The 72,089-nt window shown below is 46.4% G+C and overlaps 1 protein-coding gene across 2 annotated transcripts; it reads right to left on the bottom strand.

Annotated features, from left to right (window-relative positions):
* Positions 1-16,195: 16,195 nt before the first annotated feature.
* On the bottom strand, positions 16,196-42,997 carry LOC129383111 (monocarboxylate transporter 7-like). 2 transcript variants are annotated; one of them, XM_055067413.1, is made up of 5 exons: positions 42,843-42,997; positions 38,707-38,917; positions 30,347-30,490; positions 25,047-25,919; positions 16,196-17,669 (listed from the first exon to the last, which is right to left on the bottom strand). In XM_055067413.1, the coding sequence occupies exons 2-5, from the start codon at positions 38,915-38,917 to the stop codon at positions 17,476-17,478; spliced, it is 1,422 nt and encodes a 473-aa protein (XP_054923388.1). In that variant the 5' UTR covers positions 42,843-42,997; the 3' UTR covers positions 16,196-17,475. The 2 variants fall into 2 exon arrangements, with proteins under 2 accessions (XP_054923388.1, XP_054923389.1); XM_055067414.2 differs by lacking the exon at positions 42,843-42,997 and adding an exon at positions 41,148-41,251.
* Positions 42,998-72,089: the final 29,092 nt, after the last annotated feature.

The following is a 72,089-nucleotide window of genomic DNA, read 5'->3' as shown; positions in this document are numbered from 1 at the left end:
CTCTGGATTACCAATATTACCTTGGCACAGAAATTTTTGCCGACCACGAAAAATTGAACTGTCCATCACGAAGCTGCGCTGCCGTATACCCACGTTGATTTTCTTTCTACACAGGTCTGGTCTGTTCCCCTCACTATTATGCTCATTCTGCGGCGAAGGGGAGACAATAGACAATTTCTTGTTGTCTTGCAGACGTTTTTCTGCTATAAGAAAACGACTACTCAAAATCCCGCTTCGCAAATTTACAAGTGCATCTGATCCGATCTTTTGGACACTTCATTATTGGGTTCAGTCACAGAAATGTTTGCTTGGCAATCCGAAATTACCGAATTGAAACCAGTCGATTGCCATGTTAGGCTGGTCGTCCTCCCTTCATACCATACCTTCCTTTTATTTATTATCTATTATTCTATTTATTATTAGAGTTGGCTGAAAACAACGCGTCACGTGTTGCATCGAACGCGCGGCAGCGTTGCTTCGAACGCGGTGAAAGACTGCGTCGCAATTGTGATTGATGGACTTGAGAGCTTTTTGTGCCGAATGTGCAAGGCTGTTCATTTGATACATATTTACGCGATACGATGTGATGTGAGCTTCTGGGTTGCTGCGACGCTGTCAGTACGCGGGAGATGGAATAAATACGTTATGCAAGTACGTCTCGGAGTCTGTTACGACGAACCATCGACGAGGATGGGATACTACAAAATGCACTGGAGATGGCTATGCCAGGCGTTACACTTGGCAAGGTGTCGAGGTTCAGCCTGCACACTGGGGGCTTCGTAGTACACTTCAAGCGACTCGAGTGCTTCATCGACACCAACGGCATTGCAGGAGAAAAGAAACTGCAGGTCTTCTTGACTACTGTTGGCGAAAAGGCTTACCGGACGCTCAGGCGCTTGCTTCTTCCAAGGACGCCCGCCACGGTGACACACGACGACGCCGTTGATGCAATGCAAAAGCACTACACTCCCCAGAGTTCCGTGGTGACCCAAAGTTATCGCTTCCACCAACAAAAACAAGAGAAGCATGAAATTGTGACAGACTTCATCGTGGGTCTCAAGAAACTAGCAGCAATATGCGTGTTCGGCGCGTTTCTAGAGGAAGCTCTGCAGGACCGACCAATAGCCGGCGTTCAAACCTGACGTTGCTGACTGTTGGCCACGCCCGACGCTGAACTCATCTGGGAGCCCACCTGCACCATCGCTGCGGCTATGGAAGCCGCGACGACAGACACTTAGCAAATGGTCTCGACGAGAAGCGAAGTTCTCGTAGCGGGCGTCTCCGACATTCACTGGCAATAAGAAGCAACAGGACGGTGTCAACAAGCAAGTACTGGCATGAACGCCAAGAACGCCAGGAGAAGTGCATTCGTGAAGGCTAAAGAAACAGCGTCGTATGGGACTAAAGCTTTATTTCATCGCTGTGCGGGACACCATGCGCCAGTATGTTGCCCATTCGTTAAGGGTACTTGCTACAAATGTCAGAAAAAGGGATACTTAGCTAAAGTGTGTAAAACCAACGTAGTTAAACAGCAAGACTATGCTGTCGCGGGAAATGAGTTACTCACGTGGTCTCACACCGACAGAAGTTAGGGTACGCCGTCTATTACAGTTATGTTAGAACTAAATGGAAAGGATGCGAACATGCAGTTGCATAAGGGAGCTTCTGTGTCGGGTATGTCCGAATCTGAGTCTGAAGTTCTTTTTCCTCTCAGTTTGTTTCACAAAAGCTAATGTGAACTTAATCACTTACAATGGCACACTTGTGGGGATCATAGGCGTGATGCATGTTGATGCTCGATATCTTTATCAATGCTATGCATTGCCGCTGGTCATAGCAAAGGATGCCGAAGGAGCTAGGGTGCCAACATTGTTTGGCCGAAACAAAATTAAAATGCGGTGGCATGAAGCGATGAAGTTGAAGACTGAATAAGGCAGTTCCGCTAACTGAAATGTACAAAGAAGTGTTTGAACCTGGCTATGGCTCTGTCAAGGGCGTTAAAGCCAGGATTAAGATGAAAGAAGAAGTTACGCCAGTCTTTTGTAAGGCGCCGCCTGTGCCGTATACTCTTCGTGAGCAGGTTGAGCAGAAATTCGTGAACGTTGAAAAGGCAGGAGTCATGTACAGAATAAGGCACAAAGCTTGCGCGACGCCTCTTTTTGTAGTGCCTACGAAATATAGAGGGTTCGCTCTCTGCGGTCACTATCGTGCCACTTTGCATACCGCAATAGGAGTCGACCACTACCCTCTGCCCTTACGAAATAATATTTTCGAGACATTGCAAGGCGAAACCATCCCCTCGATCATTGACCTATCAAAGGCGTATCTACAGCTTGAATTAGACGAGCTAGTACAAGAATTGCGGACTGTGTAGACGCACCTGGGCTTTTTTAAGTTCCAGTGTCTGCCTTATGGCGTCGGGTGCCTGCCTGCCGCATTCCAAGCAGTAATGGATGAGATCCTGGGCGGCTTACCGGAAACCGCCTGCTACTTCGACGATGTCAGCATATCTGCCGAGAACTACGAACAGTGCCGAGAGAGAGAGTTGAGCAAGTGCTCATGCGCCTATAGATAAGGAAGCACGGTGTAAAGGTCAACGCCAGAAAGTGCAAGTTCTTCCAGCAGAAAGTAAATCATCTAGGTCTCTAGATAAACAGACACGGGCTGAATCCTACCATGGTTAGGATACTGGCCATAAAAAAACGCCGGCAAGACATTCAATGTGGCACAACTGAAAGCCTATTTGGGCTTGCTAACTTTTTATTCCATATTCCCGCCAAATTGGTAATAGTGTGAACCCTTACGTCGGCTGCTACGCAAGGAGACCAAACGGCACTGGTCACGGCAATGTGACGATGCGTTGGAAGCTCAGTTTGGAAGGGGCAAGGAATAAACGTTTTGACAGCTTGAGAACAGATAGTCGACTGGCTTTATTCAAAAGTAAAAGCAGGCTGGCCGAGTGGAGTGGTAACACCCCAGTCGGGCAGCCGCTCTTCGGTTCCGAGAAAGAATAGGGGGTATTGACCTCCGCGGCGAAGCGACATGGATTTCCAGAGAAAGGGGCAATGACTCCCACGGCGGGGAAAACGAAGTGCTGGACGGTCACTACGATGCATGCAAGAATTGCATGCATCGTAGTGAAAAGAGCTGAAAAGAGCTGTTGGATGCCTTTCAGGACCAAAATGTCATCAAAGTAGAAATAATCTCAATCCGCAGTAATGATGAACAAATACGAACAAAGCTTAGTGTACTAACCTTTAGCACTAGTGTGCTTCTGTACTGCTTGAGTACTGTGCATACTAGTGCTTCAGCATCGCTCGGGGTGGGGCTGAGCCCCCCCCCTCGGGTGATGCCGAAGCCCCCTGCCTCCTCCCACACACACACCTAAAGTGCCATTACCAGAGCTTTGTCACCCACACCATTTGAAGTTCCTTTGGCTTGCCTCGACCTTTTCACTTGAACCTTTACTGGGGCTAATAGCTTACTCCATCATTGTTGGTGGGGACGTGGACGGCTTTTAATTCATACTTTCGCTTTATTTTTGTAAATTCTGCCAATAGAAGGACACGCGCATTAGAAGCACTAGCGGCGGCTGCCTCATCCGTATTTGCTCGCTTCAACATTGTTTTAAATTTCCATTGTAAACACCATACACATACACAATCTGTTTAAATATACACACAGGACAAAGTTTATTATACTTTTGAAAGGCATGGAGGTAGCCAAATAAAAATTATTTCTAAAGGTATGGATAGTCTATGCCAAGAGAATGAATATGTTGCTGTATGTTTACCACGCTTCAAATTGCTTTGCGCGCTTTATTGACCATAAAAAAAAAAAAACTCCTATAAATTTCAGTGACCCGTTCGGCAGAGTCGTTTATCAATGGCGTGTGAAAGGCCCGTGAATGTTGTGTGTCTCAGTAATGCTTCTCTTTCCAGTAAGTAATGCTAACGACTCATGAAAAAAGATTTATAATAATTTAGAACATTTACTAGGGATGGAAACATTGTCAGTTGCATGCAAAGGTCATAAATATATACAGGGTGTCCGAAATAACTATCACGCACCAACATTTTTTCAAAAAAGAGCAGTGCGTTACTCGAAGAAAGCCAAGTGCATATTGCTCACAGTACAGTGGAGTAGCTGCCAGTAATTGTTTCGTTACTGAGGTTTAATTATAAGATTCCAAGTAATTATCTAAATCGAGACGTGCTATCTGAATTAACAAAGTGTCACTGAGGCACTTGAAGGCACGGCCATGGGACTTCTAGCTGCGGTGTACAAATAGCGACGTACTAATAGCCTACAAGTTTTTGTTTTTTCTGGCTGATAAATAAACACCGCGAAATATGCACAATACCACGTGCCTGCGCTCCTGCCCGGATCATAAAGTAGCGTCCTCGAACAGGCTCAATCGGAGTTAGTCAGAACAAAATAAAGAAAATAAAGAAAAACATCGTAATCGAGCTAGTGCCTTATCTGCCATGCCACGGTCGAAGTAGCAAGCGGCGTTTGGTATTAGTTGGAAACAAACTTTGATAGCTGTTGTCTTAGCGTAAATGAAGCGCACTGATTTTTTTTTTCCCACGAAAGCTAGCACCACAAAAGCGAATTGAGAATATCCGTGCAAACTTTTAAAGGTGCGCATTTTTTAGGCCCAGTCGCCATGTCTTTCTCTAATGAACAGAAGGTAAACATGATCCTTGCCTTGGTATATGAAAATGCCAACAATAGGAAGGGCGCAAATAGCATATATATATATATATATACTTATATACATATATGTCACTCATAGAAGTGTCCTGGTAGACCAAACGCATCGACTATCATCAGAAATTCTGAAAACATGAGACAAACCGGCTGCTTCAAGAAACAGTGACGAAGGACTCCATCTTTCAGTCCCAGCTTACGCACCAACGCTTAGAAGACAGGGACCTGTAGAATCATCGAGATTTTTCGAATTGGGTCCTCACCAAAGCCGATGAGTCACCGAACTTTTTGAGCAACATCAAGTGCACAGATCAAGCCAATTTTCGCTGCAACGCCTATGTAATTTTGCATAATGCATGCTATTGGAGGGACTCCAATCCACACTGGGTAAAAAATCGGCTCCAGTACCAGTGGTCGCGGAATGTGTGGTTCGGAATTTACGCCGGTGCTATAATCACTCCCATCTTCTTCGATCCCACACGGACTGGACAGCGTTACGTGAACGAAATCCTTGAAGGAGTGGTGGATGCCTTTCTCAGCGAAGTGCCCCTGTCACGTCTTCCACTTCTGTGTATCAGCAAGATGGGGCACCCGCACACACCAGGAGCCGAGTACGAAGGTGGCTGGATGCGACTTGTCATGCGCAATAGATTTGAAGGCACGACCTGTAAATTCGTCGGATAGGTCACTAAAATCCAGTGGAGAGAGGGCATGATCTCTCTCCACTCGGTTTCTTTCTTTGGGATTGTGAGAAAGATCTTGCTTACGTGATCGAGACTGACATCAGATTAGTTCAAGGCAAATATAATGGATGTCTGCCCTCGAATTCGGGCGTCGGTCATCAAGAAAGCCACTGAAGATGTGATCAAACGGGGGCAGTGCTGCGTAGAAGACCAAACAAAGAAGAAAAAAGAAGACCTATTTGAACATGTCTTCTAGGCTGGTGTTGAATGGAGGTTACAAATTTATAAATTTTAAGGTCCCACTGAAGTCTCACGGTCTTCTTTTTTTTTTTTGCGGACATCCTGATTGCCAGTTCGGCTCATTTAGAAGTGTTATATTTACTTCCTTGAACGCATCGGTTCCGCGTTTTCTCTACACGTTGGTCGCTTCCCGGGCTGTTTATTTCGCTTTTATTTTTTTACGCGAATTGTTTTAGCAGCACGTATACAATTTCATGAAAAATAAGACGGTCACTTTCGCTCGTTTCATTTCATTTATTTATACTGTCAGCCCTCTTAGGGCTATTACAGGAGTGGAGAATAAAAACAACAAAAAGAAGCATAGAATGCAACCGAGTTACAAGCTTTGACTCTCAAAGCTTCTCTTAGAATAGAAAAGACGTATGAAATGCAACATACAAGGGAAAGTAATAAAGAAACCATTCACAATTTGGCACCGCATCGTCATAGACACAATAAGAGTCGCACATGTAAAAGTAAATGCATACATATTGGACAATTCACTACCTGTTATAACAAAAAATTTGTGCTTTTAAGACTTTCCAAAAAGGCAGTTAAGAACGTCGAGGTTACAAGAGAGTCGGGTAACAAATTCCATTTTCTTATCGCCCTAAGAAAGAAGCTGAACTTGAAGCAATCATTCCGGGCGAGTGTAGGAGGAATGTACATACTATGACGATGCCTCGTTGACGCGTTCATAGGAAGTTCTAATAATCATCTGGTTTAATATCTACTTGATTGTGAATAACTTTGAAGAGGAATTTTGATCTGTCGGATTTAGTTCTGAGCTCAAGTGGTGCTAGATCAGCTAATTTACATAACTGTGTTGGAGAAATGGTGCAACGGTATTTATTAAATATAATACTTTAATTTGGCTTTGGCTCGAAGCAAGCTTGCGGCGCAAAATACCGCTTCGCGGGTACTCTTTCGATGCGGTGCGAGCAATGCCGGGATTTTAAAACATTGTACGCCTATTACATTGCTTTTCGCATTTCGTGCGAGGTCAGAGCGGTGCTTCGGCCGCGTTATCAAGGGGCTTTTGTTATCTATGTGGTCAGTCGGCCTTGAGAGACGGGTAATAATTATGACGTAGAAATGACAGGAAAGAATACTTGCGAAGCCCCGAAACCTGATGTTAGTGCTTGTTCCATACCATTATCAAGGTGACGCGTTGTCTCGGGTTCGCGATAGGCAATGCAGTTGCTTTCCACCAACTTATTTGAGGGCGCTGCTTTATGGTGTGGGTGGGAGCGCTCTCACGTGGTATTTTTAAAACTTCGTGAGATTTCCTTGCCAGTCGGAAAAAATTGTACGCAATTAGTGCGTCGCTGAAAACACCGCAATTACACGTCATTGTGAGGTGCCTACAAATGCTTCATTGATACTTTAAGTGAGAAGAAAGCGGGTTAACCAAGGAGCCCGATGTTTATTAGTCATATCATAACGTGCCCACAAACACTGACACCAAGAACAACATAGAGGAAATTACTTGTGCTTAATAAATGACAAAGAAACAATAAATTGTGGAACATCCCGGCGGAAGTTCCACATCCGCCGCCAAGATCGTTGAGTGGTGGCGCTGGCTAGCACTCCCAGGATTCTACTAGGAAACATAAATACCCAAGAAAGTGGATGGGGAAACAGCGCCGCGGCCCCTCAATTGGTAGAGAATCGCACGCAAAATGCGAAGGTTGTGGGATCATTCCCCACCTGCGGCAAGTTATTTTTTCATCCACTTTCATTTCCGTTAATTTATCATTTCTTTATTTCATTTATTAGGCACAAGTAATTTCCAACATGTTGTCCTTGGTGTCAGTGTCTGTTGGCTTCTTACCATTGACACATTGAAAGTTAGAGCAGTACTTACTTCTCGAGTTAGATAATTAGTTGCAATAACCGAATGAAATCTCAGTAACTAAAGAATTACTGGCGGCTACTCCACTGTACTCGAAACAATATGCGCTAGGTTTTCTTCGAGTACCGCAAGTGCCCTTTCTTAAGTCTTGATGCGTAATAGCTGGGGAACACTGTATAATTCACTCAGTAACCAAAATGAGGCCAAGCTGGATCCTTTCGAAATAAGAATCAACAGCAGTCCTGCGCAGCAGCGCTTATACTCGGACACTGAGAAAAATAAAAGAGAGAGAGGCTGCAGTTTCGCCGGTAAGTCGAAGCAGTATTAGTGATAGGCAAGTACGCGAAATTTTCACAAAAGAAGATTGCACCACCGAGAGCGCTCTGGCTGTGAAATTGGACTCTCCTAAAATGAGGCCTTGTACATACTCATATATCGGCGTCACTGCAGCGCTCACTTCCTCGAGGTCACATGAAGTTTGGCAAGTGCAATATATATATATATATATATATATATATATATATATATATATATATATATATATATATATATATAATGTATGTAAGGGGGTAGGGTCGGAAAGCTGTTCAGGCCCCAACCGCCGCCCCTGCAAAAATGAACTCTTCGCATAGGCATAGATGCCTTACATTCTTGACTAACCATCAATACACGATCGCGCAGAAACAGGGGGCAGCGAGTGCTCATGCGGACGCTTGTCCTGCCTGCTTGGCTGACGCGGAAGAGCTGGCTGAATTTTTTTTTACTTTTCTACTCTCAGTGACGTTTCGGTGACGGCCATGGATACTTAACGTGCAACAGACCGTGACAGGCTTCTTACGAGCGTTCGAAACATGATTTGGCAAGGTTGTCCAAAAAGTGTTCCAAATGTGCTACAATCACTTTGGGTTCGTCAAATGGAACTTGCAGTTGACAATGGCTGCATTGTTTGGACCAACAGGGTTGTAGTACCTGAAAGTTTCCAAACAAAGAGTCTAGCTCTGTTGCACGAGCAGTATTTGGGAAGCAACAAAATTAAAGCAGTGGCACGTTCAATGGTGTTGTGGCCAGGCATCGATAATGCAGTAGAAGAAGTGGTGGGCCATTGCCAGACTTCTCAATCAGTGCTCCCTTCGATGCAGCCAGCACCTTTGTGTCAGTGGCGAGTGAATGATTTCCCATGCGCAAGGATGCACTTAGATATTGGAACTAAACAAGGGCATATGTTATCGATGGCTGTCGATGCATTCTGGAAGTAGCTGAAAGAGAAATTATGCATTCAATGACAGCTTGAAAAACGCTAGAAGCAGTACGTTCTCTGTCAGCGTCGCATGGACGTCCGGTTGAGATTGTTAGCAATGCGGGCCCTCAGTTCGGTGCTGCAGAATTTGAACTCTTCATGAGAGCAAACGGTGCGAAAAACACACCCGCGCCACCTTACCACACACAATCGAACTGTGCTGCCGAAGGAGCGGTGAAAACTGCGAAGAAAATAGAGAGAGATAATTTAATTGAAAGAAGGCAGAGAGGTCGGCCTGAGCTAAGGTGCTCTAGCCTGCTACTCTGCACAGGGGGAGGGGGAACGGGGAAATAAAGATGTGATGAGGGATGATAATGACATAGCAAGAGGGATGCGCAAAGGTGAAAGCAAGTTCAACACTCTGATGATAAACATTCACAAATGTCATCCATGAAGCCACAATCAGGTTTCGCATCAAGTCTGTAGTCACCAATTCGAGTGAACTCAAAAATAGAGGCGCTAGGACGAAGCTGGTGTGTGGGCCTCCCCTGCGTGAACAGCACAAGTGCCAAACAAAATCTTTATAGCATATAAAGACCTGCAATGAGCGGCTCTAGCACGGCGAGCACTTGTTGGGCACCTTTAGCGGCCGGACTCTTGAGACCACCGAGAATCACGCGCATTGACTCTACTAGGTGCTTCAGCATTTTTTGTACACTTTCCTTCTCATTGTGTTCATCTCCTTGCTTGCCCGTAGTGTCACCGGTTTCATTGGCCCTATAATTCTTGGCTTCATGGCGCAGAGGACCACTAGTGCCCGCTGGCATGGCCGTGGGCCTAGAGGGCAGCAAAGGCCATTCCGTGTCTGTATCAGCTGGCGGAGGTGAATGTTTGCCGCGTGCTGTCGTGGAGCTTGAATTATCAGTAGACGCCGTTACCGTCTTCGATGCACGCACAGGCAGAGGTGGACGTGGTACCTGTGCCACGCTAGGTAGTTCTCCTGAAAGGGTTTTGTGATGCTTCTGTCGCGAGCGTTGGTCACTTTGGCGAACAGATTGAGCAGCCTCTTTACGCGAAGATTGGTCTCTGGCCATTTTTCGAAGAATACGAACCTCTTGTTTCATCTTCGGGCATTCCTTCGAAGTCGCTTCGTGAGAGCCAGTACAGTTGGGACATTTAAATGAGGACGCCTCACAGTCGGTGGTATCATGCTCTCCGCCGCAACGCGAGCAGGTGGCTTTGCTTCTACAAACAGCGCTCACGTGTCCTATCTTGTGACATTTCCGGCACTGAATAGGCCTCTGAACGAATGGTCGTACTCGGTGTATCACGTAGCCCACTTTGACAGACGCTGGTAATGTCGAAGAAGCGAACGTTAACTTGATACATCGGGAGTGCCCCAAGCGGTGAATCTCAAGAATGCGCACCGATGACCTCAAAAGACTCTTGAGGTCCGCATGCTTGATTTCAAGCTCCACGTCGGAAATCACTCCAGTTGTTGTCTCCTTCCCGTAAGCAATAAAGGAGCGGACGGGGATTGCGCTTAACTGTGGAATGGCCTTTAACTTCTTAAGTATTACGGAATTTTTTACGTCTATTGTCAGGATGTTCTTGCGACCGTTGATCCTGATCTCGTTAATTTGCCCAGGGGCCACACTTTCAAAATATTCGGTTAGAAACTGCCTGCTGAGGGAGTTCATGCTGTGTGACGTCGAGAGCGGCACGTAAGAAACCATGAAGGATTCTTGCTCACTCTGATGCGATGAAGTCGCCTCAGTCGACATACGGCGAATCTTCTTCATACGGCGGCCCATGACTATGGTGTACTCGCTGTCAGAGTCCATGGCTTCTGGCGTTGAGCTCTCCCAGGAATCGAGCTGGTCCGAGCTTCCAAAGGCACGTCGTCCAAAAATGAGCGATGAAGTAGACGACTGACCTTGTTCAGGTGGTCGTGGGAACATCTTCTGGCTCATCCTTGATGAGATTCTTCTCACGAAAATGGCAAGAACGTAAAAAAAATGCATAACAGCAAGAGGCCCAGAGCACCAGTGAGCTCTGGGCACTTCTTTCTCTTCCTGCGAAGAAAGCAGCTAAGCAGCTACTGGAAGATGAAGGGACAGGGAAAAGTTGATCCTTCCAGCAGAGAATTGGCAACTACTTTGTTTTCTTTCGTTTGGACGCCCCATACTTTCACGGGTAAAACACCGGTTGAACTCTTTCTGCGACGCAAACTGAGAACTCGGCTTACATTGCTTCGACCGAATGTTAGGAGTGAACTGCTGAACAAAGCAGAGGGAGTGAAAGTGTTTGCAAAGAAGCTGCGTGGTACGCCGCTGTCATTTTCTGTCGGTGATTCTGCTTGGGCGCGCTCGGTGCGAGGTGAAGTCATTATTTGGTTGCCCAGAAAAGTGACACGTGTAATATCGCCATGTACTGTGGGCCAATAAAGTAAATGGACCGCGGCTTAGGTGGCTGGAGCGGCTGCGGGGCCACACCGGGGCGCTGCTATCTCGCTGCGCGCGCTGACGGCGAGAGTGCCTCGAGTGACGCCAGATTTCGCCCTCACTCTCACGCGGGGCCTTGTCACGCTTGATAAGTTTCTAGTGCACTGTTCGGTTGCTCTTGTGCTGACGGTCGCGATGCATCGCCAGTAGTCCAGCACATGGCGCTGTCGTGCAGTAGTGGGCGGCCGCAGGGCATCAAACCACGGCCCTGAGAGGGAACGAAGGCCAGTTCTCATTGTTGTTTTGCTTATATTCACCTTGCCTTTAATATTTGTGCATGTTGCCGGCGTCCAGCACTGCTAGAGTTTAGGCAACATCGCGCAAGTAGCCGCAACGGCGGCTACCTTGACGCGCGCTCTTTCACGTCGGCGCGATAGAGAGTGGCAAGCGCTGCACGGACGTCCGAAGCTATAGCGGGGGCGCTCTTGTTGCCAAGGCCAGTAAGCCAAGTCATCGCGGTCGGCGGCAACTTTTCATCGCACTGAGGGCCCTTTCAAGCCATGGAATGCTTCCGTAAATAAACTTTCACGACCGACTAGTTATTTCGATTCGTCGTCCCAATTATCTCTTTCTGGCCGTACTTTTGTAAAGTTTCATAACGGCCTATTCATTGCAGTAACTAATTAAAGCAGTTTTCAGGGGCGTCGCTGATATAAATATTAAACGCACTGCTGGAGAGAATGCCGGAAAAGAAATCTCGACAGAAAAGCCGTGCCCTCAGTAAAGCTTGGCGCCTGTAACTTATCACGCCGGCGTGTAAGAGCGCGAGTCACCGTAGCCGCCGTTGTAGCTACTTACGTTCTGTTGACTAAAATCGAGCAGCGGTGAATGCCGGCGACATGCATTAATATGAAGGATAAGGTGAACATAAGCAAAATGACAATCAGAACGGGTCTTCGTTCCTTCTCAGTGTCGCGGTTTGGTGTCCGGCTGTCGCCCGTTACTGTGCGACAGCGCCACGTTGTAGACTATCGGCAATGCACGGTTCCCTTCGTCGCAACCATCAGCACCAGAGCAAGCGGACGGTGCACTAGCAATTTATCAAACGTGATGAGGCCCCGCGTGAGAGTGAGGGCGAAGTCTGGCGTCACTCGGGGCACTCTCGCCGTCAGCGCGCGGAGCTACGCGGAGCGAGATAGCAGCGCCCCGGTGTGGCCACGCCGCGGCTCCAGCCACCTAAGCCGTGGTCCGTTTACTTTTTTTGGCCGATAGTACGTATTTGGTCCTTGTCGGAAGCCGTGTGTGATACGTACATGCTGATGATTTGCGAAGGTATTAACGGAAACAGACGAGAGCTGTGAGCTCCCTGAAAATGATTCAGCCCCATGAAAATGATTGAAAACGTTCAGCTGAACCAGCGGATGTCCCACTGGTACATCAACAAGCACAATCAGCACCCAGCCCTGACAATTTCACACCGATCACCGTCAGAGAAAGCTGCCGAGAGCGACGGCCTCCAGACCGTTGGGGTTATGCCACTCATAAAATAGGAGGTAAGGAGTACTGCATCGAACGCGTTGTCGCGTCGCATCAAACGCGGCGCAAGACTGCGCTGCAATTGTGATTGGTGGACTTTATTTGAGCATTTGTTCTGAGCGTGTGCAATACTTCCTTCGATATTTATTCAGGTGATACAATGTGATACACGTTTTTGGGTTGGTAATACGCTGTCAGTGTGCAATAGATGGAATAAAGACGTTGCGTACGTACGTTCGGTGTAACGTAAAACTATTCCAATCTGTTTTTATTGGAAATCCGTCATCGCCCCTCGCTCACTGGCCCAAATTTTCGAGGCCGCACCCATTTTGCGTGCCTATCGAGCGACGTCAGGAATGCTGAAACACCGACACGTCAAATAAACGTTTACGCACTAATTGTGCTTAGTTATGCCGAACACACCCGGCCATATCGTGGAACAACTTGCGACTGCGCCGTTCTGTTTGGAATCGAAAATGGCTGGCTTCTTGATTGGCGGTGGCGGCTCGTCAGCCCGGGCGCGGGAGGAGGCAGCCCGAGGATGCGTTGACATGCCAGACGACAAGTTTCGGCGGCACTTTCGCCTGAAAAAAGAAACTGTGCGCTGGCTGTGCGACGAAGTGCAGGAGAAACTTGGAAGCGTGAGAACAACCGCGCTGGCGGTGGAGCGACAAGTGTTGTGCGTGTTGCGGTTCTTCGCAACAGGCAGCTTTCAAACTTTGGTAGGGAGCGAGGAGACGATCCGCGTAACCCAGCCTGCGATGAGCAAGTGTATGCGACGCGTGGTGGAGGCAATCGTCCACGCCGGGACCCGCAACAAGTGGGTCCTCTTCCCGAGGACGTCGGAGCAGAAGGCGGCCGTGAAGGAAGGGTTCCTTCGAAGCGCTGCCATTGCCGGCGCCATCTGATGCGTGGATGGCAGCCTTATCGCCCTAATCGCACCGAAGGGCGAGCAGAAGTGGTCATTCATGTGCCGCAAAGGTTACTACGCCCTCAACACAATGTTTGTAAGTATCTCAATTTTTTGGCTAATTTGCCCGTCATGACAACGCGTGGCTTATTCTATGCGCGCTCTCGTCAGATCTGCGACGCAGGCATGCGGAGTCTCTCCGTCGACGCTCTGCGGCTGGGGTCAGACCAACTACGTGGTTGCGGCATCGGTCCTAGAAGAGACATATTGCCAAGGCCGGCGAGCACCTCCTCGGTCAGCGGCGGGTAAAATTTATACAGTTGCAATTCTGGCAGCATACAGTTAAGTGTGCTCTTGCCGTAAGAGAATATTGAAGCCCGAATCCCTTATGTTATAGTAGGTTATCAAGTATAGGCGAGATGTTGAAAATTTTCAATGGTATCTGCGCGAAACAAAGTGACAACACATCTGCGCTGTACGTTAAACTAATTTTTAATATGTATGTACAATGCACATGTGTTGTCACATACTATTGACACTGATATTCATTTGTGAATGAACACCACAAAACATGCACACAGAGCTGCCTTGCAGCAAATATGGATATTACTATGTCTCAGCTATTGCAATTTGTGGTGACAGCTGCATCAGGTGCTCAGCCTGTACATTCATTTATTTCAGCTTTACTGTAGTAGGTGTATGTTACATGATTCATGTTTCGCCTGCTGAATTTTGTGCAGATGATTTAATAGAATTTTTTGTGATCATGCAGGCGACAACGGTTACCCCCTGCAACCATGGCTCGTGACTCCGGTCCCCGGCCACCCTCCCACGAACATTGCAGAAGGCACGTACAACACTGCACACGCTGCCGTGCGGTCCGTAATGGAGCGGTGTACTGGGCTTTGGAAGAGCCGCTTCCGCTACCTTCAACGGTACCACGCCCTCCACTAGGAACCGGACCGTGCAGCCAACATCGTTGTAGCATGTGACAACTTGTGTCTTGGTGAAGGTGACGACATGTCTGATGATGTGAGCGATGACAGCAGCAACAGCAGCAGTGATGATGAAAATGGCAAGTCCTTCCCACAGAGAGTTCCCCGAGTGAGGGCAGCACGTATAATGTTCTTGAAAGGCTGTGCTGCCCGGGACAATGTTATTAGATCATTTGGCAAGGCTCGGCAGCAGCACGAGCACTACCTGCAAAGGGTGCGAAGGCGGCTGTGTTGCCAGCAGCACCAACAGCAGAAATAAACAAGTGCCTAACACTGCAGGCGGATGTTTATTACTGGTGTCTATACGCCTAATAGAGAGCAGGAACCAACGCGAAGAAGTGTGTGCAATTAGTGGATAGCGTGCTGTTTTTCTATCGAATCTGCTCAATCATTTCCAGCGTTTTCACGTATCCTGTGTCAGTGAGCTGTCACTAACTGAGATGATTTCATCATTCCACTGTGACACTATATGAGAGCCTTTCATTTAGTACCTGTGGATGGAACACGTGTGCATCAGCAGAATGTTGTGGCCACTTCTCTGGGCAGCTGGAGTTTGTCGATTGCTTTGCTGCTGCTGTTGTCACTTCAATCATCTTGATGCCTTTCGCTGCTGGCATCACCGACACTGTCACCGTCATCTGCACTGTGCATGATAGGACATCGGTCTTCGTCTCCTCGCTTCCTATTTGGGCTGCAGCAAAGCACAACTCTTTTTGCTCAAACATATGTACTGTTCTCACGCACCTTATAGGCCTTGCGCAGTTTTGCCACACATTCACCGCACAGTTACTTGTCGAAAGGCCAAGGCATGCAGAAAACGATCGTCTGGCGTGTAAATCGCATTATTCTCCCATGGAAGAGTGCACATATGTGAATAGTTGCATAATTGAAGGAACACGAATTGTAAATATTCGTTTCAAGTGCCAGTAGCATTGTTGAAAATCATTTATTTATATCAGCAGCGCACATAAAAGAATGTGATACATGTTCAATGCCATCTTTCATCAAAGCAAACGACAGACAAGTACACAGATCATGATTTCATGGCGACACAATAGTAGTGTGATATTCACTTTATGTGACCCAGTACGCTACCAATGGGCCATTGGCAGATATTAAATCGCATAAGTATAACGCGACCATAATGATGTTTTTCAACATCATTCACAACTATTCACCTTCATCCAGCAACTTCACAGCAAGAAAGATGTGTCTTGTCTGTTATGTAGTCAACATGTTTGTAGCACAAGATAGAATTTCTTTTCAATGACTAGTGCCATAATAAGACCATCATACAAAACAGCAGTCACATGCTTTTAAAGAACGATATAGGTGAGAAAATGCTAGGCACTTTGATGGTCTTTCGCATAACAACGGCTGCAAGAGCAGCCTGGCAGTGAATGTCAAAATAGTGGCCACATCGATGGCTACGTTACTCATATCACAAACTGTGCTCAACTGCAAGGGGACTACATTGTATTGCTATCATAATAAGGACACCTGAAATATTACAAAAACTATCACAAGTAACGGGCGCTTCGTTACGGCCACTTACGCCTTCCACAGGCACCGAAAATCTGATATTGCAAACATGACATACATATAGCATGAAAATTCAAGGAAGAGTATTCAATAGCAGTTATTACATCATTCTAGTTAAATGCACCTATGTGTGTGTGAGAGTTTGTTGAAGTTGAAATAAGAGTGATCGCATAGTATAAATCTTCCTTGAAAAAACAGTACACAGTGAAACATCGCAGAAACAGCAAAATGAAAGTACACAACACCTAACTAAAATATTGAAAAATTCGAAATATAATTAATACTGCCTAACTGGCGCAAAATTGCACTGCAAGTAAAACTACACTTGAAAGAACTTGTAAAAAATACGAAGCAGCAAAATAAATTTTCAGCCTTTTGTGTGTTGCTGTTGGCATTGTTTCCCCAATGTATGGAAAACAGTCATATTATCCTTTAGTGCGACATACAAAAAAAAAAGACAGGTGCATTCGTGTTTCAAGTGACATCACAGCACTATCAGTTTTCGCTCGCATTTTCACGTATGACCTCCACATCATTTCACAAGGCTGGCTAGAACTCGTCACAACATCTTGTGAGGACGCTTTCACACTTGGTCATCTTCGTCATCCATTTCTTCACTTCAACAACCACTAGAATATAGCCACACTTTTCTACTATGCGCACATCATGACCGGGGTTGCAGCTTAGCTTTTGGTTTTTGCAATCTTACCAACGACAATGTCAGCTGTATTGTAAGACAGCCATGACCTCCTCAGCCCTACCCACCTGACGTTTCGGCTCCCTGTTTTCAAATACTATGCACCTCTCCGATGGTGGGCCACTCGGCGGCTTTCTGAACACGCACTGCCGCAGCCGATAGCATTAACACAATGACTGGCCGTTCACAGAGACCATACTGAAAGAAATAACAACAACCGATGTTTTATACCCACACCTGAGCCTCAGCGCACTTCTGGGGCACGATCGGAGACCGTTCTTCGAAACGCGTGTTCAGTTTGCTATCAGTTTCGCCTCTAGGCCAATCGCGTGAGCCGAAAGTGAAGGCAAACTGAACGCGCATTTCGAACGGCGATGTCCGTTCGCACAGCTGCTGACCGAAGAGTCTGGGTGTGGTACCCAGAGTTCGGGCGAGGGCAGGGCTGTCCGCCATGCGTGCTACATAGCGGAAACCCCGTACCACCCTGAATTCATCATCGTAGACGGCTGTCGAGATGAGTGGCAGGAACCTTACAGGACTCTGCTTGTTGCCTCTGATTACGCTAACACAAATTGGCATTGATATCAAAATGAAGTGGTCTCCTTCATCTCTTTTGTCTCCCGTTTGATCCCAGAAGAAGCATGCTTAGAATGACTACGTCGCCGTTGTATTATGACTTGGAGCACCAACACTGTAAGCAGTATTGCTACAACGAAATTGAGTCCAGCAAGCATGAAATAGAGCCTGTCGTAGGAGCCACGCTTATCCCTGAAAAATCCTGAAAAGGAAAAACAATATACAGAGAACTTTTTAGACCACGAACACATGCGCTCCAGTAGTCAAACGAGCAGCAATGTGCAATCTACAGGTTCCTCTCTTGGCCTTATAAACGTTCATAAAGCGAAATCCACAGAGAAATAAAGAGAGAACTTTATTAACCCTTTGAGGGTCGATTTTTTTCGCCATATGCGACCGCCCAGGGCCGTTATTTTGTAGCGATGCCTTATGCCTTATTCTATGCTATTCTTATCATCCACCACACACGGCCGCCTGATCCCGTTGATAATGTGGGCAGACCGTCGCTCTGACCACTGGACAAGCACGAAAAGCCTGAAAAAGCATAGAATCGGAAAAGGCATCGCTACAAAATACCGGCCCAGGGTCGACTTTTTTTTTATTGCAGATTCCGATTCTTCTTAGGGACTTATTTCGAAAAAAAAAATTACCGTAATTTTTCTAGGGTGACCGTAAAGTAACAAAAAGATATCTTGTGTTAGAATATATGCACTTTTCATTCATGAATAACAACAACAAAAAAGGAAATAAACTTATCAGAATTAAAAATTTGATGCATTTTTATGCACATAGTTCAAGGCTTTAAAAATCCGCACACGAGAATATCTCGCAAGCCTCAAATGTTCCTGCTCTTACACTAATACGTACGTCCATAGCGTAATCAGACTGCGTAGGTGCGCGCACTTAAGAAAACTGTTTGGTTGTGTGCCCATCAAAAAAAGCAACACGTGTGGCAAACTTCCGCTAATCTTCATCTTATCGCCAGCCAGCTGGGCCAATTTGTTTTCGCGAGTCTTAAAAAAAGAAAAGCAACGGACACGCATGCACGGCGGCATCCTTCCTATGCGCACCCCTGTGAGCACTAAACGAGGGAGAAACAAGCGGTCGCCCTTTGACCGATTAGGAACGATGTAGCCATCAATTTTTCAAGCGCAAAATGCCGAAACCGCCCACGAAACAAAATCCAAACGGCCGCCCGGCCGCGCGCACGCCAATGCGCGATCGGTGGTGTAAGGCCTCGAAGTCCCCTCATGGGAGACCTGAGCCCGGGTCGGCAAATTTGCCGGATTCAAATAAAGTTGTTTCCATCCATCCATGGTGTGTAGACGGGCGGGAGCAAACTAGCGCTAAAACACGGAGGAAGGAAACTAAGGAGAGGCCCTACCCCCTCCGCGCGCTTGGAGAAAAGTGTGGCGGAAATGACGTAGTAGGTTCTCATTTTTTTGCTGTTTTTTTATTTTTTTTGTTGTATGGCCACGCCTTTTGGGCCACAATGGCGGCGTTGCTATGGTTTTGAGCGCTCACACGTGTTGCTCTGGTAGGTTTCGGGCCGTGGCAAAGGCGCTGAGTGGGCGGGTTTGCGTTAGTCACCGTGTCTTGTTGCGCTGTGTTACCTGCACCGTGCTTTGCCAGATGTTGCGCGAGCGCGCGACACCACGCGCAGCGCGGCGTGGTTTCGCGAAAGATGTAAACCAGAGAGGAGGGTGGCCCAAAAGGCGGAGCATCGCCATGAGCAACGCCAAATTCCGGCTTCACTTTTGCTTCAAAAAGAGTGACGTCAGGGCCTCTCCTTAGTTTCCTTCCTCCGTGCGCTAAAACAAAACATGCAACAAAAACCGAGTGAGGGAGGCGCGCGAAAAAAATTCCCTGTATTCCCACTTAGTGGAAGCACATGACAGAAAAGAAGAGGTTAGGAAATTGGCGCGCTTTTTAAACGTACAGATAGTGCCAGAAATATACGGCATCGACCATTTTCGGAATTGTTCGCGGCACCGTATATTTACGTCATTGACCGTCATCGGGTTAAGAGATCGTGCTGTCAGTCTAACAACATTTATTTATTTATATATATATTTATTTATTTATTTACTTTGCCCTCAGGGCCATTGGGCGTCACAGAGAGAGTGGGAACATGGCTGAACAACAGAATCTAAGCTTCTGGGTGAAATCGAGAAAAAACAAAGAAAAAAACACACATTCAGAGTACAAAGATAAGCAAACGTGTTCAAGCTACGCTGTTCAAGCTACACCATCATAGACGTCGATTATGAAGAATGAATTAGTGAGAAAGATTTCTCTAAGTGCTTGCTCATCACAGCAATTTCGATAATGGACCATTGAGCCCGCCGCGCGGTGGTAGAGCGGCCGGTATCCACTGCAGCTTCCATATGCGATTTCTAGCAAATTTGTTTATAACGGGTTGCTTTATAATTTTAGCAAGCAGCGTTAATGATTCATCTCATATTGACATTTAGCCTGCCCAGTTTGTACCGTGATTTACTACATTACGCCCGTACGTTGACAAATAGTGCACTGGGTTGACGAAAGGTGAAGGAAGAGGGGCAGATGAGAACGCTGTCCGCTTTCATTCGTGTTTTCTGACCCCAGCGCCTAATGTGCAGAGAAAGAAATCCGGAATAACACAGTTAGCCAGGCTTACTGTTGAAAGCGTGCATTCATTGTATACACACTTAGGTACAAAACCTTTCCCAAGAAAATTGTTGAAGGACGCCGCTTCTAGTCACCCACACAGAGGGACGTCATCGAAGGCTGTGTTCATTAGAGCTCGCCCACTTGAACTTTAAAGGAACCGAGACACATAGGGCTGAGAGTGTCGCACGCTTCTAGGTAAGACACGTGCCGCATCTGTGGGCACGTGTACGAGCGTGCCATGTGCGTGAGCGGGCCCCATGTGTGAATGGGTCACGTGCCTTTACGTAGTGGCATGTGCACGTTAGCATTGCACACACACACACACATACACACACACGCACGAAGACAAACACACACGCGTGTGTACGCTTGCCTGGAGCAAAGGGCTGCGAGTAGGGTGGAAGAGCTAATAGGCACAGTAAATGTTGGCAATGACTGGTTCCTTCCATTTCATCAGCAAGTAAGTCCGCTGTTGAGCTAAACCTATAGAGCGTGATTTCGATATATAGCCACTACATGGCGATGAAGACAAGCGAAACGTAGTAAGGCACGACAAATAGCATATGTCAAGCACGTCGTAATGGATTACAGCTAGATTTTTCTGTTGTTTTTTGCTTTAAAAAATTGATAGGGCACCCGGCCGTCAACTTACAGCGGAGCCGTTGGTGCCACTATAGAATTTCTGAAATCATTCTATGTCTGTTTTCAGGCTGTTCTAATAAAACTAGATCAGTCACAATTTATCATTTCGAGAAAATCTTGGAATCACTCAAAGCGATATACAGGCAAATCTTGAAGTGTGTGTGATATATATAGGTTAACTCAAAATTGCTACGCCCTTGTTTTTGACCCGTTTGGAGTCGTTATACGAAATGCTAAGAAAGTTGCTACAAAAATGGCAGCGATTTCCTATTTTCATGCAGTGGGGCTTATATATGTGACGTGCACCGAAACTTCTAAGTGCCTAGATTACATAATAGTTTGAAAGTAGTGACTCAACTGTTGTTTTCTCCTAATTTTAATGCGTTATACACGACCCGTAGTTCGTTTTTTCGCTCTCCTTGGTGATGTATGTGAGGCGGGTTTTTTTATATTTCGTTAAGTAGGGAGAACGTTGAGACTGATGAGCGATAAAAGTTTAGTCTGTGTAGGTTAGTTTCAGCCTTTGCAGAAAATTACTTATTCAAGCTTTCGAGACTGTATTACTGCTGTTATCTGGCATATTTTCAAAAGTCGTTAAATAACGATGCGAGAAACGAAGTCGAAATTCAGTGAAAATAAGAGACATGTTAATTCTATCGAATGATCAAACTGTCACGTTCCCCGCCTAATTAGAAGAGCTTTAAATAATTACTGCACTCATTCTTCTATTTTTATGCATTGTGCGAAGTTCGTAGTTGGGTTCTTTGTAGTCCTCGGCAAACCAAACAAGCTACCTTGTTTATCCTATCATCCTATTTATGTGTTAGGCGCAGGCACAATTAAGGATGTTTGGGTTATTTGAGGCCTTTACAATAATTACATCTTCAAGCGCTCCAGAGCGGTATCACTCAACTTTACGAACAGCAGCAAATTTAGCAGGTTGCGCTGACATAACTAATAATACCACCAAGCTTAAACTTCACGAAAGTTGCGAGATTACTATGCAGAGTTAGCATGCAAAGTTAAATTCACGTGAAATGAACACAGCCTTCGCGAAAGAATTCTCAACCAAGTGTTCGAAAGTGTCATACGACTGTTATAGGCTATGTTTCCCATTATCCCGAGAGAAAGCTACATTAAAATAAATTTATATTGGGTGACTTAGTAGGTGTGATGTATAACGAAATTCTAGCGTTTCTGGCTTAATGAAACGCGTCGCAAAGAATCATTTAACACTTGTATTCTTTTTTCTTAATTTTGCGTTATGTAAGGTTCAAAGTACGTTTACCCGATGTCATTGATGGACTAAACGAAGCGCCTTTGTTTATTATCACCAAAAGTATGGATCAAGGTGCGTGCGGGTGATGTGTGTGGAAAGTTCAAAGCAGGTGGTTTAATTGAGGAATTGCAATATATTACGCATGCAAGTACTCCGCAGCGTTGCAAGTGTGTTTTGCAAGTGACAGAAAATTTAGCAAGCTGCACTGGCATAACTAGAAATGCCACAAACTTTAAGCTTGACGAAAGTAGAGAGACTGGTGAGTAAGACTGTCACACGGCAATCTGAAAATGAATTCAAAACCGAGTGTTCAAAAGTGCCGTACGACGGTTATCGGCTGTGTTTCCCATTTTCCCTAGGAATTATATGTCACAAAAAGTTCATATTGGACGTAAATTATGTATAGTGTCTAGGAAACCCTTACCGTTCGTGGGCTAACTGCAACCGTTACAAATAATTATTGAACCCTAATTCTTTCTCTATCTATCTTTGCGGTATATTGTAGTAGATTAGGGGGGTGCCCTCGGTGTGCTAAACAAGGCACCTTCTTTATATTTGTTTATTACCAAGCAGAGGAGGAGGAGGAGACAAAGGGGAGGAAAGACAGGGAGGTTAGCCAGTGTAAGTACCGGCTGGCTACCCTGTGCCGGGGAAAGGGGGAACGGGAATAAAAGGAGAAAGAAGAAGAAGAGGAAGAAGAAAACGAAACCGGGAAATGCACACAGGAACGCGATACTACGCGCTACAACACTCAAAGACGGTCGCACAATTCGCATGTCCTTAAAAACTTCAGCAAAGCCCTTAAAGTCTTGAGTGCCGAAGTCCGTCTGGACCAGTGTCCTAGAGCTTTTTCCTCTGAAAAGGGGCGATTGTCCAGTTTTTCCAGCGCGGTCACGAGCACTGTTCTTGGCACTTCGTAACAGGGACAGTCACAAAGGAGGTGCACAATCGTCTCCTCGCAGCCGCAGGTGTCGCAAGTAGGGCTGTCGGCCATACCAATGCGGAATGAATAGGAGTTCGTGAAAGCCACGCCGAGCCATAGGTGGCACAGAAGTGTTGCTTCCGCTCGTGGCAACCCTGGTGGAAGACGGAGCTGCAAACTTGGATCCAATCTGCGAAGACGTGTGTTCGTGAATTCACTGGTGTTCCACAGAGTTAGCGTAAGCTCGCGTGCGAGGGAGCGAAGACTTGTGGCTGCATCTGTTCTTGACAGCGGTATGGGTATAATCTGGGCACCATCATGGGCCGACCGAGTAGCGTCATCCGCACTGTCGTTTCCCGAAATTCCGCAGTGACCCGGTATCCACTGGTAGATGATGTTGTGCCCCTTGTTTATTGCGTGATGGTGAAGTAGTCGGATGTCTGCGACTAGTTGCTCATTTGGTCCGTGATTGAAAGGGGACATCAGAGACTGGAGAGCTGCCTTCGCAGAATTGATAGGTAAAGTGTAGGCGAAGCTTAAAGTCTGTGAAGAAATTACGGCTGTAGCACTGCATTCCATAAGCGAGCAATCAGAAGCGTAACAGGTGAGTGAGTGAGTAAAACCTTATCACACAAGCTGGCTCTCTGACATAGGGAGGTCCAAGTACGTTTTCTCCACTGCCCTAGAAAAACTATGAATGCTACTGAGATCAAAGTTATCAAACAGTGTGGCAATGTTCTCGAGAAGGTAAACGTGTGCGAATGAATCACTGCCCTTTTAACATGTTCCTTGACAAGTGCCCAAAATTGTTGTATGCAAAGTATGGAGCGCGCCATTCACGTGCGGACAAAGATTTATGTATGTGCTATTTAAAAGCAAATAAAATGTGTAATTGAACTACTCAGAAAAAAAACAACTGTGCTAGAAATTTGGATGTGATACGGCCAGATCGCACAAGTCTGCTGTCTTTAGTCGTTTATTGCCCTTTTTCTTGCTGAACCCTGATAAGTCTACTCGTGTCTTTGATATAATTGCAGTCGTCATGAAGAGAACAGTCATCATTAGCCTCTTTTAAAATCACAGAAGGACGAAAGCCCTTTCCTAGTGATTGCCAATTACTCCTGTTTGCATCGCGTGCCTATCTCAGGCCTGGAAATTTTCTGATTTCATGATTATGTGGTGGTCATATGGTGGTCTCGACGTCATTTCCATTGCGTCGGCACTCACAATTCAAGTCTAACAGTGCACCACCCGTTATCTTCCCAACAAGCTGCCCGGCATACCCGACTGAACTTCGTTCTCCAATACGTTCAAGCATACTATACTATACTATACTATACTAACTATACGTACTATACTATACTATACTATACTAACTCGCATTGCCGTCTTCCTCTCTTACCGCAGACCTATGGCTTTTCGTTTCCTTAATCATTTATTTTCCTTCCCTCGGGTATAAGCTAAGAGTTTAAAGAAAGGACGACAATGCTATTACCAAGAAAACTATTTTAGGCTCTGTTACTCGGGCTGGCAGAGGGTCACACGTTGTCGTGACCGCCGTGAGCCTAAAACCAGTTAACAGGGCTGTGCATGAACTGTTACCACATAATGATGTTTGTTTTCCTGCTACTAGAATAGTTTTGAAAGCTTCCTGACTTTTCTTTACTGTTGTCATTTGAATACCTGAGAAGTACGGCCAAGTATCCGAGTTGCACCCCACACCTTTACTATCAGCGTGTAAGTAAATACTTATGCTGCCGTGATGTCTCTTTAACTAAGCGGTCGTATTCTGTGTTTCGCATAGTAAGCGAAATTGCATACTGCACACAGAACGACACATAATTGTGATTTACGTGCAGTGACTTCAACTTGCCCCCTCTCACTAACTTGCGTCATTCCGATGACCTCACAAAGAAAAATACGATAAGCAACAACCGAAATTATTAGCGTTCATATTTTCCGTTCACGAGTTCAAACTGCGAAGCATACAACAGGTAACATTCATTCTGTTGAGTGAAACAAAGCATACCCAAAACGCTTGCGCGTTTTTTTTTGTTATATTTAGAACTTGAGCGTGCACTTACCTAGAATAGCTGGGCCCGACAGTACAACGGGCACGCTGAAGAGTCCTCCCAATCCGCAGCATAGGCTGAACCACTTCAATCCGACATGATCAGTGACGAGCAATGGCTGCATACAAATGATGTAGCCCAGGCCTAGGCCTGCTATGCCAGCGAGGGCAGCAACTTCTTCGAAAGCGGAGACCCGCGTCATGACGAGAAAACACACAGCCGTTGCAAGAAGGCATATGATGGCGATGGGGGAGCGGCTGAAGGTAATTTTATCCGACGCCAAGGGCACAACAACCCGGCCCAGAGCCTGTCCCAGGGCCGTGAACATAATAACTGTCTTGGCGCGTTCCAGCTCTGTTCCCTTGTCTGCAGCGTAATCTACGATGGTGGTCATGAATGTTCCAAAGCTGTAGTTTGAGACGACTTGCATCCCCACCAAAACAAAGAAAGGGAACAACTTAAACACAAACCGCACAATAGGAGAGCAGCGTGAGGACACCTGCCGTTCTGTACTTGGAGACGGCTCAAACGGTTCCTCGTCTTTCAGTAGCGACGTCGCTCTCGTAACGGTAGGGACGGGGTCTGCATCAGCATGCTGCGAGCTGCCAGTGATGTCATCTTTCTCGTTCCTTCGACAAATTTGGAAAGGGCGAGGTGTCTTGATTAGCATGACTATTGGCACGATATGCATCATGAAAGCACCCGTGAGAAGAAGGCTGCCTTGCAGGCCATATTCTTTCACGAGTAGCGATGTCCAGGGAACACCTGCTACACCGGCTGCGACCGTGCCCACATCTTTGACAGCAGTAGCAGTGGCCTTGTATTTGTCAAAATAGAGAAGTAAATACATAGCGACGCCCAGCAGTGCAGATCCAATTCCGGCTCCTGCAACAAAAGTTTCCGTGAATCCCCGTAAATATCTTAAAGCATAACTTCTCGGCTAAAGTTCGGCACTTTCATTTTCATAAAAATCCAGATAGAATAAACACTACAACAGAGCATTTCTATTGATTCTTTGCAGAGTTTGTTACTATATTTGATGGAGTTTTAGATGTGAACTAAAACAGAAATGTAGTGTTTGAATAGGTAATAGTTATTTATTTATTATTGAGGTTACCTCGAGGCAAAAATTTCTTTTTTATTTCGTTTGTTAGCTTTGTTTATAGCTACATTGTACTTTTAGGTGGATGAAAATGTTGTCTTTTTACGAAACCTTGATCATTTTAGCGGAACTTGTTAACCGGAATCAGAAAATCTGTTTCCGAAAATTTGCGATTTAAAATGCCCCTCACCAGCCTTGGTTCTTTTTAGCAGACAAGCGCAGCGTATACACATCAAGCACTGACGATCCTGTCTGCAAAGTATTTGAGCGTTGCGCGTCCGTGAAATCAGCTGAAATTTCAAACCAAACACCACGCACCCGCCCTCTCGAAGAAGCTGCGCCCCATGCAGAGAGTCAAGGTAACACACAGGAATGCACCCACGTGAAACGTAGTGCTAGCTGCGTCGTTCACCATGGCACGTGACCCGTTAATCATCCAATGCGGAAGCCGCAACGCCGCCGCTGTGAATGCGCTGTGCAGCACAAGAAGGAAAATAATAAACGAAGTTTTCAGGGTGATCAATGCTATTCATGTGGCAGTAATGCGTTGGAATCAGCTTTCCCCTATTTCGCCCCTTCTGCACGCTCCCGCTTTGCGCGGAATGAAGAGACGTGCCAGACTCTTCGTCTCATAGACTCGGCATTCTACAGACCACTCTCGTGTAGGGGATCACTCGCACCACTCGTAGAAGGCGAGGCGTTCATCGTTACCTTTAACTGTAGCGCACACAGAACGTGTGCAGATTTGCCCGATACCAAAGTTCATTTACTCACGGCAGAACGCCAACCAGAGAATAATAAACCAGTTTTAGGGAAGGTAAACTACCTTCCACGGTGGTACAAGACTTAAAAGTGAGTGGAACTTCTCAGGACAGTTGATAGATGGCGGGACTCGTCGACGAGCACTATGGACCTCGCCTCCCAGTTGGGTGCCGCGGTCCGGCCTGGCATATAGATCGCTGGTTGCGTTTATTTTGCTGCTTCTTGTTTGGCGTTGGCATTTAGCGATATTCGTCTCTCATCGGGATAGGTGACCCAGAAGCCTGGACTAGCGCCAGAAACAGCATGACATCTATGGGATCACCTTGTTTACTGACAGCAGCAATGCAACACCAAATCAGAGATGCTCATCCCAGCTTGCAGCTTGGCTTTCCAGCTTGCCGCTAGCCAGTAAGGCATGCCTTCGAAAGCATCAATAGCTGTAATCGTGAAGTAAATGGCGACAGCTTTTTAGGGCTGACGTAATATTTCTCAACTGTGGCTACATATTGGTCAATGCAGTCGTGGTTAAAACACAGGTGAACAGTGCACTCTTGAGAAACTCTAAACATTTCTTATTAAACGATAAAACAGAAGATGTTGCCGTTTACAATGCCTCCTGCCATTTCATTTAGGACCAGCCTCCCGTCGCATGATGTTGATCACATACTTGTTTACAACGTTGTTGCTGACTCTTCACAAGTTCAGCTAGGACATCTGTCCTACAAAGCCGGATAAGTATGCAATGAAATCTTAAGAATAAACACAAAAATTGGCTCGAATGGCAGCTTCATTGATCTTTACAATGCTACTCATGCTAATTATGACAATGCATATTGTAATGCTATATTGGCGGGGAGGAGTTACGGAGTCGCCATATGTCGGAAGCGCCTCGCTGGCGTAGCATGAGGGATCACGCGGCGCGCTTCTCATAGGTTTTGCTGTCAGCGCTCACTGAAAACACCACGAGCGAGCTCTCCCGGACATTTCTGTAAGTACTTTCGAAACGAGAGAAGTTTTTTTACTGTCTAAATAATAATCTTGGGCAAACTGAAAGCACAGAATCGTTTGGAGACGCTATCTCTTTACCGAATACGTACAGTGAACGCCACTGCGCCCCGTCGCCGCGATGGAGTCTCCCAAACCGGCTTCTTGCGTGAAAGGTAGCCAAACGCTGAGAATAAACTGTGTGAAATATGTTGTTAGAGTGTGCTGTCTGTATAACCAAATGGGACATAACAGAATGAAGCCTCAATGCAGCGATCGCACGGGTTCGCTGCGACCGACTGCGCGTCTGCATGCATGTCCGCGCACAATGTTTTGCTTTCGCTGTGAGCGTGTTTTCGCACCGTGTCATGAGCTTTAGGCCGCAGGATATGAGCATTTGGCAGTATACAAGCAACCATTGTTCCGTGGGCGCTGTCAGAGCTGTTCAAAAATAATTTCATTGTAGAGACTTCGACGCCTACGGGGACTGTGATGTGCCGTCGCGACGATTCAATCTTTTCTTTTTCTTGTAAATTCTTGGATGTTTCCATACTGTTTCTCGAGTTGCGTCGCACCGTATGTTTATCGGTTTTCTCAGCGTGCGATTCCCGCGGCTTCTTTTTTGTAATCCAGCGCATTAATTCATAACCCGTAAAAACATGACCATATGCCATGCCTTTTTTTAATGTGCGTCTTACCGCTCCCTTTCCATTCCAGTGAACTTGCCAGTATCTATAGCATCGACAAGTTCATAGACCAAACTGTCGTGACATTAGTCGGGCAGCGGACTTCGGGTGAGGGTCTCAGTGCGCGTTTTCCGAACATCGCAGACCCTGCGCCGTAGTGGAAATCTTCCTCGCGTCTGTGCTTGCTGCATACCCGAGTTGTAGCCGATGACTGTTTGCCGGTTTTATGTTTCGCGAGCCAAGCTTCACGCAGCTTCTTGTCCTGCGGCTACGTGTGAATAAGGCTGACAGCGGGCTCCGTTCCGTACGTCCGGCACTGCGGCACCGAGCAGTACCCTACCATGTTGCGCGCCTTCAAAGGCAGCCACTACCTATTCTAGTGCTTTCAAGCGTTGTAAAGGAGACACTCGAAGCGGGATAATCTCGCCACTATATGAGGACCGCAGCCTATGAGGGAATTTAAACTCTCGTTTTCCGCTCACTACGGCGCTCCCGATGCAGCCGACGCGGCTGCTATGTCCACCTGATCCCTAATAGCACGTCACGCCGACGGTGGCCCAAGCTTTTCCAGTGGTGGAGCTCGAGGATAATACAGCGCCATATCCCCTGAGCCACCATAACAATTTTTTTCGTGCGCTATAATTTACTGCTCCCACAAATCCTCACTATCAAACGATATATTTGCTAGATATGTGTAGAGGTGTCAACTCAAGTACTCATAACATTCTCTAGCGGTTTAACATCCTAGCATCTTTACCTTTCCTTCAGTCCATGCGAAACCCATCGGTTATAAAACAAACGTTAAAGATCGTACATAACTCTGTACTAATTCTGCTGCTATCTACGCAAATGACCCATCCAGAGTATCGTTTAACACTTGGTCAACTGGCCGATCAACAGTCAATTGAACTTGATGAAACCTTACACAAGTTGGTTCAACATAAGCAATGGTAAAGCAGCACGAAAGGCGTAAGCTTTCCAGCCGCAATCTAGCGCACTGCACCACCGCCACCTCTTTCATTGGCTCCGCACTGGGTGGCACGGTGTTCCCCTGGATCCGGAGCCCATGACCTACGAAGCGCGCTTCCTCCTCTCTCCTCCCGCCGCGCTACATGGCTGCGCCTGTGCTGCATTCCCCGTGGCGCGTTTCCTCTCCCATCACGTCAGGCGCCTCAACCCTCCTCTCCTATGTTTGGCGCTACACAGGCGGACAGACGGGTTTACGTTCGCATTAGCGCTCTAATGCTAACGCATTAAAAAGAAGACGGGGTTCAACGCGTGATGACGACGTGGTGCGTCGGTTTCGGCATGGGATAAGGCCGAGAAAGGACACCGTTTCCGGACGCTGGTCGAGGCAAATGGCGCGAGTGCGCGCGCTCACCTCCAAGCGGCATGGTAATGGGACAATTAATTTCTTCTATCTCCTCCAGTAATAAACCGACTCGAAAAATTATTTATGTAAAACGCTCCTACACAGCACTTTACAATTTCAAATCTATACGCCAAATTAGCAATGAGTTCTGATGACGGGCCCTTCAAGCAAACACAAAAAGAATGAGGGCTCCTTAAAGATAACAGTAGGTTCTATCTGCAAAGAAGATTTCTCCTTTTTTATTATCCTGGTGAATGACTACTTTAACGCGCTGTATCTGGCAATGATGCAGCGGCGAGAAGTGCGTAAAGACGCTGCACATCGCTTATGCTGAGTGTCCCAGCTAACTTTATGCTATCGGGACAGATGAATGGTGTACACATAGATATCCTTAAGCTATCCGTACCTTGTATCACTCCAAAGGTCACTGAGAGCCACACGATATTTGGCGCAAAGCTGGATGCCAGGACGCCTGCAGAAGCGACGAGCCCACCGACGAGGGTTATGTGGTACAGGGAGAACTTCTTTTGCAGGACGCTGACTAAGAGGCCTGAAAAAGCATGATTTATGTTATGGAGTCGCATCGCGGTCGCTGAAGACTGTGACACAATAGTATCCGGAGTTTCTGAAGTTTCAATTTCAACATTTAAAGCATTTAGCATTGCCGAAGAGCAAGAACGCTTGAGTAAGCTTATTTAGCGTGACTTAAAGAAACCTGGTATTCAAAATATTTGCGCAGCTTTCCGATGCGGTAACACTGGAGTGGGTTTCACGATGTTAAACATTGTTGTCGCTTTTGTGCTTACCGCCGCAGTCATTGCGAGCTCGAAACCAACTTCACTCTTCCCGTTTGTTCTTCAGTTCTTGCCATTAAGCCATATGCGCACACGCCGTCATGTTCTTGGTGTGCATGCATTTCACATTTGATATCCTATGCGTCATGATAAGCAAAACTGTTTCCATCTTTTACAGTGCAGACGGAAGTTGTGCCACTGTAATATAGTGCTATGGAGATCCAGAACCTTCAACCACTGAGCTATAGTAACATTTCCGACTGCATGAGTAGTCTGTAGCGTGTGAGACGATGACTCGGATATGGGTGGCGTATTAGAATGCATTCCAGCTTTAAAGCAACGAACTCGCAATATACGTACTACGCCCACTTGCAAAATAAATTATCATCAAGATTACACAGGTAGTTCGGGAATACACTACAGCATCGTAGCTGCAGTCGTTATTCCGCTGAATTCGTCAACTGAAATCGGGGTAAGGACACATTGCCTCGCTGTGTGCACGGGTGCAGAGCTTTCGGCACTCGGTGCTGCAATCGAATTCATAAGTGTGGATCCACTCCTACCGTAGACAGTTTTCTGGGATTTTAAGTCCATCCACGAAAGCATGTAAGGTGCCGTGCGCCGCTACACAGTGCACAACTGGTTTTGAACACTCGACAAATGTACTTGTATCCCGACAGGGACCGCATGAGATAATATTTCTGTGTGTTGTGGAACCCTGTTGCATTTGTTGGAGAGCTGTAAGTAATTATAATGCATTTCTTGGAGCCAACGGATCACTGAACACGATTTAAAACAAATAAAACAGGAACAGGAAGAACAGGATTGAAAAAGGATTTAAAACAAATAAAGCGCATGAAGGCCAACTTGGTACATGAAGTGCACTTTCTAATATCTATATATTGTGTTTCTCTTACAACGCCGAATTCATGTGGTTCCATGTGGACCCAAGATATGAAACTTGTTTTCGGAAGCTGCCGGAGTGCTGGAAGCCTGCTTCACCTCTGCCGCGTGTCGGCCTGGTATTTCACTATCTCCCGGATTGTTCCCCGAATTCCTGACCACGTCCCGTGATGCGGACGTAAGCCAGCCAGGTTACCCCCCTGGGAACGCATGCCCACTATTGCACTATCTCCGCGATCGGCGCACACATTCCTGTCGCGCATGAGGACTTAAGCGAGCCGGGGCGGCTTCCTGGCCACGTCAGCCAGGAAGCACGCGAGCGACTCCTTGATCACTTCAACCAGTCCTGGTATGGCGGTAACGCTCCGTACGAATGGAGAGGCTGCCCGTTCGAATCCTCTAATGAATACCCAAAAAATTAAATTATGGGGTTTTACGTGCCAAAACCGCTTTCCGATTATGAGGCATGCCATAGTGGATGACTCCGGAAATTTCGACCGCCTGGGGTTCTTTAACGGGCACCTAAATCTAAGTACGCGGGTGTTTTCGCATTTCGCCCCCATCGGAATGCAGCCGCCGGGGCCGGGATTCGGTCCCGCGACCTCGTGCTCAGCAGCCCAACACCATAGCCACTAAGCAACCACGGCTGGTGATGAAGACCCAAACTCTTAGCTTGGTCTATCGTAGTCGCCATGTGTATAGGTAAGGTCACCGAAAGAACGTGGCTTACATAGATGAATGATCGTTCGAGGACCAGAACATTTATCCTGACGCCATGGCTGGTTCCGACAGGGACGCTCGATCAATGTTCTCTCCGCTATTCAGCAACATAAATCAATACAGTGTCTATATGTACCTTGATGTACAATTGAGGAAACTATAGAACATCTACTGAAACTATAGAACATCTACTGTGCTACTGCCCATCTTTTGAAAATGAAAGACATGACCTCTGCACAGCTCTCAATGAGCTCGATAGAACACCGTTCACCTTGAACAAGATCTTGGCACCATGGCCTCGCACATGGCAGCTACAGAAAGCCACAAAAGCGTTTCTGTGATTTTTGAAAGTTACCGGATTGAGTCACCGTCTGTGATCTGGACTGAGTGACCGAATGTTATCACCAGTAGACTTTCTCTTCTTCTTTTAGTCTTTCGGTCCCTTTTTCTCTTTGCCCAGTGTAGGGTAGCCAACCGGGCTCAGCCCTGGTTAACCTCCCTACCTTTCATTTATCGTTTGCTCTCTGTCTCTCTCTACATTTACTGCCCGAGTTACCCCAACTAAAATGGACCGGACAGTGCCGTATGCATCTAAGTACCATTTACTGAGCCTTATGCCTTTTTCAGTGGCACAATCGACAATCCGTTTGCGACACAAACAACTGGCACGTGGCCATTTTACACCTCTGAGTATTCCCATGTTGTCGTGCAGAGAGACAAATTATGAGTAACCTCTTTGACGTCTGATATCAGAACGAAACGTTCTATGTCGGTGTTCCTAAAAGAATTCCTGCAAAAGGTTACACCTGTGCTACTCCACTCCACGAACCTGCCTGATATTCTCAGAACATTGCTCGTAAACTCAGGGTGATGTGCGCGCTTTACGTTTTACACCGAAAAGGATAATGCAAATAGAGGCACTCAAAAAATGTCTTATGGCGGTGTTCGCGCTTTCCATAAAAAAAAAACTGTATCGCTCACGAAGCTTATATTTTGAGTAAACCTGGCAACCACCGTGGTGACATAGTGGCTTTGGTGCTACGCTGCTAAGTTAGAGGGTGCAGGATCAAATGCAGCTGCGGCTGCTGAATTTTGTTGAGTGCACGCTTGTGTTGGGTGCGCGTCAAGGAATCGTTGGTCGTCAAAATAATCCGGAATTACTCACTACGGCGTGCCCATAATCACATCATGGTATTTGCACGTAAGACCCCATTAAGTTTGACCAAATATGGAGGATATTAGGGTCGATATGGAGGCTAAATTAGGACTATCTTTTCGGGGTTAAAGAAAGATTGCTAAACTCTCGTTTCCAGACGGTTTAAATCCGTTATAGGAAATGGGTACAAACTTTCCCCGTTTCCAATGGAATATCAAGAACGGCAGACATTTCCTATTTAGATGGACCTGGGGCCACTTTATGAATGGCGCACAGCGTGTAACAAAAGTTTGAAGTGTGTAGATTTTTGAAGTGCTGTGACGATAATTGCTCTATACCCATCTCCCAGTATTTATGCGTTATACGAGGTGTGTAGCTGGTTTTCCTGGCATCGTCGATGCAATATTTGAGGCACGATGTTTAAATTTTGTTGAAGAGGAAAGCGAGTAATGTGTGGCGAACAGCAAATGTTTATATTGTGCAGGTTAATTAGAGATCTTGTAGAAACGCTGATTGAAACATTACAGAATTTCATACTGCTGTTATCCACAATGTTTCCTGGGTCCTAGAACAACTGTGTGAGACGCCAAGTTCAAATTTAGCTAAAGAAGGGTGGGAAAGCTGTATTACGTGGCGAAGCCTTCACGTTCCTGGCTTAACTAGAAGTTACGAATACGCTGATTCGATTCTCGTGAACTAAACAAGGCCCCATGTTTATATTTGTCTAAAATCAGTGGCAGGTTATGGGTAATAAGCAGGCGAACCTAAAGTTGGATGGACTAATTAGGACTTTTGATGTAAATTACGTATGCAGGCAATCCAGATCGTCATTAGGCGTTTTACGAACCAAGCGGAATTTATCCCACTATAGCCAGGAAGAATTTGAAACGCATCCGAGAACAAATTTAGCGAGAAAGGGGCCGCGGGGTGGGGGAGGGTGGCTATGTTTTGGTTAAGTTAATTTGGTTTGAATGAATAATCGCATTCGTAAGGATTCGTTTTCAAGTGCTCAAAAGCATTTTACACAGCGAAAGCATCAAACAAGCTAGTCATATACAGGCAATATTTTCAAGTATTTGATATGTTTACAGCCAACTGTACTTACTATTCTAACTGCTCGAAAGAAACAGATTCACTGCAAATATGGTTTGTGATTCTGAAGGTCACACAAGTCTGCTAAAATTGTTTTTCTGGATTCTCTCCTAATGTACATAATGCGATAGAATTTTAATTACCCGCCATGGTAGACCAATGGCTGGGGCCTTGAGCTGCTGAGCTCAAGGTCGCGCATTCGGTAATGGCCGCGGCAGCCGCAATTCATTGCGGACAAAATAAAGAAAACGCTAGGTCACTTTAGCTTAGGTGCGCACTGAAGGAGCGGAGGTGGTCAAAATTATTCCGCCGTACTCCTCTCCCACCTCCTTGTGGCGTGCTTCATAATCAGATCGTTGTGTGGCAATGTAAAATGCCCAGAATTTAAATAAATGAATGAGCGTTTGGCTACCCGCAAAACGGAATTTCGTCCTCATGCTGCGATCAGTTAGGTTTCGAGGAGACATGTCGAGAGTGTAACACTTGACGTCAGTTGTTGGGAAGAGGTATTGACGTCATTCCAGAGCGAACTGGACGCCGGGGAAAGGAGGAAAGAGATAAGGAAAGAAAGTAGGAGGTGAAGGGGGAAGAGGAGATCCCGGCGAAGGAGGTGATGTGTGCGAGAAAGGAAGCTAACAATCCGTTTGGCTGCAAAAACGAGAAAGCCAAGTGGCTTTACAGCGATGCCAGGGCAACCTTCCGTCTCGCGTTGCTGGCTCGAGCATTGTGCGCGCAAACACTGGCGTTACTGCTACGCAGCTGTGTGCCGTGGTCTGCGCGGAAAGGACAATGAATTTCAGGCGACGAGCTCTGTGGGGCTTTTCTTCGGTCTCAACTCGCCCATCATCGTGGTGCGAAGCCTTCAGCGCCGTGGGTGGCGTAGCTGATCGTGCCAGCGTTCTGAGGCGTTCCGTGGCTGACAGGGCCACTGTTTCTGCTGCGGAGCAGTCACTTTGCGAGCTGCGTCGCTACAACATGCGCCCCCCCCCCCCCCCATGCCCCCAGGCCCCCTTCGAGGAACTTAAAGGGACTCTAAAGAGAAGAATTATTTCTACGGCATCAGTAAATTACCTTTCTATGACAGCGAAAACACACTCTTACGCCGATAAGATGCTAGGTAAACCAGAAAAAGCGCGACAACGAAAGACGGGTGGCGACGCCTCCTTGAAGTTCCCGCACCTGGTCGCTGTGACGTCCTTGATCTTGATGGCATCTTCCAAGACCTACTTAGTTATATAGTGGTACACACTGACTACATTCTGTTCTAAAGGAACCAAATATTATACGTGGCATGTTTTGAGAACCTTTACTCAGCCAACGCAGCCCAAGTGCGAAAACATACTTTGGAATCCCTCACGTCACATTGGCGCAACGGCGTCGGGGTTTCGGCATGAAATTCAAATACTGATACTTCGACCTTCATTTTCTCTTCTAATAGTCAAACTATTATTTTGAACTGACTGCCCGCAGGCTTCTTAAACAATGCGTTATTAGTCTCGACTAATTTATTGTTTCGCTTTAGTGTCCTTTTAAGAGCAACGCTAAACGCTGCTATCGCATTAATACTTTGCCCTGCGGGTGAAACTGGCCAGTGTTTTCTCAACGTTCGTTTTTATTCTGTGCAAGATAGCCAACTCGAAGAACCTCAGTCGAACTTATCTACCTTTCTAAGCACCTTTTTTCTCGCTTTATTCAAGAAGAAACACCAGAATATGCGCCCGTTCTAGTGATCGTGCTAGATGATCCACAGTGCACTCCTGTGTCTTGGGACGCATTTCAACGCAGCAGTCATTTCCAGTTACCAGCCAAAGCCAGCAGTTCCCCAATTTTTCTCGCTTTTTTTTGTCAGTAAACAAAGTGTCGTACCCGCCGTGGTTGCTCAGTGGCTATGGTGTTGGGCTGCTAAGCACGAGGTCGCGGCATCGACTGCCGGCCACGGCGGCCGCATTTCGATGGCGGCGAAAAGCGAAAACACCCGTGTACTTAGACTTAGGTGCACGTTAAAGAACCCCAGGTGGTCGAAATTTTCGGAGTCCTCCACAACGGCGTGCCTCATAATCAGAAAGTGGTTTTGGCACGTAAAACCCCATAATTTAATTTTAATTAACAATGTGTCCTTATCATATTGTTATCTTCGTGGGTGTATCGCGACCCTATCACCACGATACTCACACCGTCGTTGTCACTCTCTTCCTGTAGTTGTGGCGTAGCCTTCACCGTTGTCCTACTGTTATCGGTGGGCAATAAAAGATATAGGGGTTTCCGCAGAATGTTGCACACTGTTCGCAGCTTTGCCAGCAGTCACAGAGGTAACTCCAGTTGCAGCTTGCGTGATATCAAAGCCGGGCCGTTCATTTAAGTAGGCTGGCGTTCTACTAGCATAGCTCGGGTGATTGCGGTACTGATTTCTTTGTGACATTCTACCATTTTACAATGCGGGCTTTACAAGGGACAATATGGAGAGCCAAAGCATTGCGGAAGGTTGTTTCAAGGTGGGCTTACAAACATTCCTGGTCGTTTTGTATGGGCCTGGGCTCAATACACGAGTCTTCCGTTTGACATTTATTGCACGTCTTGCACAATAAATCAGGAATCCAACAGCTCAATTTCGCGTAGAAATTTTCCTGTTGCTTAAATGCAGAGAATATCCGTGTATGAGCACGAAGTGTTGCACTAGGTTACGCAGAATCATTTCGTACCTTAACGAGAAAATGTCGACGCACAACTGTATTAACTTAGCTCGAGTTTTCATTGGTCGTCGTTTTCATACCTTCGACATCCTCCGTAATGACCTGTGAGAACAGGGAAACTTCAAGGACGATCGCAACTACTCGAGTGACTTGAAAATCCAGGTAGCAGTATTTCGCCAGTGGATAGTCATTGAGCATCTAAATTATGTTGATCAAATTGTACGGTTGATCCATGACATGAGTCTGACTAAGGACCGCAGACAAGACGTCACATAGGCTTTTAATGGCGTCACAAATGTGGTACAGACGAACCGGCACGACGCAACTGCATGACGACCACCAAAAGTTCTTACGAATAATTATTGTTCTAGGTGCAATACTCATTGAAGTTGCTGCAAAAAAAAAAAAATTAAATTATGGGGTTTTACGTGCCAAAACCACTTTCTGATTATGAGGCACGCCGTAGTGGAGGACTCCGGAAATTTCGACCACCTGGGGTTCTTTAACGTGCGCCTAAATCTAAGTACACGGGTGTTTTCGCATTTCGCCCCCATCGAAATGCGGCCGCCGTGGCCGGGATTCGATCCCGCGACCTCGTGCTCAGCAGCCCAACACCATAGCCGCTGAGCAACCACGGCGGGTGAAGTTGTTGCAATGTTGTCACATTGCGTGAACGCACAGTAACAATAACAGCAACGAAGGCTGTTTAGACTATTTGAGAAGCACCACCCTCGACTCAACACGTTAGGAAAACGATTACCCACGAACCACCGTAATCTGGAGTAGTAGGCCAGAGACACACTTCTCTGACCAACCTCTCCACGTTTCCTCTCACAAAATACTCTTGTTTTTCTTAAGAAAACCAATGCGTTACGTAGTTATTCTATATGTTGTTCCCTTTCTCATGTCTTCCTCATTTTTCATATTTATTTTTGTAACTTCATGCCTTTCCCCTAGTCGGAGTAGCAAGACAGAGGATAAAAGCTCAGGCTGGCCTCTCTGCCTTTTATTTAACAAATTTCTCTCCCTCTCTCGTCACCTTGAAGAAAGTAGCTGAGTGCTACGCTCGAATGTAACCAGCAATATGTTGATAGCATTGCGTGGCGTTTTAATGGCCCCCAATATGTTCTGAATCCACCCAAAATGAGCCATGAAGAGGACTTCAGAATTAATGGGCAGTTCAGCTGGATAAATAGGGTGCAACACGGTCCTCTCATTTGGCAAATTACACCAACAATGGCCAACCATCATTGCACCATCGTTCTGCAATGTGCACAAAAACCCCATCAATTTCCACAGAGTCATCAGGTAAGCTTTCGGTTGAATAATTTTATGAGCTTCGAATCCAAGACTAGGACTCATGACAAAATATTGCAGAACAATCGTGAATGGGTGTCGTCGATCTCCTTACCCGCGCATCCACCAGAGATGACGAGTGCGCTCAGGGGCCAGGCGGCTTCTTCACGCAAAAGTTGATGCTTTTGCATGAAGAGTACGTATAGGTATCCATAGCCGGACGTGGCTATGCATGAGAGGAAGGCAATGCAGGCAGCGGCTACAGGTACAGCCCAGCACGTGTCCAAGTCCGCACAGCGCCGCCTTCCATGCCTAGCGCTCCCCATCTGCAATATATGATTAGTATGTTGCCGATGAAATGATTCCAAGAAATACGCAGACCTAACAGCAATGTTTCACGGCAGCACCGTCGCGCGAACAGTGACGGCAACAGAACGAAAAATATTGAAAATTATGTGTAGGAGCTGTCACTTCAAAATGAAGTTTCTGTGTTCTATCGATTAACATAAAACCACACATTATCCACTCCAAGCTTGAGTTCACGTTATTGTAGTTCGCTTTGTTTTCAAATACAGCACCAGTATGCTTGGAAGAGGACATTCATCCCTGTACATGTTTTGTCCATGAGAATTGCGAAGATTTATAAGCTGGGGACAAGAATGACAGCCCTTTACGAACGGTTGAGAGGCATAACACCAGTCCAAGTGCTGAAGCCCATACACACCACGCCAAAGTGCCGAATTCCTTGGTCATTGCTCTCGTTATATGGATATCACGCATGAGCATGCGGGTATAACAGACTAAGTGAACCACAAGTCCTGTCCAGTATTTTTAGAGATAAATGTATGTACGCGAACAACCATGGTTCGAACTTCAGGTTGATGTCATTGTGCACTTCGAGTGAATATTGTTCACGAATTCAATATGGTAAGACAAACGCCTCCACATTAAAAAAAAATATAGATATTGATTTCATCGTCATTGCCAGAGTTTAAATCGAGCGTTATCACAAAATTCTGACAGACTTTCTTTTTAATCGACTATTGAAGGCTGGTAAAATACAATCTGGGCAAGTATTAAATGCGGATTCCTTTAGCACAGTTTTATACACAAATATACTTATGGACCCTTCAGACGATCGCCCTTGCAAGCAAGAAATACACGAGCCAAGCTGGCGTTCGGCAATGTGACTGTAATTACACGAACACTAAAAATAAATATTACGGCACATCACTTCAACCGAATTTCGACTTGGAGATTCCCTCTATGCTGCTTTGTGTGATTCATCTATTGCTTATATCACATCGAAGGTACTACTTGTAGTCCATCACAGGTGGCGCAACTGTGATTTTCGATTTTTAATTTCTCTCATTTTCTTACTTACAAAAGCTCTGGTCTCACTAAGTATGAGGAATGCTGTATCACAAAACATTAACTTTCAATTTAGCTGGACTTACCATGTTTTTCCTTTCGTGATCTTTTAATGAAGCGATTTGGATGCCATGACGCAATACCTAAAATTCAAGGATATGTTTGTATTCTGACAATTCTATTTCCGCACACTACCACATATATAGACTCGTACACATATGTGAAGCAGCACTACGCGCCAAGAAATTACAAAATTTTCTAACACTATAGATAAAAATGTGTATTTGACGCGTTAGGCGTACTGAGGGTAACTTCGGGACATGCAATCGATGAGCCCATACATTTTATATTTTGGACAACGGATTTTTAAAGCGTGCACCAGTTTCACAAGGCGCCATTTTTCTCAAAGTAGTAAAAAGTTTTACGTATATTTATCGCATAAAATCGGGCCACACCACTAATACACTTCTACTCTCCATACGGCCATAGTTCTTTGCCAAGAAACATATTCATTTTAAGTGGTAAAAAATATTTTAATTACTTCAATACAATGGAAAATAAAGCAAATACTACCACTATTCAATAATACGTTTTCCTCCTTTATACAGTAAAAAACGTCTCAAGACAGATCTTTGCATTCCTGGCTCTGGTTACCTAAACCAAGAACATTTTCAATTTTTTTTTTGAAATTCTAAAGATTCTTACCAGCCCAATAAAGGTTATATTTCAATTCAAGCGCTTTTCCGCTTTCTTTTCATCAGAAGCATATTAAATAGAAGTAAGTGCAAGGGAAGCGTTCCTTCATCTTGCAGGATTCCGCAGAGCTGGTTTGTGAAAGAGAAGGAACGAGTATAAATAAATGCCTCAAACATGGCGTTGTCCGAAGTGTAAGGAGAGGTGTGGGGGTACAGTTACTTCTCAAAGATACTCTGCAATTATTTTTCGGCGGGAACCGCAGTCTCACAGCTCAGCGATGGTAAATAATAGTTCCTGCACCGTTTTCCCTCATGTCAATTGATGGACGCTGATGTGCCTAACCAGCACAAAAAAAAAAAAACAGGAAAGGAAAGGCATGCTAAAGTTAGCAGTAAATTCGTATTTCCGGACGTACCCAGCCTTCCGTGGCCCCTAGAAGCTACCCTAGCTTTCCGACTAAAATAGCACACCTAAAGCCTTATCACTCACCGTGAACCTGGCGGCGAACGTCTAAGCCGTGAAAACAGCCAGCACAGGCAACAGCAGCACCTACGATTACCCTAAAAGCAGCAATGGGATTGAGTGTCTGCTTATCGTTTCTACGTATGCTACCTTCATACTACGGATTGTTTGACTAATCATATGTATGATAACGGCCGATACGTATGATAAGGATATGTACTCAGCTGCCCACGTGTTGTTTCACGTCCCTCAAATTCGAGGAGTGTGCAGTCACATTACGACTTAGCAGTACACTTCGACGCGTACTACTACATCTGACCGTGAGATCTAGTGCACCGGCAGACTGATAAGTGGCTGCTTACGGTAGCTCTTGAAGCACAGATAACGTGACGGACATTGGAAAGAGAAATATCGGGCATTGTACCCCGCAACACGGCGTCGATAGAGATTATATGAAGCCAGAGGGGACGGAAAGATTCTCGGGTGAATATTGCGCAGCAGTGTTACAGCCAGGAGAGGCCGCCGAACGCGTGATCGTTGGTCTCTCACCGCGGCGCTTGGCGCATACAAAGGGTGGCGCGGCGTGCTTTTCCTAAAAGGTTGCGAGCGTTATATCAACGTGCATGCAGCTCGTGCATGCAGCTCGCGCTCTCGCACTCGCGCACTCGCACTCGCGCGTTGCCAAAAGGACGGTGCAACTGAGCTTGGCGTAAGCGACGTCCCGAACGCAGCTCCAGGTAGGAATTTGAGAAAGGCAGAGGGGAAGAGGATCGCAGCGTGCCTCCACCACTCCAGAAGCAACGGTTGAGCGATACTTTACTGCAAAAGCACGAGCTAGCGCCCACAGAAGATGAAGACGCGAAGCGGGGGTGATGGTTATGTACAGATTAGGGAGTTGACGCTCATAAAAATACTCACAATATACGTTGCTATATGAGCGATTGCAGTTTGGCTAACATACCGGAAAAAAGATATGCACAGGGCGGTTGGCAAGGCACCCGAAACAGTGCACGTCGATAAAAAGAAAAAAAAGTTTCCACAAATGATTTCAGCGTGACTGCCCTCGGTAATGCTTTTCAGGTTGAATAACTATAGCCAAACGAAAGTTGCATGCATCCATCCACAACGCATTCTCACCATCGAAACTAATTATCCATGAGGCGTGGACTGCAGTGGGACTCGTCTTTCTAGCTTACCTGAAAACATTGTGCCCCATCTAGCGGCCCCGATGCGACGTCCGAGCTTGGCCATCGAAATGCATGGCACGTCGGTGCATATGAACGCTGAGAAATGCGTCATGTGGCAACCAGGCTCCTCTCTCGTGATTCTTTTTGACACGATGTACCATCGTGTGCTGGTGCCGCGAAGCCCTCGCGAGGCATCCGAGAAGTGTGGCATGCCGGTGCGTGCGAATACTGAGAATTGTTCCCTCGCTTGTCGAACACCAAGTGCCAAGTATTCAGTGACTCATGTTGACAAGATGTCCATTGAATAGCGGCACATACCCAGTCTATTCATGGCGTAGCTCGCAAGAGCGTCGGTATGAAAGGCGGGCTTTGAAACGTGGCACACATCCAATGTATTTGTCGGGCAGCCTGCTAATGCGTCTGCTTGAGATCTTTAAAGAATCCTGGTGACGTCAGCTCAACTCTGCTCGCCATCGGAGAAGTTTAAGGGATCTTATTTGTTATTGTAGAGCGGCACAGACCCAGTGACACTTACCTGGTTACCTCAGTTGGTTCCAGAGACGTCCATTGAGGAGGCACACACGTACTGGAACTTACTCAGTGTGCCAAGTTGGCGTGAAAGAATTTCAATGAAGATGAGCACGTACAGAGTGGAGCATATCCAGTGCTCCAAGTCGCCGAGGAAAAGTTTCTCCCAGCAACGGTACCTACGCCGTCCCGTATCTCACAGTGACCCATGTCGACGTGAAAGATGTTTGTTCAAGATAGGCATGTATGCACACAATAAAACACTCTCGGTGACCTAAATGCGTGCGATAATTGGTTTCAAGTCCTGTTGCCTCGGCACAGCAGCGACGCGCAACTCATTCGAGTACATATTACGCAATAACGCAGGTATACGTGGGAAAACGTTCAGATACAAACATTCATAGATAGAAGTATAGAGATATGGAGCCCCAGAAAAAAGCGTGTAGTACCCTCGAGAATAAATGTAGCCCGTTAAGATTATAGTTACGTCATTCGGAAATTTTCTTTATCACAGTTAAAAAATTTAACTGTGGGGTTGTACGGGACAAAACCACTTTTTGATTATGAGGCATGCCGTAGCGGACGACTCTGGAAATTTGGACCACCTGGGCTTCTTTAACATGGACTTAAATATAAGTACAAGGGTATTCTCCCATCCTGCGTCCATCGAAATGCAGCCGCCTTGGCCGGAATTCGATCCCACGACCTCGTGCTTAGCAGCACAACACCATAGTGACTAAGCAACTACGGCAGGTATTTATCACAGTTACCAATTATTGCCCCACCAATGTGATTGAGGAATTACTCAAAAGTAATCGATTATTTATACGTTAGTTTCCTATGAACTATCTATAAGATTACACAGATACCTTAAACAGAATGAGCAGGCCTGGCCCATCCTGTGGGTCCTCTGTAGCACTTCCTAAATTGTTTATTTTTATTCACATTTGCTTTTAAAGAATTTCATCGGTTCTTTTCACTCGTTTTTGTTATGAGGACGTCAGCTCTGAAACTAAATAATCGCTAGATGTTTTCCGCGGAGGTGGGGGGGGAGGAGTGAGGGGGGGAGGGTACAGGCATCTTGCCCACAAGGTTGCTGTCTGGCTCAGCATCCAAGTCTTCCGTGAAGCGCAGCAGTTCATTTTTGCTTGGACTTGAAGAAGATAGTCCCCGTTGGGTCAACAAAAACTGCAGAAATTGCCCGTCGCCGATTTTCAGGCGTTAACGTCCTAAGAGGCCCCGTTGCTATCGAGAAATACCAGAACTGGTTCCCTTTAACGGCCAACATCCGGTGAAGCGTTAACATGAGCAAACGAATGCTTAGGTCGTGTAATTGCCTGCCTGGACATGGGCATTCGTGACGATGCTGCCTTTCACTATCTCGGGTTTTCTACTGTAGTTCCTACCAAAATCAGGTTCCCAAAACAGCGTCACCCGTTTCAGCTTGTCTCGTCAATAACGCAACTAATTACATGTAATTGTTACTGAAAGGGTTCTTCACCGCCTATTTCACGATGACTGTTGACGGCAATGCGTTTAGCATTGATTTAAGCAATGCCACCGTCGAAACGAGTCATCCAAGAGGCGTGTACTGCAGCGAGGTTCCAGTTTCGCGCTTCCCTAAGAACGCTCGCTGCCATCTACCCGCGCGGTCGCGAAGCCTGCGCTTTCGAAATGCGTGGCGCTGGTACGTGCGAACGCTGAGAAACGCGTCATGCGGCAACCAGGCACCTCCATCGCGCTTCATTTTGGAGAGGCTGTGCCAACTTGTAGCACTACCATGGGGTACGCGCGAGCGAGGCGCCCGAGACAAGAAGTGTGGCGCACCGTTGTGTGAAAACACTGAGAATTGTTCCCTAGCTTGCCGCACACCAACTGGCACATACTCAGTGACCCGCGTTCGAGAGATGTTCATTGGAGAGCGGCAAATACCCAGTGCATTTATGGCGCAGCTCGCTGAAGCGTTGGCGTGAAGGATGTTTATTGAAAAGCGACACATACACAGTGCATTCATGCATGGATTTAAAGCAGTAATACTTGCTCAAACAGCTTTTGACAGTTCATATGTGAAACTTCGAAGAAGCACCTCAGGAAACACGAATGAAAGTAACATTTCTATTTTTTTATAGACCAGAATTTGGAGCCCGTCTAAGTGGGCGCCATGCTTCTATTTTGATGATGATTGTGTGAGCGCTGCTGTATAAATGCGGGAACGGCGCGGGCGACACTGGGAGACGGCCAATACGTGTATGGTTGTGAGTCGCATGCGATGAGAGGCCCCGAAACCACTGCGACCCTATTGTCATCTCTGGAGGCCAGCAAATTTGTCCTCTTTAGAACGATCACATTTGAGATGACAGAATCATGCAACATATATAATTTCAGCGTTGTCTACCCAAGCGGAGCTACAGCGTCATCCGCTTCACTATACTTAACCATATACTTGCAACGTCGTGCTGTCGGCCGGGGCTTTTTTTTTCTGGATCAGACGCTATGTAGGATGGTTTTTCTTGTAGGTCCGAGGCAATGTGTGATGAGTAAAGAGCAAGGCGCAAAAGACCAGGACAGAAGAAGAACACAAAAGACAGGACCGGGCGCCGATGAGATTGGACGACCTTTTTCAAAAGGTAAGTAACATGTTTGTACCGCGTGCTAACGCCATACCTTGTGTTGCACTTTTACCGAGCTTTTGTCATCTCGATCAAGATGAGCACAATAAAGGGATTTTCTATGGGTATGGCACGATGCACGCAGTTGCAGGAAAGGTTCTAGCGCCTAGGTAGGACTTATGCAGGAAGCAAGTATTAGCAGCATGATCTGCATAAGCTATAATCACGCTTACAACGAACTCACTCAAGCATATAACATATTAGTGGGTCAGTGCAGTTTGCACGAGATAAAAGCATTGCATGTTGAATGCTGTGTGCTGCCACTTACAGGAACTTTATTTATATTCCTGGCAATCAATAGAGAATACACAATAATTTCCGTATCCATGTACTATGACGTCGCTGGTCGGAGCACTAGCTCTTTTAGGAAGTACTGAACATGCTTCTCGTGTAGCTGAGTACAAGCCTCGCACAACTGTAGCATTCAAGCACCCCAAGAGTGCACGAAAAGAAAAAAACATTGACGCATGCGCAGCCGTTTCCGTGCACGCTAGTCATGTGCTGCTTTCTCCTTTTGCTATCGCGAGTACGAAAATGCGGCTCGTTCATGCGCATGCAAAACACAGGGCATGAAAGCCATCAAGTTCTATGCACTGTTGTTGCACTTGCCTAATGTTACTACGAACATTACGAATTCGATATCCACACCTGATCGCTTTCTGCTTACCTTTCTTTCGCGTGTAAAACATTTTTGTGTACGGCTTGGGCTTTACCCCGGGCTTTTTTCATGAAGGGAAAAGAGCAGAATCACAATAACGACATAAAGAGGCGGAAGGCAATTATCAGTACTGTTATCGCAGGGCAGGAGCATAGGAAAGCAGGATGCACACTATCACGTAGTTAAGTGAAGGAAAACGGATGCCGACCCGTGGGAACTTGCTGAAACTGAAGCCTTTAATGTTTTCAAATGCACTATCTAATGGTGTTTTTCAGGCGCTACGAAAAACCCGTCCAGCGAATACACACCACACAAATACAAGCTTCCTGTGTCTCCTCGTACGTCGTAGGGCTGTTGCAAGATTTGCTTCCTCTGTCGCTGGTTTCTGGTGCACCGAACGATGACACAAGGCAGCCCAGTCTAGACTAGCTAATGCCTCTGCATAACTTCCTCTCACTGGTACTTACCTCGTCACACTACGACATATGGTGACGGCGGCTGCATGACTGCACCGCTGTGCCGCCAACATCACCATCTGCGCCTGGCTCATGTACCCGTTCAACGCGCAGCCAGCCCGGGCCGGAGCACGAGGAGCGGCTACGACAAAGCAGTTCAGTTGGTCCGGGGCGTCGGGCAGTAATGGTTATCCTTTGAGTTGCTCTTGCACCTTGTGTCGTGTCTAAGAGCCGCAGCTGGCCACTGGTTCTGAAGCGACTATCCTGAGCCCACATTCGGCGCCCAACATGGGGTGCGAAATCAGTTCTGCGGAATTCCGCAACGACAAGCAAGGTTCCTGAAAGGAAAAATTGGCATCCACCCACATGTATCACGAAACTACAAAGTAAATCTACATGGCTTTCTCAGAACCCAAGCTTCATAGTTGAAGAAAGATTCGTCCTAGTCAGGCACGAATTCGTCCGGACCAGGATGAATTTTTCTTCAACTACGAAGCTTTGTTTCTGGGAAACACGTGCGGGTTTCCATTGTAGCTTCGTGCTAAATACGGGTGAATGCGAATTTCTTGCTTTGATACTACGATGGAGCTGTTTCGTCGCTTTTTGGCGCTTTCGGGCAACAGGAAATAGCCCCACCTTGCCCAGCACCACCTGCCACGACCAGTTCCTTGAAGTTAGCGCTACTGAGCACGCACGAAATAAAACAAGCCAAAGTACAGTATTTAGGCAAAGGCACGTTAATGTGTTTTCTTTATGTATGACCGCACAATAATTATACAATTTTGTAAAGTACAGGCTTTGTGATAAAGAGCATATTTTATAACGTTAGAATTCTTATACATGTAGTTTTGTTCGACTTCTTTATATTCTCGTGCAGTGCTCGACTGGTGAATACATAAGCAGAGCAGTAAACGTCAGTGGCTTCGCTGTTGATGATGCGGTGCGATTTCACAAGCGGTCGTGTGGTAAAATTGTGCTCGTGTGCTTTTGGTGTGGAGTGTGCCGGCGAAACCGTCGGTATAACGTCTCATTGACGGTGGCAGGGGTGACTTGAATCGCGAGGGTGTGCATGGAGCGTGCAGGCTCTGATAATGCATGGGCATTGCAATGCATCACGGTGCCACAAGAACTATGACGGTGCAGAATCTGTGCGCGTGTTCACATTCCCCCGGTGCTCAGCAAGAGGAATTTGGTGGGTTAAAGATATCCGTCGTTAGCACCTCACACAAGGAAAGCTATCAGTGGTAAGGCAAACATTCCTTTCAACTAGTCAAGGGTAAAACGTATGCCGACCAAAAAGATTAAAAGTAAAGAAACCAAGAGGTTCCGGCTCAAATACAGGGGCCTTGCTCACAATGAAAGTAAACGAAAGGGGGCTTCTTTTGGTTTCATTTCTTTTAATGTTTTTGGTCGGCGTCCGTTTTACCCTTGACTATAAGCAATCCCAACCAGGGGAGTTTTGTCGAATTCTTGATTGCATTCCTCTCAACTGCCGTTGACTAGGCCTTCTTTGCATTGAATTACGCCGCATGCATTCATATGCGAGATATTGCGGTCACCCAGTCTAGATTGAAAAAAAATACATAGCTAATATGCCCTTTCTCCGCTGCACTGCGGTGAATACGGAGCGACACAGTATTGGTGACATGAAGGCAAAGCAGAATCTATACAAAATTCCCTATATTACACTGTCCTACACATGACGTATGGCTGCTGAACTTATGGTTCTACGTCATTCTAATGCTTTTTTTTCATATCCCAGGTCTTCAAGCACCCTTCAAACCGCCGCACATGCTAAAAATACGATGATCGTGAAAACAAAGGTCGTCAAAGTAATTGAAACAAAGCTGAAGCTTACAGGTCTTCGACCTGAAGCATTTCCAAGCATACTTCCGAACGGTCCTGCATATCTTTCTGCCCCAGCTGCAACCACATCTCGAGAGGCCCCAAATCAAAAGAAGCCTGCTCGACACGCAGCTTTGCTGCAAGATGCAAACAACTTGTTCATCGAGACGCATCAAAGGGAACAGCAAATTAACAACAGTTGCACCTTTAGGCACTCTTGACCTGCCTCCCACCTACGAAGATTTCAAAATTATGGAGAGTTGTTTCACAGCATGACTATACTCTTCCTCAACCTCAATGTGTATGGCTTCCCAACTATCAACCAGTCAATTAAAATCGCAGGGACATTCTCACTGAATCTGTTTTGTCAGGACGTCGAGGTACTCGAAGTATATGGCATAGACATCACTCCAAAAATGTAAATGGCATTCGGGGCTTGACGCATCTCGTGGAGGTTGTTGAGGAATTTCATGTGACAACTGCCTTCAAGCCTGAGGACAAGACGAGTGACATACTGGAGATTGTGCTGTTGCTTCTCGAGGAAGCAACGAATCCAGAAATTCAAGACGATGAGTGGAATGATGCTTGCAATTTCTGAAAATCTTGCTTTTGATCAAGTAACCCGCTACTCTTCCATCATCATCAGCAGCAGCCTGGTTACGCCCACTGCAGGGCAAAGGCCTCTCCCATACTTCTGCAACTACTCCGGTCATGTACTAATTGTGGCCATGTCACCCCTGCAAACTTCTTACTCTCATCCGCCCACCTAACTTTCTACCGCACCCTGCTACACTTCCCTTCCCTTGGAATCTAGTCCGTAACCCTTAATGACCATCGGTTATCTTCCCTCCTCATTAAATGTCCTGCACATGCCCATTTCTTTTTCTTGATTTCAACTAAGACGTCATTACCTCGCGTTTGTTCCCTCACCCAATCTGCTCTTTTCTTATCCCTGAACGTCCCACCCATCATTCTTTTTTTCCATAGCTCGTTACGTCGTCCTCAATTTGAGTAAAACCCTTTTCGTAAGCCTCCAGGTTTCTGCCCCGTACGTGAGTACTGGTAAGACACAGCTATCATACACTTTTCTCTTGAGGGATAATGGCCAACTGCTGTTCATGATCTGAGAATACCTGCCAAACGCACCCCAGCCCATTCTTCTTCTGATTATTTCAGCCTCATGAGCCGCATCCGCGGACACTACCTGCCCTAAGTAGATGTATTCCCTTACCACTTCCAGTACCTCGCTACCTATCGTAAACTGTTGTTCTTTTCCGAGACTGTTAAACATTGCTTTTGTTTTCTGCAGATTAATTTTTAGACCCACTCTTCTACCTCTGCAGGTCAGTGAGCATGCATTGCAATTGGTCCCCTGAGTTACTAAGCAAGGCAATATCAGCGAATCGCAAGTTACTAAGATATTCTCCATTAACTCTTGTCCCCAATTCTTCCCAATCCAGGTCTCTGAATACCTCCTGTAAACACGCTGTGAATAGCATTGGAAAGATCGTATCTCCCTGCCTGACGCCTTTCTTTATTGGGATTGTGTTGCTTTCTTTATGGAGGACTACGGTGGCTGTGGAGCCGCTATAGATATGTTTCAGTATTTTTACATACGGCTTGTCTACACCCTGATTCCGTAATGCATCCATGACTGCGGAGGTTTCGAGAGAACCAAGCGCTTCCTCGTAATCAATGAAAGCTATATATAATGGTTTGTTATATTCCGCACATTTCTCTATCACCTGATTGATAGGGTGAATATGGTCTATTCTACTCTTCCAACTTGATGGTATTTTCGAGCCTCATATTTACAATCTCTGCACACGCCTAGGCGTTCCTGAGCAACTATGTAGGCTTCACACTACCACATGAGTCAACAATCAGACGCGTCTGCAGTTCACATGTTGTGAATCCAGTAGCTGAACAGCAGCATGTTTCATTCCTGCTATATGATATGAAACTCGCGATTGCATTGAAGGATCATAACAACCTGGAGTTGTCATGATGGATAAAATCCATCTACAACCGTATTTCCATACAAAGATGGTACAATCGTCGGCGTTGCCTGTAAGAGTTCGAGTGTAGCCGAGAGGGTATATTTATTTATGATTCAAAGATTTCTTTCATCTCAAAAATGTGTTGTTCACACTTTGCCACTTGATAAAAATCAATGCTGAATAGTTTCACACTGTTCTCCGGATCATTATAAATGGGCTTGAAAAGGTTGGTCATCGCATCATTGCTGTAATCACAGATCACAACTCGATATCAGCAGCTGCCCCGTTCTCCCATGAGATCCCACGCATCCCGTACCTTTCGTTATTGACCCTGTTCATTTGTTCAAATGTGATTCGTACAATTGGGTTAACCAGAAAAACTATGGCACATGCATACTTATTCCTTAACTTCTGGATCTGCCCAGAAACCCGAAAATGCTCACTACATCGTTCAAGACCTCCCATGATCTTCATATAAAGGTACAAGATGAACTTATCAAGCATGCTCCAAAGCTTTCAGTAGAAGCCCTCAACCGATCTAGCAAGAAGAGACGAAATTTGAAGCTTGCACTAAAAGTGTTCGACCCATCCACCATAGCTGCTTTTGAAACATGTGGTCAGCGCTATGCTTTACAACAGTTATCTGGAACTACACACTTCCTAAGAGTTGAACCCTGGTGGGGGATTGTTAACTGTCAAGACACCCAGCAAAGGATGGCGGCTTCGTGATGTGCTGCAGACTCCCATCACACAAACGTTGTGCCCACAAGTGGAATTCCTCCGAGAACACCGTGCGGTTGCTTGACATTAGGGAGCGTTTTAAGTTCGATAAGGAAAATCTCATATGGGAGACGCATAGTGCCTTTTGACTGACTGCCGAGGCGTTGGTTAAACTCATCACCTATTGCCTCGAAGATATTCGATTTGACTATGTACTCCTGGGTAAACTCCAAATAGGCTCTATGGAGGAAAGACTTGGCAAATGTAGACAACTTTTCGGATCTCACTACCATGTCTACATTAGGCAGGTATTCGAATCTGAACGCAAGCCTCGTCTTCAGAGTACCCTGAAACTTCCAGCGATGGATGCAGAGACATCTGCAATAAAAATTGACCAGGCGATTCTTCATAGCCTCAACATTGCAGTAAATGACAAGAACTTCGACATGAAGGCATCAAATCTTCTGTCCCAATGTACGTTGCCGGCTACTGTGGCCACGCGGCACTCATGCGTTGCGTGCCGAGCAAACTTCGTACAAGACCAAGTCATTTTACTTGAAAACGCTGAGATCATAAAAAGCATGAGTTGTGGAGGACTGAAGTTTCCCAAGGCCATAGCAGTGAATCCTGTCATGACTGTCGAGATCTTTTTGGACAAGCTTCGAAGTCAGAAGTATGCTGCTGGTTTTCATGTTTTTCCAACCCAAAGGCACACCATTTTCGCATTAATAAGCAACCTGGTGTGGGACTGTGACAATATGCACGAATGTGAAACCGGTCATAGCCCATAGCTAGTGGCGCAGCACATACTCAGAGCAGCAACTAACAATTTTCTGAAAAACTACTGCAAGGTTAGGAATGACCGCCTTGTGCAATTGAAAGTGCCTCAAAAGCGGAAGCAGCACTTCGAAATTTTGAGACACTTGCATTTTTACTTGTCTGCGTGAAATCACTTGTATTTGAATTCTTGTACCACCAACAGAGCTCACTTGTGTATTGAGTTAAAAGGTGAACCCTGAAGTGAAACAGAAACCACTTGGCTACGCATACAGTCGTAAATCTTTTGTGAGAGCTAAGACGTTATCAAAATATCTGAGGGTATTAAGGTTAAACTACAGTACAAAGAAAATTCCTAAACGTTGTGCTGATATATATTGAATTTATGAAGCTAAATTTCATGCATGGCACCTTCCGAGCATTGCCGCAATAAAAACAGTGCTCTAGTATTTTTATAATGTTAATCTCATTAGGTTTTCTTCATGCAATCATTAATCCTGTTTAGAATTTCGGGCCATATTCAGCGATGTTAAACGATACTGTAGAGTCCCCACCTACAAGTAGTCAAATAACCTTTAAATTTCTACTTTCAAACATTTATATAGACCGCGAACTGTGAACGGAAGTCGCAATGTATATATGCGCCGTCACCATTAAACGACACGGCCAAAAGCATAAATGATTGGTTTCACATATCGCTGCAAGTACAAGAACGAGCGCGTAGCAAGCAAGGTGCTTTTTAAAGAATGTGCTCCGCGCACGTCGTAGTGTGATGACGTCAAGGAGGAGCCGAGAGGCCTTAGCTAGCCTAGATGGTGTTGCACATGAGTCGCCGTACGAAGAACTTTTGTACATACCAGTTTTTATAAACATGCGGAAAACCAACAGCTCAGCTAGTGCGATAAGAACAGGTATAGGAACAGCACAACAAGCGAACACGCACAAAAAAAAAAAAAGAAAACAGCGATTTTCACCGGCTTTTCGAAGTCCCCGCCAGAAGGGGGCACCCGGTATCGAGGATAGCGGCGCGGTTGACACTCTTGCTACTGTGTGCTTGTCTTGCTACGAGGATGTAAAGAAATCTGGTCTATAAGTACTGAGAGTAAAAAAAAAATACATATAACATGCAGCTGGCTCCTGGTTTCCAACTTTCGTAAATCAGGTCACACAAAAAAATTACTATAAAGCTTTTTTTGGCGTTAATACTAGTCATAGCGATGTACATGCTATGCACGAAAGCAGTAGCTTCCATATTGTGAAAACTGCTGAGTCATTATTCAGCAGGAAACACTTGTTTTGTTACTCCTTGCCGCAAGCACCTCTTTCGTTATTTACTGCAATCTTTAGGCTCGCGCTGGTCAGGGAGCGTGCAGAAGCTTATTCATACTTTATTATAGCCTTCCATCAGATTTTTTGTGACAGCAAGGTGGTCTAGTGTGTCTTCAACTGGTGCTAGAGCCTCCACAAAATTTGTTAAATTCTTGCACCGTGCTGTACAATAATGTGGAGTGCTGCGAAATATTGTACAGTAATGAATAAGGGTACGTACGGGCATAGGCGGTATTCCAAACGTATAAGATTAGGCCGCTAGTGAATCTTCGGTCGAAGGTGCGTCTGAAACCGAGCATCTTAATGATAGCTCGTAATAATTTGTACATACTATGCCAAAACGATAATGTGTAAAAGCATACATCCATCGGTGGGGAAATTATTGTTGCAGTTATTATTAGTCGAATACAATTATGAAAATACCACGCACTGATGAGCGTCCACCCTTGTATGAGCCATTTCTAAAGCAGCCTATACGTCGAATTAGAAAATGTACAACCCGAGAGAAGCTTTTGTATCTTCACAGCTGGTGCCTAAAAAAATTACCTTGCCGAAACGACCGAATCGCCAACTTTGCATCATATTATTGAAGAAATTCTACGAGCACCGCAGCCTATCTTCCACAATACCTCCAGGCGAATTTAGTTTTTCTCGACTTGCCAATTTTCCGAAAATGATCAGATTTGGCATATAGATTTATGTTAACTTGTGATTTGAAGCGCTGCATGACGTTGATAGCAGAAAATTTTCAACAGCACGTAGAAAAACATTCGATCAGTTTGGTCGATACAATAGGTGCGGTAACAAATGAGGTACGAAACTCGAATGCTAAAAGAAAATTTTCGGAATGTCAACTCGCTTTATAGGAGCATACACCCCTGCAAACTTAGACTCTTGAAATGGTAGGTTTTCTATTGCGCTACACACTAAGAGGTCCTTGAATTACGGAAGACAATCCAGTTATGTCGAGACAACTCATTGTGGTTGAAAGGGCCTAAGAGTTTCTTAGCGCAAATAAATGTATTTGTTCTTACGACTAACGTAGGAACAAATTACGTTTTTTTAGACATTACGATTTAAGCCCCCGCTCTTAAATTCCAGGGTTTTACGTGCCAAAACTATGATGTGATTATGAGGCACGCCGTAGTTGGAGACTCCTGATAAATTTTGGCCACCAGGATATCTTTAACGAGCCCTCAATGCAAGGGACACGGGCGTTTTAGCATTTCGGCCCCACCGAAATGCGGCCGCCACGGCCAGGATTCGTTCCCGCTACCTTGGGCTTAGCAGCGCAACACCACAGTACCCATGTCAACCACATAGATAAGCCCTCGTTGTTATAGACTGCAATTATTGCCCATGCCTATGCGAAGTGAAGAAACGATGCCTGCAGCAGAATACCACAGCGGACGGAGTCTGAAGGGGGCAGAATTTGTTGCGCCGTAGAAAAATAACAGTCGGCGTCACGCATGCACAGCCGAAACACAGCGAACTAACATTCACGCACTGGCAGGTAAGCAATGCTTAATTGGCCATGCTTAATTGCAATTTGCTGTCTTTTAGTGCAGAGAAGTGACCGGCAGTGATGCGACGTGTAGCTGGTACACCTCTGTCCTTTGCGTCATTTTTCTGCAAGACGTATTCTTCATCTGAAGTGCAACTTCCCGTTCGAACGAAAGCGTCACCTATGCGTAATTTCGACCCAGTAGTATTTTCCTTGTTTCATGCACCCTACACCATGAGGTTAAAAAAAAAGTGAGGTGAATGAAATCCAGTTTCCCTTAGTTCTGCAAAGGCTATGCTGCAGCGCCTTGAATTATAGGCATGCACTTTAATTGCGCTATAAAGGCTGCTTCATAACTAAAATTTCGACGATCAGTGGGGAGTTATGAAGGGCGCAAAAGTACCAGAGCACTGAGCGTCTCCCCTTTTGACTGCTACCTGCTTCCTCCCCGTGTATCTAGCGTGTCCGCGGGCATATGCGGCTACGTTTTGTGAGGACACATGCACTGGACGGATGAATGTTCCGGTTGAGAGTAGGCCATGTTATAGCGTTCCAAATGTCGAATGACCACTACCGTAGGTCACTAATAAATTGCGCCAGTTTTTATGGCTTGCGTCATGGTTTATAACGCGAAACTTTTTGGGAGGGAAGTTGCTCTTTAGGTTTCCGTAAAGCATAATACACAGTGGTATTAGAGTTTTCGTTCCACGTGCTTAGCTTAGTAGCGGGCTTAGCGGGACATCGGGTTCGAAGTGCGCGTCTGCCGAATGCTAAACGACAGCGTTTAGCTTACGCACGCTATGCAGCCCCCTCAACCAGATAAACAGAGCTAACATTTCAGTAACGAAATGCTTTGCTTCGCTGTTGCTGGGAATTTTCCGCTACAACACGATTATGCCGCTACCAAAAATATGCTCCATTAGCAAATTAGATTACACTTGGTTACTGCAATTTTAGCTGGGTGTCTGGCGAAGCTCTGCGCCACTAGGTTACTGCACTGTGCAGGTCGGTCACGTTTGCGCCTCCACCCGTCCGGTAAAACGCCCAGTCCGCTTGTGTTTACCGGAATACTGGATACCCAGAAATATATTAGTGGCTTTGCGCCGTTAACGTGAATACCGTGGCTACAAGGCAGTGGCTCCGGGCACCTGCTTCGAACTAAATTTGTCGTTGCTGTTCTAGAATTTGCTTCGTAGAAAATAGGTGTGTACAAGGGCTTTCTCTTGGTTTCAGGCCACTTCGAGGACAAAGTATTATGAATAATATTGCTCCGCTTTTGAGTTCGCGTCTCCTTTCGAGCGATTCGGGGCCTAATAAGACAAACTTCGGAGCGTGGCGACACTTATCGAGAGTTCAAGAGTTAGACGCGACAGCTGGCTTCAACTTAGTGGCCGATCGCAAGGCATATATGTGATTAGCGATAGGACAAATATAATGTGCTTCCTACTGTCAGCGGGCTGCTTCTCGCACGCACACGCACAGCTTGGAGAATTCACATAATCAAGGCCACCATATAGACGACATTTAGAGCGATAAAACAGCGTTCTCGGGACATCACCAACGCTAGACAAATACCTCTGTCAAGCGGGCAAGTGGGCCCTGAGTGACACTTTAAGCTACGCGGTGCTAAACGGGAAACCAGAGCGCACTCGCACAAAAAAAAAATGGCGGCAGACTGAAATCATGTCTTTGAAGATGTAGATTAAAATAAAAAAAAAAACATAAAATCCGATTGCGTTAGTTGTATTATAAATAAGAAACAATCGTCATCTATATTTACTCAACAAAAACCGAAAATATTTATATCATAAGAGCGTTACAAGTCAAGGTTGGCCAGGACGATACCTAACTAATCCAGAACAAGATGGTGGCGTGCGACGAGGCGGTATTTGATCCTGCTAAAACAGAATATCAGCGAGTTCTGTTCCGATTATTTTGTTGAAAGCTATTCGACAGCTAGAATTAACTTCTTTGTCCGTTTTCTACGCATTACATTTTGTATCGTTGAAACTGCTGGCGGTGAGGCTACGCCTTCGACCAGCAAAGTGCGTTCCATGAACGCACTCCGACCGGAATGCAGCCTTCTGCGAATGCACTCTACTTGCGATGTTTAGACTTGGGAAAGTCCACTGAAAACCGAGTGACACTCTCCGTAAGTGCACGTAACTTGCCCACTTGACAGAGGTGTAAATTCGCTTTACGGAAAGTTTGTTAGTACAGCTCTCACGCTAGTTCCACTAATAACCCACTATTACGCTAACAGTATACTAAATGCGTCAAAAGATTCACAATGAGCGTTTCCCGAGAGCTTCTAGGAGAGGAAAAAAGGAGCGAAGTCATTCAAAAACATTGTACGCACATTTATTCGTTTGACTAGACACGCACAATAAATAAAACTTCGCACATTACAAAACAGACATCTCACTAAAAGTCAAAATTCAATAAATGGAGGAGATTGATTACAACATAAAAGGCAATATGAAAATGAAACATTCAGAAAGTTCACATGAAGAACTATGTTTTGTATAAAATATGATAACTGATGACAAAAAAATTTCTGAGATGTCTATAGCAAAACATGCTGCAATTTTTTTACATAATGTTCCAGGTATTGTTCCTCTCAATATACGTTGCCTGACTTTAGGATTCTGTCCCATGTAAAAGTCACCAAATCACTTCAACTGTAATCCAATTAATTCAAGTTGCAAATGCACATGACTCATGCGCTACTTAAGCGGTGCGTATGCATTTGACTATATATACAAACATTATATATATATATATATATATATATATATATATATATATATATATATATATATATATATATATATATTGTTACGCCCACAAAAGGCGTTACTTTGAAGCCGGGTAGAGTTAGAAGCGATGGCCTTGGTCAACTGAGCGCCTGTCGAGACTCAGCCAGCCAGCCACACGTCGTCGTCCTCGTTCACTACCCTTCGGTGCCCCCACATACTGTTTGTTGAGGCGTGAACCGACTATGCACCTAAGCGCGTCACATTCGTGAACCCACTATGCACCTAAGAGCGTCACATTTCCCTCCGCGCAGACGAAGCCCGCCGGGCAAGTCAAACAGGCTGTCGAGAAATAAAGGGCTTTAAACGGGCGACATGCGAAAGTTCAGTCTTTGCTGACCGTCGGCCATTTGATGTGAGACGTGCTATGCGGTAGGTTAATTCGCTGATGCGCTCCGTAATAACATAGGGTCCAACATAGTGGGCCAGCAGTTTTTCACATAGTCCACGTTTCCTGGTTGGTTTCCAGAGCAACACTAAATCACCAGGGTCATATATCACGTGTCGGCGTCGGCGGTCGCAGCGTGCCTTCGAGCGGTCTTGTGAAACAAGAGTGCGTAACGAAGCAAGTCGTCGGGCTTCTTCAGCAAGACAGACTGTCTCTGATATACAAAGATTATCGTGGCTGGAAAACGGGAAGATAGTGTCTAGTGTATAACGAGGCGGACGAGCGTAGAGAAGAAAAAAGGGACTGTAGCCCGTAACTTCATGCTTTGAGGTGTTAAATGCGTACGTAATGAAAGGTAGCACGCTGTCCCAGTTCTTATGATCTGACTCGACATACATGGACAGCATGTTAGTAAGAGTTCTGTTCGTGCGTTCCGTAAGGCCATTTGTTTGGGGATGATACGGGGTGGAATGTCGAAACCTTGAAGCACATAGACGAAGCATCTCTTCGACCACGTCTGCAGTGAACTGCCGCCCACGATCGCTGATGATGACTCTGGGAGGTCCATGTCGGAGAATGACAAAACGCAGCAGAAAAATACACACTTCGGTTGCAGTAGCCGATGGTATTGCAGCTGTCTCACAGTAGCGTGTCAAGTGATCGGCACACAGGATAATCCAGCGATTCCCATCGGATGAACGCGGGAAAGGACCGAGGAGGTCGATGCCAACTTGCTCAAAGGGAGAGCTGGGGGGTGGCACTGGATGGAGTTGACCAGGAGGAGCACTCGTCGGACGCTTATAACGTTGACACTCGCTGCAGCTGGACACATACTGGGCGGTCGTCTGGCGCATTTTAGGCCAGTAGAACCTTTCTTGGAGGCGGTAGAGAGTTCGCGCAGAACCCAAATGTCCAGATGTTGGATCGTCATGCATAGCGCGCAAGACGGAGACACGGAGACTCTCCGGGACCACCAGAAGATATCGTGGGCCTGTAGTAGAATAGTTCTTTTTGTAAAGAACCCCATCACGAACACAGAAACGAGTGGATGGTGCTGATTGCCTTGCAGTAATGAGCAGTGGTTCTAAAGTTCTGTCTTTTTGTTGCTCGACCTTGAAGGTATTTATATCAGGAAATCCCGGCTCCAGTGATGCGATATAGCAGTCGAAGTTGTCCGCGTCGCAGTCCGTCGTTGAAAGCGGCATGCGCGAGAGGCAGTCAGCGTCGGCGTGTCGGCGGCCGCTTTTATAAGAAACGGTAAAGTTATATTCCTGTAAACGGAGTGTCCAACGCGCAAGCCGGCCCGACGGATCACGGAGATTAACCAGCCAGCAGAGAGAATGATGGTCTGTCACCACAGTGAAGGGGCGCCCGTACAGGTACGACCGGAAGCGCTGTACTGCGAAAATAACTGCAAGACATTCTTGCTCTGTAACGGTGTAGTTACGCTCGGACTTACTTAAAGAACGACTCGCATAGGCGACGACGTGTTCTTTGGTGTCGACGCGTTGAATAAGGACGGCGCCGATGCCAATACCGCTAGCGTCCGTATGAACTTCTGTGGGAGCCGCATGGTCGAAGTGTCGGAGAATGGGATGAGACGTCAGACGAGACTTCAGCTCACGAAAACTAGCTTCACATTCAGGAGTCCACTCAAAGGGAACGCCCTTCTGGAGGAGGCATGTCAGCGGATACGCGATGTTGGCAAATCCACGAATAAACCGGCGGAAGTACGAGCAAAGCCCTAGGAAACTGCGTAGCTCTTTTACATGGCGAGGTTGCTTGAAGGCTTCCACCGTAGCAGTCTTCGCTGGATCAGGCCGTATACCGTCCTTATCCACTAGGTGTCCCAGAACGAGTGTTTGGCGTTCTCCAAAATGACACTTCTTCGAGTTGAGCACCAAACCCGCTTTGTCCAAGCAGTCTAGCACAAGATCGAGACGTGCGTTGTGCTCACTGAACGTGCGCCCGAAAATCACTACATCATCTAGATAGCACATGCATACTTCCCACTTCAAACCACGCAGGATGTTGTCCATGAGGCGCTCGAAAGTTGCAGGCGCATTACAGAGCCCGAACGGCATCACATTAAATTCAAAAAGTCCATCTGGTGTTACAAATGCCGTTTTCTCCTTGTCTGCCTCGTGCATAGGAATCTGCCAGTACCCCGACCTCAAGTCAACAGACGAAAAGTAAGACGCTGATGAGAGGCAGTCGATAGCATCATCAATACGCGGAAGAGGATATACGTCCTTTTTAGTGATGGTGTTGAGGCGGCGGTAGTCAACACAAAATCGCCATGTACCATCTTTCTTTCTAACCAGGATCACTGGCGCTGCCCACGGACTACAGGATTCTTGGATTACATTCTTATTTAGCATTTCGTGGACTTGGTCATTGATCACCTTGCGTTCCGACGGTGAGACTCTGTATGGTTTCTGTCGCAGCGGTTGGGCAGATCCCGTATCGATGCGATGGTGTATACGAGAAGGAGGAAACAATGGTGGTCCCTCTTGCTGGAAGAAGTCAAACAGTCGGGCATGTTTTAGCAGAATATTCGCCACTTCCTGACGCTGCTTAGTGCTGAGCGACTTGTTTACCATAGTCAGAAATGAGGAGTGCGCCGCAGGGCAGACATTAGCGAAATGGCGCTCATCCGCAGAATCAAGGGCCTCTGTAAGAATGGCGAGCGATAGCACGTGATCTTCATGGTAGGCGGCAAGTTTCAGACCCTGTGGTAGTATTGCAGGTTCACTCGAACAGTTTACGGCCCATAAGTTGGTGCGTCCCTGAACAACTGACAGCGTGCAATACGGTATCAGTACATTCCTCTTGATGCAACTCAGGTGAACGGGCTCCACGGTAGCGTCAAACGTTCCGTCGGTGGTGGGGAAACAGGCGACTGAAACACACGTTGCGGATAACGGAGGCACAACTGTATCCCGGGATACACAAAGCACACTTTCACGACACGGTGGGGCTTCCATAAACGCCGCAGCAAAGCTCGTACCTACACTGATTTCACCCGTTTTGCAGTTGACGGTGGCACCACACAGTTTCAAAAAATCAAGACCCAGGATTACGTCATGCGTAGAATGAGGTAGAACAGCGAACTCCGCGTTAAATATTTGACCACCCAAGGTAACGTCTACATTACACACGCCCACAGGATACAACAACTCCCCACTTCCCGACTTATGAGGAAATTGTACACATCTTCTGCAATTCCTTTGAGGAGATGTCCGACTCGGTCTTCCTCGGACATCTGCGGATTTACGATTTTGCACAGCTTGAGGATTTCCTCTATGTATATAGTGCATGTTTCTCCAGGAGCTTGAGCTCTTTGAGCAAGTGTTCTCTCGGCGCGTTTCTGTTTGGCGTGGGTGTCGCCAAAAGACTTCTTAATTTCCTCAACAAAGTGCTCCCACGTTGTTAGGGAGTCTTCGTGGTTTTCATACCACATCAACGCTGTCTCACTCAGAAAGAGTGCAACATATTCAAGCTGAGTGACAGAATCCCAACGGTTGTAGCGGCTCACCCTTGCGTAGTGCATCAGCCACTCGTCGACGTCTTCGCCCACTTTTCCCGCGAACGAGCGTGGTTCCATGTAGTGCCGCAAAGGTCCAACTGGCGCTGACCTTTGAGAAGGTGAAACTATAGCTGGCATTTGTCCACCTCCGTCCTGAGCCATAGGGAAGGTCGTTGGCAAGAGACCGGCAAGACGACGGCTCCGGCGAAGTTCTAGATGTTGCGACTCCGTGGTACGTTCTGTCGTACCCAGCACCTCCACCACTCTGTTACGCCCACAAAAGGCGTTACTTTGAAGCCGGGTAGAGTTAGAAGCGAACGCCTTGGTCAACTGAGCGCCTGTCGAGACTCAGCCAGCCAGCCACACGTCGTCGTCCTCGTTCACTACCCTTCGGTGCCCCCACATACTGTTTGTTGAGGCGTGAACCCACTATGCACCTAAGCGCGTCACATTCGTGAACCCACTATGCACCTAAGAGCGTCACAATATATATATATATATATATATATATATATATATTTGTTTCTCTATGCTTCCCGTAAATTTTTATGCCAGCTATACAGGACATTTCAACACTTATGGACCGAGCTTAAAAAAGTACGATTAGGATGGTATCCAAAACACATTGGTGCCCTGTGCTTTGAGTGCCCACAAAATGCGAGGTTGTAAAATAATTGACGTCCCCACTACAGCATCTTTTGTAGCCTATGTTCTGGGCTATTACACTCATTAATTTAGTGAGATTTGCTGATGTGCATGAAAAAAAAGTCAATGTATATCCCGCAGCGTTGCAGCGTCAGCTGTCAAGACCCTGTCTAGGTGATGGACGCTTGCGGCGGTGAGCTTCCATAATAATAAAGCGAGTTCAATACTTACATTACTACTGCTCCGAAGATCATATTCTTAGTTAACTACCAGTAGTGATTGCAATACCGTGACAATATCTTTAAACGATTAAATTCGAGGATAGGATAGGAATAACTTTAATAAAGTGCCGGCAAACGACGATTTAACGAGTCGTGACGCTGGTCAAGCGTCGACTCGGGGTTGTACCCTACTCTGCACTAGCCCAGTTGGGCCCGTTTGTAGTGGGTCATGAGGCTTGTGCTTTTCGAGCGCATCCCGGACCTGCTGGACGGCCCATAGTTGTGAGTCCTTGTCTGCAGACTAATAAGCGAGAATGACAGGCATGCAAAGGAACGTAGTTGCGGAAGCATTCCGATGAGTGTGGCATGTGCCTCAGCTGGCGCCAGGAGTCCCGAGTCATTGAGTGCTGGCAGTATCAGCAGGCATATCGACACTGTCCCAGGTCAGGAAAAATCAGAACTCCAATCAGCGTTTCCCAGTCATATCTCCTGTCACGGAGCGGACCTGCTGGAACTCGTGTGCCAGTTCATCCAGATCTATAATAATAAAAGAAGACGATTTTATCGACACAGGTCACTAAACAGGTGATATTGCTAAAGCGAAACACGTTCATAACTGCTCCTTCCCTATCAACTCAAGATCGTAACCCTGTCGTTCAAAAAAGAAAGGAAAGCGTCTACAGACTACTGAAGCACAGCCAAATACACGCATACAAAAGAATGTAGATTTCATATGTTAGATGGCGAAAATAGGAGGTCAGAATCCGACGTTTTGGAATTGTCCTACCATCGAGAAGTGTGCGCCTAACGTCGCAAGATTGCTAGCAGAAATTATCTGTTATGAGTGTAGCATCTCTATTTACTGCAATTTCTTGTGTGAAACTACGTTATGTACTTATGTAAATGCCGTGCACAAAAGGAACAAGACAAAAAACTTAAGAAAAAAAAAAACAACGAAAGAACTCAAAAGCCCGGACCTCAAACTCCAACTCAAGGCCGTCCAGAGGGCCCAAGAACTGGCGGAGCGTCACCACGCCCCCGTGCCGACTTGGGCGTCGCCTACGGTATCGGCCGGAGGAGTTCCCCGCGTGGGATCTCCAACGGCTTGAAACTCCTCAGGACTTCAATAAAGCTATTTGACCGACCGACCGACCGACTGCAGATGGATATCTCAGCAATCATAATATACTTGGGCTCACTACATTGATTTCACGATGTTGAGCGTTCATCTTATGAGGCACATAGAGCGATCGGCGATTGAAACCCAATATTCGGACCGCATGACAGCCTGCTCTCCGAGTAACCGTCGAGTGCCGGTTGATCGTTGGGGCGCCAGGTGCAGCCACAATATGTCACGAAATCCATCACTTTCAACGTTTAACATAGTTCGCAGGCTTGGTGTTCAGAGCACCCAATAATGGAGCAAAAAGTACCTGCAGCCATGCGCTCCGAGTATTAGCTTTTAATCACAGAGCACTACACCACAAGACAAAGAAATCGGATTACAGCGCCTCCCACGCCAGTTGGAAAAACAGCGGGTGTTATCGTTTCTTCTCTGCTCAATTGCTATGCCAACCACTTCCACATTTGTTTGTTTGTGCACTGTGCTGCTACAGTAATAAATTATTACGTGTCTTTTAATGTACCTTGTCAGGTGTCCTTGTGAAAAAGCTTTATTAAGCAGCAAACGAACCGTCGCCGTGTGCAACACACGCCTGTTAACACGTTGCCTGCAGCCCTTTTCATTAGCATGGTCTTGAACATTGTATAGTTGGCGTTTGTATCTCAAAAACACCGCTCCTGATCCCTTAATGTTCACAGGAATGCCTCTGCGAATGTCTGCAGTTAAGCACAATGGAAAAGTATTCAGGTATTTTATGGCTGGCTACACTACACCACCATTACCAAATAAAAGCTCTACGAAGATATCCCGGCTCAGATAGCATATTTTATAAAATGCGAAAAATATGTCATTGACCAAATAGAAATTGTTACTTATGGTTTCGGTACTCATATGTATCACTTTTTTTTAATTTGTAAGCAGGTATCAGTTGCAAACAAGCAAATATTTCAGTTAATGAAATTACTAAATCGACCGACTTCAGTAGTTTCAATGGCAAATACACCCGTGAGCAAAAGCGTGCGGACCAGAGGATCATCAAAAAAACAGGATTTCTTCGTAATTAACACGCATAAACTGAAACTGACGAGTGCATTAGAAAATTCGTAATGCTAAGTTGGGACTGCAATCTTTAATTTCAAGTTTCATTCACAGGCAAAGAAAATTAGCTTTTTCGCACCATCCCTGGTCCGTATACTTTTGCGCACGGATGGACAGGAATAGAAAGTATAGGAAGTACCATTGGGCTCTTCGACCCAGCTATCCGGGCGCAATGCTTAGATTCCGAGACCGTAGAGCGGCTTGTCTCCAACAGCTTGCTCCGCTTCTAGGCGCTTGAACGTGCACCGGTAATGTTCACGCATGATGTCAGGACTGTATTGGTGGCAGCCACACGGATTTCCACATGCATGTTCCGAGCATGCGCAAGGAAAGCCCTCCCGGTCTACCTGGACAGTCACGCGGAGAGAAAGTACAGCTCAAGCAATGAAGAAAAGCGCTTACTGCATTTTAATGCGATGAGCATTCTTTGCCTGCTTCAGTTGTGAGCCCATCAATCTACCAAAAATCTACCCAACCTTTGATGCCGATCCAGCGGCCCAAGTTATTTACCAGCTTGGATCACTAGGTATGTGCTCGTGGTCATGATACCATAGTGTTCGTTGCGTCGTCGCCCCACAATCGTCACCGTACCATTGTCTTTGTGCCATCGCCGTCATGCCTTGGTTCTACGAGCGTCATCGTTTCAGTAACTAATTCATTGTCGATGCCATCGCCATCATTACATCTACATTGTTCAATCTAAGGACGCCAATCCGTCATTCTATCGTAATTTTACCGTCATCATTCAAACGTGATTATTACGCTATTGTCATGTCATCGTCCTCACTCCATCGCCATTAGATAGTCCCTATGAGGCATATTTTGTAATGTTGCCGTGGTCGTTCCATCGTCGTCACTCCGGGTTCGTCATCCTGCTCGTCATGCCGTCTCCGTCCCACCATCATCGTCAGAGGCTTCGTGATACAGTCTTTCTCACGCCATGGAAGTGATTGGATCGATGAAGGCGGTGACAACATTCCTTCTTCGTCATTGTATCTGAGTTATGCTATCGCCATTTTATCTTAACTGTGCTGCCATCGCCATGTTGTCGTCATTCTGTCTTGATCAGATAATCGCTGTCATGCGCATGTTGCATCACCGTAGTCATCGTCGTCATCCCAACTTCCTCATACAGTTTTAGTCATAACGTCGCCATCACGCCGTCATTGTCATACACTCGTCTTGTTTACGTGTTCGCTATACCATCGTAGTCATGAAATAATCACCATCTCATGGCCATGCCGTCGTTGTCATATCGCTTTGTCATTCCATAGAAGTCATCTGTCGTCATCACATCGTCTTCACCGCTTCGGCATTACAGTCGTCATGCCGGATTGCTCGTGGTCATCCTTGGCAAGTAAGTGCCAGAGCACAGTGGGACCATAATGGTGTATGCTGTATATAGACGAAGCAAAGAAATTCTGATCGATCACTCACGAAAGGTCAACACTTATAAACACCATCTGTTCTAATGCTTCGCGTACTCTTCGATATTTATACGTAACCTGAAAACCGCATCATCTGAAATAAAAAAACCTAGCATATCCAATATTCGTACGGCTGCAGTTAAAATACTGGCATGGCATACTGGTTTATCTGGCATCTTTCTCAATCATATATTACCTGTGACATACGAGCAATACAAGATCGCACTGCTCCCTCTATAACCTCCGAATGCTCTCGCGATCCAGCATACATGCACTAAAACGTATACTTGAACTAACATCACTTGCCTTTCGGCGGATCATCTCATCTCACCTTGCTTCACACCTTTTATTACCATCCGCACTCCAGGCATTCCCTGTTAAATCCACCCTCACGTACATCTAGCCGCTTAAACCACTGTCGTCCCATATCACGCGTTATCACCCATCACCTGCCACGAACACTTCTTTCTTCCCTGGCGTAATAACCCATTGGAGGAGGAGGAGGAAGTAAACTTTATTACTCTAGAAAGAGTAATTCAGCGGTCGGGCCGGATGTCTTGATCTTCTATTGGTTGATGAAGATCTCCGGCTTGCATGGTTGGCGCCCCTATTCCAGGGCACCACTGAGCGTGGCTGCTCGCCGGGCATGATCCACCAGCTTCCGTTGGAGGCTAGGGTCGCCGCTGGAGAACATGCTCTCCCACTGCTCTGCACTCGGATTTTCTATTTTGTGGAATTCCTTATTCGTATTGCACTCCCATGTGATGTGATAAAGTGTGGGTATTGCACCACACCACGGGCATGTGTCCCTGTATTGACTTGGGAACATTTTGCATAGAATATGTAAATTTGGGAAAGTTCCTGTCTGCAGCTTTTGCCAGTAAACTGCCTGTTGTTGAGTGAGTGTATTGTAGGGCGGGGATATCTGATCCTCGTCCCTCTATGGTAATTTAGTATGTCAGAGTACGTTGGGATCACTGTCATGAAATCCTCAGGATCTCTGTTTAGGTCCGCTCGGTTTGCATGCTCGCGAGCGATCCTATCAACCCTTTGGTTGCCCTCAGTCTCAGTGTGCCCAGGTACTCAAAAGATGGTGTGTCTAATGCGTTTATTCTGTTGGCCAGCGCGGAGGAAGATTTGGAGCGCTTTTTGACCTATTCTGCCGTTAATGTAGTTTCAGAATGCTTCCTTCGAGTCTGTTAGAAATATAAGGGATCTATTTGTGCGGTAGCCCTCCACAGCTGCTAGAGCAACAGCCATTTCCTCTGCCTCGGTTACCGTACAATGCCGTGCCGACGCGCAAGCGATTTCCCTATAGCCCGAGGCTATACTGCCACGACAACTCTTTGTTCTGTTTCCCTTCGTTCTCGAGGATATACCGCGGCATCCGTGTATACCGTGTTCGCTTTTGTTGCTAGGTATTTTTCTACATATTTTGCCCTAGCGTTTCGCCTGGCTGTGTGTAAATTCGGGTCCATGTTTCTTGGTAGGGACCCTACCTTGATGGTGCTGCGATACTCATCGGGTAGGTTTGCCGTTCTTTGTTCTTGCCTTTCAATATCTTCGTGCCCCAGTTTTTTAGGAGCTTTCTGTCCGTGGTAGTCTGCTGGAGTCTGAGTAGCTGCGACCCTAATTGTGCTTCTTTGAGCTCCTCGAACGTGTTGTGGAGTCCGAGGGCCAGGAGCTTCTCTGTCGAGGTGTTGGCCAGCAGGTGAAGCGCTGTTTTGAATGCTTTCCTTATGATGGCGTCGGCCTGATCCCGTTCGCCTTTATTTGTGTTGTAATATGGGAGGGCGTACGTAATCCGGCTGATTATAAGGCTCTTAACCAGCTTGACTGTATCTTCCTCCTTCATGCCGCTTCTTTTTTGCGAGACGCGGGTGATCATACGTGCCACCTGTGCCGTCGCTTGCTTGAGTAGGTTTATGGTGTGTGTGCAGCGTTGATTGCTCTGCACCCACTTTCCCAGAATCCTGACGGCTTCTTTTTCTGGTATCTTTTGTCCTTGTAGGGTGACGCTGATTTGTTCTTCCGAGTGTTTTCCTCTTCTGACTCTCAGGAGCTCCAATTTCTCCGTCGAGCAGGCGAGGCCTCTTTCCATAACACATTCTTCCACGCATGTTGCTGCGGCTTGTAGTCGTTCTTTTTGGCTGAGCGAGCCTTGGTTAGTCCAGGCGGTGATATCGTCGGCATAAATGGCGTGATGTATGCCGTCGATCTCTTCCAGCTTCCGGGCTATCCCAATCATTGCAATGTTGAAAAGGATCGGTGAGATCACGGATCCCTGCGGGGTTTCTTTGTTAGGCGTGTGGATCTTGTCTGTCCGCAGGTCGCCTAACCCCACCGTGGCTGTTCTGTGTGATAGGAACGCTGTCACGTAGCCGTGGATTCTTCTTCCGCTGTTGAGATGGTCCGGTCCCTTGAGGATGGCCGCGCGGCTGACGTTGTCGAACGCTCCTTTGACATCGAGTGCCATTATTATGTTTTTTCCGTTGTAGGGGATGTTGCTTAGAACCCCCTTTAATTTGTAGTAGGATGTCTTGGGTTGATAATTTGATGCGAAAGCCGAACATACTGTGGGGATACAGATCCTTATCTTCCATGTATTTTTGTAGCCTCCTTGCCACGATTCGCTCGTACAACTTGCCAAGGCACGAAGTCAGTGATATCGGCCGTAGGTTTTCTACTAGTAGCTTTTTCCCTGGCTTGGGGATCATAACTACTTCCGCATGCTTCCATTCCTCTGGCAGTGTCCCCGCTTCCGAATGTGTACTGAGGAAGTTCGTCAGCTGTGTGACCACCTCATTCCTTACGTTGCGGATTAGTGCGTTCCTAATCTTGTCCGCGCCTGCTGCTGTGTTTCGGGTCGATGCCGTAACTGCTGCGAAAACTTCCTCCTTTGTGATGGGTCTGTCTAGGTCGGGGTTTTCTTCGCCTGGGTATCTCTCCGTGTACGCTTCGGGTTTATCTTGCCCGTAGCACTTTACACGGACTTTTTCCAGTAGCTCTTCTTCTGTCCCTTCAAATTGGTGTACTAGTCTTTGGATGGCCTTGTTACTTTCTGACTTGGTCTTGGTTGGGTCCATTAGAGCCTTGAGGATACGCCAGGTCCTTGCGGTGCTGAGGGTTCTATTCAGCGAGTCGCTAAACTTTTGCCAACTTTGTCGTGTGAGTTGGGCTGCGTATTCCTCTGCCTCCTTGGTAACCTCTGCTATCTTCTTCTTTAGCTTCTTATTTAGTCGTTGTTTTTTCCACCTTTTGGTTAGTCCACGCCTCGCCTCCCATAACCTGAGGAGTCGCGAGTCCACCTCCGGTGTTTGCTCTGACCTTTCGACCTCCTGGGTGTATTGTTGTATTTCCTTAAGTTGTTTGCACCATTCCTCTATGGAGGTTATCCCACCCTCCATGTGCTTGCATTCTTTGCGAAAAGCGTTCCAGTCCGTTATTTTGGCTGTTCCTATCTTGCGCTTGATGTTCTCTGCTGACGCTTGCGTTCTTATAATGAAATGGTCGCTACCCAGGTTCTCCAGCAGGTTCTCCCAAATGGCTTGCCTAGCTCCCCTGACGTATGTCAGGTCTGGGCATGTGTCGGTACTAACGCTGTTGCCTAGGCGCGTAGGTTGGTTTGCGTCTGTTAAGAGGGTGGAGCTTGTGATTTCTGCTGCGTCGCTAACTTGCGTTCCCTTCTTAGTGTCTTTTTGATATCCCCTGATCTGTCCCCTGGCATTAAAGTCGCCCATTATAAGCAGGGTTTTGGATTTCGCTAGCTTGCTGGCTCCTATGAAAAGTTTCTGAAAATCCCCGTCATTTTGTCGTGGTAGACTGTATAAGTTTATGATAAAAGTGCTTTTTTGTTTTCCCTTTTTCTTTGGAATTATCTCTGTCACGACATGTTCTATCCGCGTGTCCGGAATTTCACCGTGTGCTATGGCGAGTAGTTTTTTTGTAATTAAGGTGGCCGTGCGATCTTTTTCTTGGCACATGTATCCCTTGAGTGTCGGCACGGTATTTGTCTCCTGCAGCGCGATTATGTCAGGAGGATTTAACTCAGAATTTATGAATTGCTGCAGCGGGCCTTGCTTTTTGCATTAGCCTCTGCAGTTCCACTGCCATATATCTAATGTGTTGTGTCTAGCCACGTTGGTTTATCGTTGGTTGTTGTTATACTTTGGTTTTCGGTGCCGAATCTTCTTTCGTGATTGCGTCTCTAGTCTCATTTGTTATCTTTTGCGTATTTTGATTTTTTATGTAGTTGCGAAAACTTTAATCTTGCATTGCGATTTTTTGCTGTATCAAATTCATTTGCTCCTGGATTTTTTGCATAAAGGATTGCATTTGCATTTTTACGGTTCCCTTTTCCGGCTGCTGTGGCTGTTGCTCCATAGCTGGAGGTGGAGTCTGCTGTCGCGGCAGGCTACCCACCCTTTGCTCTCGCAGTTCCCTGATTAGTTCTTTCTCTCCTCTAGTTGTTCTGTTTTCTTCCTACTCTGCTCTAGTTCTCGCCTTAGAGCATTATTTTCTTCCCTTAGTTGTTTAAGTTCGTTGTCGTTATTGTTATTATCCGAGTGCGGAAACAGTGATTTGGGAGGGCCTGCCCCCCAGCTTACCTTAACTCCGCACTTCTTTGGTTGTTGTTGTTGTGGTGGTGCTTTTGGCTGCTGTTTCTACTGCCCTTGGGCTGCAGGTGGTGGCCTCAGCGATGGGAAGGAGCTGTCCCTGGACTGGCTCCGGTCCCGGCTCCGCGTGTGGCTGCAGCCCCGGCTCCGCGAGCGGCTCTGCTCTCCTTCCGAGCTCAGCCACCTGGGACGGCGCCTACAGCTCCGGCTCCGCCCTCGGCTTTTCTGCGGGGCTCGTCCTCGCAGCTCGTCCATGTTCTTGAGGCGCATCCTGCAGTCCCTGTTACCGGCGGCGTGTTCGCCTCCACATACCAGGCACTTTGCTTGGCACTGGTGTCCTTCAATTGGGTTGTTTGCTCCGCACTGCCTGCAGGTTCTCGCTCCCGGCGTTGGGCAGACGTCCTTGCGTGCCGCATACGTAGCAAAACTGTCTGGTTGGTCTATAGGGGTATGTCTTGTATTCTACTGCGCTGAAGATGACCCACTTGGGAATCATGGGGCCGTCGAAGGGGATTAGCGCCGTCTCCGACTTGCCCAGCATCCTTGCAGCTAGGAGCTCCACCCCTTGAGTGCGCAGTCGCAGCTTGGATTCCAGTATTTCAGATTGTAGTCCTATCGGTAGCCCGTGGATTACCGCCCGCTTTACGTCCTCAGGCATGGCCACGTAAGCGTTTACTTCGTAATTGTAGCTGCTGTATGGGAGGTACTTGATCTTCCTGATGACGTCCGCAACTTCCTCCTTCGAAGCGCTTGCGATGACGATGTTGGACCCTGGTCGGAGCCTGACCAGAAAGTCTTCTTCCTTGAATTTCATCCCGCAGGCCTCTATGATGGCTTGCGTTTCTTCAACCCATTGGAAAAGCCTCCCAGAAAATATCCCCTCATGCACTGACCGTAAATCGTTCCGCGAAAGGTTAAATGACTACATTCCTTAATTACTAATCCTACTGCACCCTTACTCTAATACGACGTTTCCCTTTTTTTGAGAATTATTTCTGGGTTTTTTTTTCTTTAGCTCGTTTGTTCATTTCTATAGACACTGTCGCAAGGATTAAAGCCCTCGTTTATGCGATGCCTCCAGGCCCTTAAAGCAAATATAAATGAAAATGAAATGAAAGGTGGATCCAAAATCACTTTGCTATATCCATTGCTTCGTACTATTCAATAATAGCGTGTGCTGCAATATATTCCAGGTGCGGTGAACAACAAACAGGCATAGGATAAGACTACTGTACGGCTAGCGGTACCACTACAGCTACGTGCGAGATATAAGTTTAATATAGCAGTGCCAGAATAGTCACCGCGTGCTACCCACGACGTCTTCGCACCTTCGATAGCTGCCTTCTGTTCTGATGTGATGGTCGTCCATTTTTCACTGTCCATTTGATTCGTTTATATAGCGACGTGAAACCGGTGAAACGACGACGCGGATGA

This window comes from Dermacentor andersoni, chromosome 3, assembly GCF_023375885.2.
Source record: "Dermacentor andersoni chromosome 3, qqDerAnde1_hic_scaffold, whole genome shotgun sequence".
Lineage (NCBI taxonomy): Eukaryota > Metazoa > Arthropoda > Arachnida > Ixodida > Ixodidae > Dermacentor > Dermacentor andersoni.
This window is presented reverse-complemented; position numbering and strand designations above follow the sequence as displayed.

Coding starts and splice junctions, on each gene's coding strand:
- LOC129383111 (XM_055067413.1), bottom strand. CDS start 38,917: ATGGGGAGCGCTAGGCATGGAAGGCGGCGCTGTGCGGACTTGGACACG. Junction 25,920..30,346: donor GACCTTTGGAGTGATACAAG/GTACGGATAGCT, acceptor CTTTTGTTGCAG/GAGCCGGAATTGGATCTGCA. Junction 17,670..25,046: donor GTCGGGCCCAGCTATTCTAG/GTAAGTGCACGC, acceptor TTTCCTTTTCAG/GATTTTTCAGGGATAAGCGT.